Source organism: Scomber japonicus, chromosome 11 (genome assembly GCF_027409825.1).
Source record: "Scomber japonicus isolate fScoJap1 chromosome 11, fScoJap1.pri, whole genome shotgun sequence".
Lineage (NCBI taxonomy): Eukaryota > Metazoa > Chordata > Actinopteri > Scombriformes > Scombridae > Scomber > Scomber japonicus.
In genome coordinates, this window is record NC_070588.1 from 25,146,959 (window position 1) to 25,212,933 (window position 65,975).

General features: G+C 40.0%; 2 protein-coding genes across 2 annotated transcripts; both read left to right on the plus strand.

The window, feature by feature from the left end:
• Window positions 1-2,309: 2,309 nt before the first annotated feature.
• rbm44 (RNA binding motif protein 44) lies at window positions 2,310-10,454 on the plus strand. Its single transcript, XM_053328278.1, has 19 exons — window positions 2,310-2,324; window positions 2,590-2,737; window positions 3,060-3,087; window positions 3,177-3,283; window positions 3,992-4,066; window positions 4,935-5,131; window positions 5,252-5,430; window positions 5,724-6,342; window positions 6,420-6,481; window positions 6,578-6,727; window positions 6,884-7,049; window positions 7,160-7,191; window positions 7,305-7,389; window positions 7,527-7,659; window positions 7,743-7,853; window positions 7,958-8,022; window positions 8,227-8,300; window positions 8,575-8,788; window positions 10,161-10,454. The coding sequence occupies exons 1-19, from the start codon at window positions 2,310-2,312 to the stop codon at window positions 10,452-10,454; spliced, it is 2,754 nt and encodes a 917-aa protein (XP_053184253.1).
• Window positions 10,455-11,799: 1,345 nt separating this feature from the next.
• Window positions 11,800-51,844, plus strand: itgb5 (integrin, beta 5). The gene is made up of 16 exons (XM_053329199.1): window positions 11,800-12,316; window positions 13,126-13,211; window positions 13,417-13,624; window positions 13,727-13,976; window positions 14,879-15,047; window positions 16,415-16,576; window positions 17,956-18,051; window positions 18,144-18,233; window positions 20,355-20,489; window positions 26,037-26,211; window positions 26,971-27,225; window positions 45,650-45,872; window positions 47,347-47,447; window positions 49,207-49,326; window positions 50,361-50,527; window positions 51,459-51,844. The coding sequence occupies exons 1-16, from the start codon at window positions 12,238-12,240 to the stop codon at window positions 51,552-51,554; spliced, it is 2,412 nt and encodes an 803-aa protein (XP_053185174.1). The 5' UTR covers window positions 11,800-12,237; the 3' UTR covers window positions 51,555-51,844.
• The last annotated feature ends 14,131 nt before the right edge of the window (window positions 51,845-65,975 follow it).

The window sequence follows — 65,975 nt, forward strand, 5'->3', positions numbered from 1 at the left end:
AATCTTCCTCAGCAGGGAATATTCAAAGTTCCAAGGTGAGGTGATAAGATACTTCAGTATAGATACATATACAGTATTACATACTTCAGTACAGTTAGACTATCAGTATCTGGGTTTTAAGACTAGATGAAGATCATAAAATTGACTATTAAATGTAACTGGTACAGAGGTGAAAATACTACAATGGTCTGTTTTTAAACAATGAATAATTTCATCAGTCAAGTATAAGTTTTTGTCACTCTTTTAAATGGATTTAACAGCTCTCACACTTATTCCAGCTTGTAGCAGTGCTGTGTTGGCTGTCATGATAGCAAACAATACTTTAGCTTCTCCTTCCAGCTGAAAATGATGATACAGAATCCAACCCAACATTTTAGATCTTTACATGTTTGGGTTTTTTTACATGTAGATCATGAGTGGTTGATCATGCCATCAGGCCAGTAACATCCTACATATAGTTTTCTGGCTTAAAAAAACACACACACAGAGACACACACACACACACACACACACACACACACACACACACACACACACACACACAACTGTAAAACTTCTATTGTCCTGTAAGAGTTCCATAACTGTGAATGACACGTTGCATTAGATGGATATAATGCAGCTGAAGAGGCAGCTGCTTTCTTTTTGTCTGTCTTTTTTTCTCCTGGAAATCGTAGGTGTCGTGTGGGAGTTGAGCATCGGAGCTGTTGTTATGTGTGCTTTTCATTCTCTTTAGCTCCACATTGAATTTCCACACAGGGACAATAAAACTGACATGAACTACACAAAATAAAATGCAGCACTCATTAGACTGGGATATGAATACATCCTGGTGGCAAAACAATACCGTCACTATATCGAGTTCTTTGGATTTAAAACATGCTGACGTCAAAATTATATAATTGTCCTCCCTGCTGTTGATGGGAGAGGACCACAACAGCAGGAGTACATTATACAAGTGTGCTGACCGCTAAATCAACAGACCAACTACTATAAACATATGCAGCTGATCAGTAAGAAAATGACCATTATATATGTGGTTGAACAGATATTTAGTTCATATTAGTAACTCTATGATCAACACATATATAAACAAGATTATGAATCTGATCTGATGCCAGCTTTGAATATAGTGCAAGCCTCATACAGCATTGTGGTTATACGACTGAAATAGCACAATTATTGCATCGTTTTCTGCACCTGCCTGAGAAAACATGACAAAGACATGGCAATAATGGAAGTGATGAGACATGTGGGACTGCACCCATCTGCTAACTGCTGCCTGTTAAGTGTTTGCTTGTTGTTTTGGATGGTAATTTGGCTTGTTTCTCGCCCACTTGCTGAGGTTGTGGGAAGTCTGCCTATGAGATTTATCCACTGTGATAAAATTAGTATCTGTGGTCCTGGAATTTAAATATATATGTTTACACATAATAGTTTGTGCAAGGAACTTTCACTGAATAATACAAAAACTGTTTACAAGATATTAACCAGGAAGCTACTCCATCAAGGCAAATAAAGGAAGAGAGAGTTAATCAAGAACTATTAGAATTTTTATACATGACTTAAGTATAGAGTGATTATTTCATGCTGTTTCATTGGATGATGACGACATATTGCTTTTGATTTTAGCATCTGCTTATGAAAAAGCTGGAGTAAAACAGCAGGTATTGTATGAGAATATTATAGACTTTGCTGTGGACAATTGATTTTTTATAGCAATTTTTAAAAGTGATATCTGCTCATTAGTCATACAGCATTATATATGTATTGGGTATGACATTATTATTTAATAATTTAAAAATGATGCAGTGAAACAACGGTAAGTGGGGACCTGTTGTACAAGAATATGATTGAGTTTGCTGATAACAATTTGATAAGATTTTTTTTTTTACATAAAATTTTAACATCATGTAGAAATGGAATGGATTTTGTTATGATTTTAGCATCTAACTATTACAATGCACTTTTAATGTCCAATGTTGTGCAATATTAGTATTTCATGTATAATACCAATTTTCTCTTCTCATCTGTGTAAATGGGATGACATCATAAAAATATTCACTTCCACTGCACTGTAGAGGCAGTCAATTTGCTACCTGGCTAGATCCCATTCAACACAAGTGAGATACATTTTTTTCTTCATATTTTGGGTGAACGAACCCTTTAAAATAAGGACTACCAATGGCAACCAATCAACTTAATTGGTAAATCCACGAGGCTTTAAGGGTAGCTCTGTGAAACTCATTGAAACTGACAGAAACAGAAGACATTTGGTGTGTTTTTTGGCGTTGTCTTGTAAGGAGGTGAATATGACAACCCCACAGGTAACAAAGTATTTAACATTTAAGTTAAGGGGTGGAGTTCATATCTATATTGCTGTTGCACACACACCGAAAGACAGAAATGAACGGTGACTGTGTATTTCGACGTCCTTCGGTGTTGTTCTCAGCGTTCCTCATGTATAATGTTAGCTAGCGACAGTAACATACATTTTTGAGCCTTCGTGGAGCCATACTGTGTTGTTAACTTTAGTCTACCTCGACGACTGCTCATTTAAGATTTTAAATGACTTTTTTCCTCGCTTGTCAGACAGGGTGGCCTAGCGTTCCACTCCCCTTACCCTACCAGGTGACTGTTCCCGGGCATTCCTACTTTACGGATGACTATGCGGGCTTGTTGGTGACTTCTCAGGCTATACCATGTTTTTACAACAACGTGAATGAGAAGCCAACTCGAAGTAAGTCCTCAAATATACACTATCATTATAAAACAAGCCGCCTGTTAACATAAGGTGGAATTTTCCATTAAAAAGACTTGAATAACGTGAATTGTGCATTAGCTATACCTTAGCATAGTGACATGAGGGCTGGATTGTGTAAGGAAATCTCTTAGTATGGACAGGAATGATTACTGTAAGCAATATCTGTTCCAGTATTCATATGGCCACCTACCTGACTGATAAAAAAAAAAAAGACAGATTTGTAAATAATATTCGTAATTCATAATACAATTTTGGCCGTTGTTTCGCTCATTCATCTGACTGGTTTCTCTATTGATAGAAGAGAACAGGAGATTCTTTCTGGACAGGTATATTTTTTCACTCTCTTGGTACAATTATCTTTGGATCGCAATATTCATTTGCTGACCTAAAGAGCCTCTTATTCTGCATCTTACAGGTCCGTGTTTGATTTGGTGGAAGGTCATCGCTACCTGGCGCTAACTGACCAAAAGCTGCTAGGCTGGTATCTCGCTTTGTCTCCAGACGACAGAAAGATCATACAAGGTCTGTTTCTATTCAGCCACTTGGTTTACAGTGGTCCACAGTCATATCTGCTCCATGGTAATACTGATACAGTCATTTGTCTCATTTGTCAAGTTTCTCACTGAATATATTTGATCATCATTAACTTATTGCTAAATAGCTGGCAGTGATGTTATTTTCCAGCTATTATTTCCATTAAATCTAAGCTTTAATAGTATGTCTAACTACCAGTACCCACAGTAGTGTGTTTTATAGGAAGGAAATTGTGGGTTAAGCTAGCAGCCCATTTAATGTTGAATTTATGAGTTTAACATTTTATTTAGTTTTACTTAGTGATAAAGGGTATTGTAGTAAACAGTGAACATAATGTGACTTATACACAACAAGTTGTTGTGTATAAGTCACATTATGTTCACTGTTGTCAACAACACATACACATTAAAAAAGGAGGAGTTAAATAGTTACTGGGAAATTCATGTTGGGGTTGTGAAAAACTAAGGGGCTGATGACACGTTTATGACCAGAAGGCAATAAATAACAGAACAAAATAAACAAAACCATACAGTCCCATAGACAGTTACATATTGAGACAATATTATCAGGATTTTATTTTATTGAGGGGAGTTGGGTAATTGAGCAATTACATGGAAAATAAATGTGTGGTTTGTGTGTTGAAGTGTGAGTTTATTTCTTTAAATTTCAAAAGTTGATTGCTTTGCTTTCTCATAGATTATGGAGGTTTATACCTGTTTCTGCAAAGACATCCTGCCCTGGAGCTGTCGAGGCATCATGTTTATGTGAAGTGTAAGTTTGTTAAGCTGCTATAACCTTAAAGTAGCACATGTACAATAATGAAAAATGACAGTTTTCATTTATAATCATTGCAGATAACATTGGAGTTAACAGTCCTGTCCAGCCGACCGTCACATACAACAAGCACAGGTACGTCTTAATGCTGTGAATTGATAACACTCTACGTTACATGAGTTAAGACTTTATCATGTTGCAGTGATACGTTGTTGAAACTTTTTGTTTTCAGATCTGGAACGACAAAAGTGACAAAGTGCAGATGTGGTAATATGCAAGTCTCATACACTGCATTTATTGTTTTTATATGACATTCTTACATAGGATTTTTTTTAATGACACAAATCCATCTGACACACTCTAAAGGGATTGTTTCAGATTGTGTGACTTTTATATGGCTACCTCTTCAGTGCAGTGGATAAATCGTTGTCTTGACATTGTGCTACTTGTATGAATGGCAGTGACGTATGAACTTATTAGTTGTTTACTTGATTCATGTTTTTAAGCAAAAATGGTGGATTTTCAGGAATGTGAATATTTTCTCCTTTTCTTTGTCTTCATGGTAGTTTAATGATTACTTTTTGGGTTTTGTACTTTTTGATTTCATCTCTGCAAATGTGTGGCATTTTTCACTATTCACTATCACTAACCTTGTCTGAGAAAATGATCGAGAAAATGAAAACAAAATGTAGAATTCATTGAAAAACATATTAATCAAGGACAAGGCTTAATTCTTTTCTGGGAAACTGGTCCATATCCTAATTTGCCAAGATAGTTTCCCCATTAAGACCCAACTTTCATACTAGAAAAAAACTGCTGTCCTGTTCTGTTTGTTTCCTCCTCTTGTAAGAAATGCTCCATACAGATCTTGAGTTAGAGGAGATGCTTTCCAACACATTGAGTGAGGATTCATCACTGCCTCGCTGCAACAACAGCAGGGCTGGATCACAGAAACAGTCACATGAGGAGATGCGCCTCACCAAACAGATAGCCCATCTGCAAGACGGCTTCCAAACAGCCTACAACAGCCCCATCACAGAGAGCCATCAGAAGGCACATCAAGTGAGGGTATACTTAACTGCTCCCATGTTGTAAAGATGCTGTATGATTACCTTTTTTGGCAAATAGATGATTAATGCATGACTATTATCATTTTATTTGACGGGTTCGCCACTGTCCCAGCTGTCCAGCAGTAACAGCAGTGGTGCTGTGTGCAAGGATCCAGAAGCCATGGTCAGCTTCTCTCTGGACATGGAGCTGGAGAGATGCAGACAGAAGAGAAAGCCTGAGCTCAGCGGCCAGATTTCAATGGCACAAGACCAGAGTCCTAACTTCACATGTGCTGAAATCAGTCAGTTACAGTGAGTGTGCATATGATGCCTGACACAAAGTTTGAGCTTAATTATACCCCCCTGAGATCTCAAAAGTTTGGACACACTTTCTCATTGATGTGAATGGGAAAGGGAAATGTTTGACTGGTACTGTACATGTTACATATACATGTGTCACCAGATAAAAGTCTAGACACAACTTCCGATTCACTTAAATGAGAAACGGTGTCTAAACTTTTGACTGGTACTGTGTCTGGAAACCATAAACTTTGAAAACTACTTTAACACTAATATCTAGATCAACCAGGGTTTTCATGTTTCAGGTCTGAATGGTCAACAATTAAGAGAGAGTCTTCTTCTGAGTACTACACCGTGGATAGTATCCAAATGGATGAGTACTGTGACAGGTGCTTGACCCAGTCAGGGGAACCTGAAAAGAACAACTCTCTTCTGGCCTTCAAGGGAATCTCCACCTCGAGGGAGACTTTTGCAGTAGATGGAACATACTCAAACGCAGCCTGTCAGAATTACACGGCCTATGGTAGTGAGTACTCTGCAGGTGATGATCAAGCTAGCTCAAGCCTTGAAGATCATAGCGACAAATTCCATAGCCTCATGGAGGAAGATAAAAGCATCCTTATCTGCGTGCCCGCGGAAGCGCAGAAAGCACCTGCCAGTGTGGTTCATTCAGGTCTAGTCACCACTATCAGTGAAGAACCTGCAGGCAGCAGTGAGACCCTGAAGGCTGATGAGTGTCCTATGAAGATAAGCACTGCAGAGAAGTACACCTCCCCTATGCCCCGTGCTCCTACCTGTGACGCCATGGTTGGCACTGATCTGACTGAGGGCGTGCTTGCTTTTACCCAAACTGAGGATCCAGCAACAGCTGACAAGGACATCATTACCGAAGTTCACATGGCTGATCTGGACTATCTCGCTGAGGTAAGATTGAAACTAAAGAACTGGTGCTAATAGCTGTTTATATCAGAATGTTACACAACCTCTTTTTAACATTTCAGGAATTTACCAAACTCAAGATGGCTCAAGAGAAACCAAGAGAGCAAAAAAAGATAATTAACAGGTAAAATATCAAAACGGGACATTAGATATTAGTTTTGTTCACAATGTGTTTCTCCTATAGTTTTAGAACTAATATTTGTATTTATTTTTTGTGCAGTCAGGGTAACAGATTGAGAAAGGAATGTGACTGTATGCAGCGTGCTCAACGAGCAGAGCTGTGTCTCCTGGCCCTGCAGTACAACATGTGCAGGCAGCACTGCTGGAGACTCTACTGCACCTCTGCTGAAGAAGGGCAGCTTTCAACAATGTATGTAGACAGTAATATGTAATGGTCATATTTTAGTTTTGCAGCTGAAACAGTTAATGAGTGTCAAATTGTAATTGAATCAATGTACCCAGATGGATTTTTATAATGTAAATTAGTTGACAAGCATTTACTTGTATCATTTCCCTCTCACTGTAGGCTGAAGGAGCCTCCTGCAAACATTGTGACTGTTCTACAGAAAGTGGAATCAGACTATAAGCAGATGAGGGACAAGATCCTGGCAGGGGTTCCTCTGGAGCAGCTGAAGCCTCTGTCTGTTGACTGTGAGAAGATCATCGCAGGAGCAAGTTACATCCCTACACAGGTAAGACTTTACTAACCCAGAAATCTCTAAATATTTAAAACTAGTAGTGATATCAAATATTTTAAGCACAGATTTGATAATTGTCTAATACTCTGTTGTCCCTGTTTTAGATGAGTGATGTGCTGGGAAATACACCATCTTGGTATGTTAGCACATACAGTACAATGCATGTCAGATGTTATTCCATTTCAGTGGTTTAGCAGACTTGGCCTTTGACTTTCTGGATGCTGTAAATCTATTGTATCTTGTCTGTAGGAGCTCTCAGCAGTCGCAGAAAAATAGTGAAGCGCCAGGTGAAGGAACTAAATACTCTGAGGGTCAAGACAGCAATGGCTGCCAGGTGTGCTGACAGACAGAGATGTCAGAGAAGAGTTCTGTTAAAATGCAATCCTTGAGCTGCTTATTGTTGCTGCATGGCTGCTAATTGAAGCCAGTTTGAACTTTAGTTTGAGCAGTGTTTGGTTCATTTCTCTGCAGGGTGGTCAGAAAAAGCAAATCCCAGCTAACCAGCTCACAGAGGACAGCTGCAAATCCAGGAGAGCCGTCACTCTTGTCCCCCAAGAAAGGGGCTCTATATGTAAAGCATACAAGCCAGAAGAAAAGCAGACGAGTAAGCAAAAGCATCTTTCAGGTATTTTCAGTAACTACTCTTGAATTCGGTTGACTCTGTCGTGTGCTGTTCTCTGAGGGCAGCAGGTGCGTGCGAAGAGCTGAACATGAGCGAGGCGTGGTTCGATGCTGAGGAAGATCTGGAGCCTGCAGCGGCTGCTCAGATGGGAGAGGAGTCAAAAGATAAGAGAGCGGGTACACACTTAGTGGATGTAGTTAAAACCATACAGTTACAAACATGCACACTTAGGAGTTATATTTGTTTAAATCCTTTCTTGTTGAATTTGTTGTAAGCACAGAATCAACCAGTGAGGAGACAAAGAACTCAATACTATGTGTCAACCTACCCAGAAATGTGACTGAGGTGAGTGCACAATTTTGCTGCTGGGCGCGAGAAAACAACAATACCATCTCAAAGACAGCTCCTCGAGAGATAGGTTTGATAGTAGTCATATTTAGTTAAATATTGATGTGTATGGAAAATTGGAAATAGGAATTCTTATTCATTTGTTCAGTTGTAGCCAGCAGAGGGCAGCGGAGGCTTTAAACAAAACTTTGTCTTTGCCAGAGTGAAGTGAAGCAGTGGTTTGAGAAATACCAGGCCTCTGAAGTCAGCATCTCTACTCTAAAGAATGATTTGCGGTGAGCCTCTGCTCTGCTATCTGAGAACATCTAATGTAACGCACATTACTTGTGAAATCACCACACTGTTAATGCTTCTTTTATATTCATGTGTTTTTACATTAAGCAGCTTTCTATGTGAAGGTTATTTTCCCTCATTTCCTGTGAAGTCGTTATTTATGTCAAACTCCTCACCCAGCTGTCATATTTGCAAGAATAAATGTCACAGCAGCAATCTTCTTCCCAAATCGTCAAATTTATGTGTAACAACTGTCTCACTGGCTGCGTTCTCTAGAGTTGCCATAGTGATGGTGGCCAATGCAGAGGGTGCAGTGACAGATCTGAATGGCTGCATCATGGAAGGTCATACTTTACATGTGGGGCACATCAACAGAGCCACAGGAAGGAGCCAGAGCCAGGCCTCAACCTCCAGCTGTGGGCCTGAGTCCTCACAAGACACCACCAAACCACCAACCTCCAAGACTGACTCCAGCAGCACTCACAGACAGGTGAGAGCATGAGGAGTAAAGGCCCATAATGTCATCTTCTCTATACAGGCTGAACGATTGCGTAAAAATATCTAATTGCAATTATTTTGACTGATATTGCAATTAAGGTATGACTTGTAATATTGTCATCTTAATTAAATAACATTAAAATGATAATATGATTTTTGCAGGGATCTGTACCAAATAAAGAGGTTTTCTTAAGCCGATATGGGCCATTCAGAGATATATTGGTATCGGCGTCCCATGTTTTTCTGATATGCGGCCATATAAAAACTTCTTTCAGACCATATTATGCAGAAAATGATGCTTGGGGTGAGTTAAGCATGGTGTCATTACATAGTTTATCCAGCAGAGAGCGCTTCAACTTCATTTACAATACTGTCAGCTCCTCATGTGGGGCAGAGTTAGTATCGGGGCTCAAGGTAGTATAGACTTGGAGTCAAACGGTGTCTCCACAGTAAGTTGTCAACAAATTTGTGATACTGAGAAGTTAATAAACAATGACCCCATCATTTCCCCTATTCAATATAACATTAATTCCATCTCTGACAACATGTCACTCATGCTTTTCACATCTGTTTGCTATGTTAGCCAGCTACAGTTTGTCAGTAATATAATATTAGCAGGCCGAAAAGTTAGCATCAGAGCAGCTTTCTGAGGCTCAGCAGACATGTGGTGGACTGAGTCTGTTCAGTGTTGATTGCACACTATGTTGTGACCTAGTTTATGAGACACAATGCTTGAAAATAAACCACTTCTCCCTTTTTTTTACTCATTATGCTCGTTAACCACATAGCTATTTTCATACATTGTCAGCTAAGTGGAAGCTAATGTGTGAACATGTATTCGCATGGAATGGTTTTGTTCACGACTCTCAGTTCAGTTTTTCTCCAACTGAAGAGCTACAGTTGTTAATTTACAAAAATTCAAATTTCAACATGTGTTTTTCCACTGTAACAGACTAACGTTACCGCTGCTCTACATCTCTTCTCTCTGCTGTTTGAGTTATAGTTCAATCAGTTGAAATAATGACTGATACGGTAGAGTAATGATGATTATTTTGCTATTTTATTTTTATTTATTCTTTATTTTGTTTGTGTTAATTTCTGCTTAACAATGTTAAATATACTTCATTAGTTACTTGTTGAATAAAGCAGCCTCATATTAGTGAACAATCCACACTGACTTCGGACTGTTTTTCTTTGACATTTTATGAACAAAATGATTCTTTCAGAATATAATGGGCATGTAAATTGGTAATGAAAATAATTGAAAGTTTATTCATTCTACATAAACCTGAAAATGTAAAAAGTTGTACGTGTTTTTATGCCATAGTATTGATTTAACTTCCTCTGTTCTGTCTTCTCTCCAGCTGATAATTCAGCCTCCCCTTAGCTCTAGTCTAAAGAACAGGAAGGTGGTCTGCATCTCCCCCACAGCAAAGGGAACCTGTGTTCCCCAACACTATGGCACCATGGGCAGCTTCGATACTCTGATGGCACAGCTGACTCAGCTCCACCCTGACATCGGGAGGCAGAGGATTGTGGACGCTCTGATCGAGCTGAGGACCAAGCACGAGGGCGTCCTCAGCGGCCTTCCCCTCAGGACCATCAGGGAGATGACATCTGAACTTCTGACCAGGCCAGCCAGTTCCACACAGTTATAGTTTGACTTTTTGTTGTTGTTAGTAATTGTTTGAAGGTTACATGTTAACCCTTTATAGGACACTCATTGAAAGGAAGGAGGAAGGAAAGGAAGGAAGGATGGTAGGGGGGAGGAAAGAAAGAGAGAAAGAGGGGAGGGAGGGAAGAAAGAAGGGAGGGAGGGAGGAAAGAAAGAAAGAAAGAAGGAAGGGGGATGGAGGAAGGAAAGAAGGAAGGGAGGAGAGAAGGAGGGAGGGAGGAAGAACAGATGGAAGGAAGGAAGGATGGAGGAAGGAAAGAAGGAAGGGAGGAGAGAAGGATGGAGGGAGGAAGGACAAATGGAAGGGAAGAAAGAAGGCAGGGAGGAAGGAAAGGAAGGAAGGATATTTTGGGATATTTACAGAAGTTACCAAATATAATTATTTGCCCAATAAAGGGTTAAAATAGCATCAAAGCCCACTGAGTCTTTCTTAACAACTCAAATATTCCAAACACACGAAAAATTAATTTGCCAAAAAGTCATGATACCCCTAAAAAGTAAGTAAAAACTGTGTTATAGTTTCCTGTAGTGTTTATGTTCATTCCAGGTAGCATTGGATTGGTTTTGTTATTCAGTGAACTGATTTCTTTTTTCTTTTTCTTTTTGTCTAAAAAGTTTGTACATTTAAAGTTTCAGGGCTTCAAAACAGTCCCTCCCCTGCCGTTTTTTTGGCAGTTAGGTTACTTTATAATAGACATAAAAAATGGTTGTGATGTCTGCATACAGTTATAAATGCAGCAGCTTTGTTTGTATGTTATACCCTCTGTAAATAAAGAGGATATACATGAAAAAGTGTTATCCTGAGGTTTGTTGTGCTTCATGGTAACCCTCATACAGTGTTTGAGCCAACAGCTGTCTTTGACATGTGGTCCTGATTGGATTAAACTGGTCTGTTACTGTGGACACACATAATGCTTAGGGGTTAAGTATAGGGGCACCAGACTACATTCCAATGTTTCTTAAAGATTTTGAGCGCAAAACTACAGACGGTGTAACAACAAACAAAGAAAACTTGGCCGCTAATCATCAAATCAATTCCCTGAGATCTAGTCCATTCCTGATCCAGTCCACAGGAGCCATCACTGGGTGTCTGTAACAACTGGATTCTGGCTGCGCGGGTGTGAACCACAATATGGTGCCGACTGTTCCACAAGGCCATTAAGGGGTTAATGTAATCCCTAGTTGGGAATGGGCGGAGATTCCAGCTGGGACTCAAACCGGACAGACCGAACAAGCAACACAAACCTGAAAATCACAGCTTCAGTAGCGTGTGTATTTATTTATCTATTTGGATTTGTGTTGTTAACTCTTCTACGTCATCATTTTTGCACGGATTTGGACCGATTCGGGGGGAGATGTTAACATGCAATCGACCGAGAAGTTGTGGAGTTGTTGGCAGCTATGGGTGAAGTAGTCAAGACGTGGAAGGCAGCAGCAGAGGAGCCCAAACACACCACAAACTCAGCCGACCGGAGTGCAACAGTACGCTGTGGAGCGCTCGCTTTCCTCACAGCCTAAAAAAAAAAACACAAAACAATGGAAGACTGTCCCTGATTTTACACGGATCCTTCATGAAGAGGAGAGAATAAAGCGCTTCAGTGGAGCTGAGATGGTCTGAGCACACTGTTACTGTTGCGGTTTGCTCGGATCATCTGGAACTAAATCCAGAGGTCTGATGGTAAAGTGAGAGGATCGGTGTCAAACTGCGAGTAGAGAAAATTAGGTTTATTTGACAAAGCGTTGATTTAAACACGCAGAGTGGCACCATGTGGAGCCCGGGGACGTGGATGTGGCGAGCGGCTGTGTGCTGCATGCTTCTGGAAACATTTCTGCACACTGCCAGAGGTAGGACAGAGCCATCTTGCATGCTTTGCAAAAATATATATTTATATATATCAGGAATATCTTTTGTCAGCCTGTTTTTGTATCAACATCAGCCAGTGATCCTGTGTTTGGAGGATACACACATGCACGCTCAGAGATACTGTCAACTGGTGCCACATGGAGACGAGAGAAACAAGACGTTTGATTATTTATTGACAGTTTACAGTACATGAAAACTGCCTAAAAATGTAGATCTATGTAATCTTATCCATGAAACCCTTCTCTATATTTAAAAAAAAAATAAATAAAGAATTTGTACTGTGTATTACAGCTTTATAATGTACTGCATATATAGGCTTTACTGCTGCACATAGGTCGTATTACCAAGGGAATATGACTGATCAAATGCTAGTTAGAAGAAAAAAAAATCACCATTGTGTCACAAATATGCAGTTACCAGAAAAATAGAAACCTGAATTGTTATGCATAATTTCTTGTGTGAATATTGTCATTTTAAATTATTTCTGACATTGTGTAATTATCATGCTGGTTAAGCTGTGGTGTTTTATTTAATTTAATTCATATAGGAAGAAGGTATTTTAATATTGTGTCTAAATCAATATAATGCAGTCCAATGCAACAACACTATGACTTTAAATATTGCCAGAGAGGTGAATTGACACCTCTTGAATAATTTTTTAAAAATTGTCAATAAAACTTAGATAATTATTCCCACAAAAGAGAGTCATCCTAGAAATACATAGTGATTGTTTCAGTTTCAGTATTGTAACTGTCACACTGTACGATTTTTTTCCCTTCCCTCTTTTCAGGTCTCAATATATGTATGAGTGGCAGCGCTACATCTTGTGAAGAATGCCTCTTAATTCACCCCAGTTGCGCCTGGTGCGCACAAGAGGTATGTCACTTTATTATTTGGAACAATACACACAGGTGCAGGCACAGTGTTGTGGAGTCAGAGAACAGGTGCATGACTGAGTGTACGTTCATATCTCTATTCCTTTTCCATAGAGGTGAAATCATGTATCATTATATCGTACTGTTGCTATTTCTTGATGTGCTACAACAATCAGTAATGTGTTGTGTGTTGTGGCTCTCTCCAGGATTTCGTGAGGGGGCGGACTCTGACATCACGCTGCGATTTTAGTCAAAACTTGCGCAAGAGGGGCTGCGAGGTGCGGTTCATCGAATACCCCACCAGCAGCATCTCCGTCCTGAATAATAGGCCTCTCAGTTCTAAAGGATCTGGGTCGGCCCAGTACGATGTCGTCCAGATTATGCCTCAGAAGATCTCTGTCAGCCTGCGACCAGGTATGCGAGTAGTTAATAATATTCTGGGATAAACATCTCACCTGCTTGTAAATAATGCAAAGATAAGTTGAGCTAACAGGTTCTTTCCAATCGGCCACCCAGGAGACCAGACGTGGTTTGGGCTGCAGGTGCGGCAGGTGGAGGACTACCCGGTGGATCTTTACTACCTGATGGACCTTTCCCTTTCCATGAAAGATGATCTGGACACTATCCGTAACCTGGGCACCAAACTGGCCCTGGAGATGGGCAAGCTCACCAGCAACTTCAGGCTGGGCTTCGGTTCCTTTGTGGACAAAAACTTGTCCCCCTTCTCCTACACGTCACCCAAATATCAGGAGAATCCATGCAGTGGGTGGGTAGTGGCAGCAGGATTTACAGCATGCTTTAAAAGGGATTCCGCCTTCATGACTTTGCATTCAAATTCCAACAGGATGGACATGAATTATTGGTGTATCAGCTCAATGTAAATGTAGCCCAATTATCAAACTGTACAAGATGAGCGTCAATCATTCTCTCTTGTAAATGTGTCACAGCATATGAAAGGAAAATCCTCAAGTAACCGTTTACTCTAAACCCACGCATTCTATTTCTGCACATTTCATAAATTATGTATAGTTGTATATTCTGCCGTTGAAGATTTTTTTCATATTTGATAAAGCAAAGCATGAATAAGTGGCTCTTCAAAATGGCCCCTATCCTCCCGCACTCTTCGAGGGTTGTTGATGTGGGCAAACTGAAAGGCAGCAGAACAGACAGAGGGTAAAAAAGCTGTGGCACACGATGTTTGCCCCGGAGGTGAGAGCGTGCTGCACTAACTCGCCGGCCGCCATCGCGCATCACTTCTCATCTAGGTTAAGGCCTGGGCTGTACGCATGCATATATGTGTGTGTGTGTGTGTGTGTGTCAGTCGCACACACTGAAGCCCAGCAGGAAAATATTAAAGAGATAGATGACAACATTTTGACCCCTAAGCAACCCGGCTCACTCCTGCCATTGCTCACTCCATTAACACAAGACGAGAGACGAGAGAGCGGCCTACATTTAGAGCAACCGGATCTTTAAAAAATGGATTTTGCATTTTAAGCTGCTGGCTGTCAAAACAAAATGTGAAGTCATTGACCCATTAGAATAATGCTGCTGGGATTGATGCAAATGTTTTGCTAATGTCATACAAATTCAGTCAACCTCATTATTGTCCTGATGTAACTTCCTGAGGAAATATGTGAATCTCTTCCTTTCTGTCACCCTGTACAGATACAAGCCGTTCCCCAACTGTGTCCCCACCTTCGGTTTCCGCCACATCCTCTCACTGACGGATAAAGTGGACCGTTTCAATGAGGAGGTGCAGAAACAGATGGTCTCTCGCAACCGGGACGCGCCAGAGGGTGGATTTGACGCCATCCTGCAGGCTGCTGTTTGTAAGGTGACAAATGTCTCATTAATCTTTTTCTGATAGAGGCTTTTATCCACTCACTATTGTTTCAGTTAGCACCCTTTTGAGATTCTTCAAACGCTCTTTACATGAACCCTGACCCCCCCGACTGTGGTTAGTGACAGCACACATCTAGTTCAGATGGAGGGGAAAGCTCCTGTGAAACTACTGAAATTCCTCCCCATGACAAGCATCTGGCCTATTTGCCTGTTAATTAAAAGCACCGGGAGGGGGGGGCAGGAAGTGCAGTCTGGTGCAGCTGGTTAAACATGAGGACGAGTCACTCGCAGGTCTGGTCATATCCCTGTTTTTCTCTGCCAGATGAATTGTTTTCAACAGGAAGAGAATGACTTCTTCCAAGTAGCTCCAGCCTTGTAATTTACTCAAGTTGCACTATTTCAAACACTCACTACTCAGGAGGCTGAGCCGGTGCTGTCCGCAAGCTTGATTGATCTATTCTAATTTTATACTGTTATGTTACCCGTTATATGTGAAGGCTTCAACATGAATATGACTGAAGTTAGTTGCTTTGTTAGGAGGTGAAGATGAGTTAATTAGCTGCTTCTTATTGAGAATAGCCGTGCTTGTATGGATGTTAAAATCCATACTGAGGGGGAGTGCTTGAAGCAGATAAATGATTTCTCATCATTTTTACTTCAGCTTTCTATTGAAATTACTTTTTAGTACATGGGGCGTAAACACTGTTGGTCTCATGCAAAATAAGGGCTTCCTTTTTTTACAGTAAATCCTCAATAACAGGAAATAGTCATCTGTTTCTGCCAAGCGAAAATGCAAATCTCATTCATTCTCTCATAGCCCTCAGAAAACATGTTTTCTTTTTCGCTAAACAGTTGCTAGTTGCCCGTTTGCTGTCAAAGAGGCATCTGATAGAGACATCTCTCACGGCTCGTTTGTTTACAATGCAGGTCAAATAATGGACAAAGGAATTTTAATAACCCTCTCCTCACTGGGTGAAATGTTATGTTTCTTTAGTGTCAGGCATTAGTCAGCACTCTGTCAAACGCTCACTCTGCCACCGCCTGTTGTTTCCTATTGATAATGCTTGGCCCTGCAGCAGAAAGCTCTGGCTGTTACACTCACACTGTTTTGTGTGTGTGTGTGTGTGTTTGGATCAGAGCTTGTGGGGAGTGATAAAGTGTCCAGAATTTGCTTCTTAGTTAAATAAAAATGGATTTGCAAATGTGCAGATGTATTGTTTCTGTCATCCATTCAAGGAATGCTTTCAACCATAAATTGCCCTAGTCACATTTCCAAAATCATCCTTTAGTGTAATTCTACAAACAAAACCAAAGTAATAGTAATACAATTCCTCCTGTGTGTCATAACCCTCTGAACAGGATGAGATAGGCTGGAGGAAGGAGGCCTACCACTTGCTGGTGTTTGCCACAGATGACGTGCCTCACCTTGCTCTGGACGGCAGGCTTGGAGGCCTAGTCCAGCCTCACGATGGACGCTGCCACCTTAATGACAAGAACGAGTACAGCGCCTCAACTAGGATGGTAAGAATAGCCACCAACCACCTAAGAAATTTAAAACCTGGAATTAAGCTGCTTTTCCCAAAAAAAAAAAAAAAAAAAAAAAACTGTTTGGTGCACATTACAGGATTTAAGGACTTTATTCACCGAAGGATCCAAAAGGAGCATTTCAGTTTAAAGGTGGAGTCTGAAAAGATTGACATTTGAACTGAACAGCCAAACAAATACACCCTTCCCTTCAGTGTTTCATCAGAAACAAATTTATGAACTTACATCGCCAAGGCAACGACCACAAGAGAAATATGGCGGAATCTAGAGCAATGTCACACACAGTCCACCCACACTCTATTAGCTAACTAGTGAACCATGGAGATATTGCATTTTGGATTAGAATCACTGACTCCACCTTTTACGTAGTGTTAAAATGAGGCTTTTTTAAAATTGTTGTTTAACAAGGCAGCTTGAGCAACAGCGCACACTTATTAATAGCAACAGTGTTTGGTGGTAATTGCAGAGGGAGAAACCAATACATACTCCCACACCTGGTGGCTGCTTATTTAAAACCACTGAATAGCGTGTTGACTTGTAAACACAGCTCAAGAGCACATACCTCACCCACGCATTCAACAAATAAACTCATTCCAAAGGATACTTAAGACACCAAAGAATAGTTTTGATATGAGATATTACGCCAATCAGTAGCCAGTGGATGTTTTTAATTCAGTGCAGTAAAATCACACAAAGAAATCCTTTCACACATGATCAGTTTATACAAGGTCTGAAGAAGCCAGAGGACTAATGCTATAAAAATGGATCATTATCATATGAATGCCACTGTGCTCCCATTTAATGTTTTTTTTTCTGGTTTATTTTCCTCCTTATTTCAAAAGCCTAATTGATACCATCATACAAGAGCCACAGCGTAGGAGGCTTTTCATCTTGGATTTCTGCCCTTTAATTCCTAAATACTTAAAAGTTGCTTGGATTCTATTTCTCTATTTCTTCCTGGGGACAAACTGTTCCCCCTTTCTGTTTTTGAGTTTGACCGCCGATACAAATCACTGGATGTTCTTTTTTTTTTCCATGGTCCGTCTCAAACTGAAATCTCAGTATTGACTGAATTGTGTCCAGTCACAATAACCACATCTCACGCTGTAATCTGGACTTCTAGCCGATTCTTTATTTGAGATACTGAAATGTGATCTTGTCTAAAAAGAGAACCCACACTAGTCTGAACTCTGGGGTCAAAAGATCAGCAGACAGGCCAGTGTACATAAACACAACACCAAGGTTCAGGAGAACCTCCATATCCGTTAGTGTAGTTTCCTGACTGGGAACTCTGTATACAAAATGTAAAGAAAAGTACCCACAATGCCCTGTGCTTTCTCTCTCTCCTGCTACAGGATTATCCCTCTCTGGCGCTTCTCGGGGAGAAACTGGCAGAAAATAACATATTTCTCATCTTTGCGGTGACGAAACGGTTGTACATTATTTATAAGGTACTTCAGCTTTTCTATTTTTTGACTCGAGGATCACCCACACATCTGAAACAACAAATATAACATATCTTTTATTTCATGTCTTTCAAAAGAATTTTACCGCACTCATACCTGGAACTACAGTAGAAATCCTGGACCAGGACTCTAAGAACGTCATTCAGCTGATCATCAATGCCTACAATGTGAGTAAAGAGAATCTGTGCCAGCTTAAGTGTCAGTGTGTGTGTGTGTGTGTGTGTGTGTGTGTGTGTGTGAGAGAGAGAAAGAAGGGCGGGGGGGGGGTGGACGGAGATAAATTCTTTAAAGTCTTCCCACTACTGTGACAGTTAATGAGCCTCCAGCTGACACTGGGGGGTTTACACACAAGCTGGACTTCTCATTTTGGTGGAGCGGTGCAGATGTGGTTTTAACAGCTGACTTTGTAGCAATTTTCTTCTTACAAATCTTTCTTTTAAGGATAATGTTTAAACATCTTGTCAATTAATTGATTAGTCAACAGACAACGTGACACATTTTGATCAGTTTTATATAATTGTAAATCGGACATGTCTGTGTTTGCACTAAACAAGCAATTTGAAGACATCAACTATCAGAAAATGGTATAATCATTCCCATTTTCTTGTTTGTCAAACCAAATGATTGGTCAGTCATTGACAAAATAATGCACAAATTAACCCATAATGAAAATAAACATGAATTGTATCACTGTATTGGGAGAGTTGCACTGGAGGCAGACAGTAGTAATATCATTGTCTGAGTTAAACCTTAGGAGTTGGAGCCAGAAAAATGCATTATTTGCAAAGTAGCATCAATACTACTGCAATACACTTTGTGATCAGTGGTACTTTAATATAGGAAACAATCTGTTAGAGCTTCAGTTAGTCCAACAGTAGAAAGTTAACTGTACTTCAGTGAAGCTCTTTCCTCTTTCGAGTTCAGGCTTGATGCTTCAGCATCTAATCATCCTGTGCTTTGAAGAACTTTGGTTCTTTGTTTCATGATGAAGGTGTAACACCCTCATCATAAAACAGTAGTGCTCAGGTCTCTGGTCTAGTCAGGACTTATACAGTACCAGTCAAAGTTTTAGACACACCTTCCAATGCACTTGCATGACAAAGTGTGTCCAAACCTTTGACTGGTAATTAATATTAACAGAATTCTGTAAGATGTGATGGATTAAAAATCTTTCTGCAGCAGTTTAAACTAATTACATGTGACTTAAAGCAGGCTAGTTTAAAAATAAAGATAACAATGGTGGAAATATAAGAAGATATAAATTGGTGTTACTAACAGACACAGGTGAACTAATAATGTTCAGTGTGTTTCATAATAAATATAATATAAATGTAAACCATCACATTAATCTCTGGTATGCCCCCCCCCCTCTCTGGCCCCTCAACTGGACCCTGATGTTCATCTGATTGCTTTACTTAAAAACCAATTTGTTTTTCTGTGCTTGTTGAAACCAGAGAACTCAACAGCACGAAGTGAATGTTTTCCTGTGTGGTGGTTCAGATTTTTTCTCGCCTCAGTCAGGAGGAACTGCGTCTTGTTTTGGCCTGTGGCAGTGTATTCTCTAGGACAGAAACTTGTGTCAAACACAGACTTGACACGCTCAGCGTGTGGGAGTGAGCTTGAATGAAGCGCTTTGACTCACGGTCTTATTAACATTCCAGCTGCCACATTTTATCCACCACGCTGGGATTGTTAGATAGATAGGCTTTGCCAAACACTGTGAGGTTATGCTGTGAAACCAACTCATTTTTACCCAAAGTTTGACTGTGGCACGAAGCTGCTGCTTGTTATGATTGTGTTCAGGGTCAAATAAGTGTAAGTGTGTTTGAGAGAGAGTGAGTGAGGGTATGTTTATCCATGTGCACCGAGTACGATCCTGATTTATCCTTGGCACAGTTATGTCGCACTTAATGTGCCTGAATGACTGCAGATTGAGTCTGCATACAGTACGTTGCACAGAGCCAGATGCAGCTGGTATTGCAAACAGCTGTGGTATTCCACATGCACACACGTATGACCTGCATCCATGCACAGTGCTTGAGCTTTTGATAAGATTGGCTATAAAAATGTGCATAACCAGGGCATTGCACTCCACATATTTTGCTATTTTCACTCAGTTACTCAACCAGAGTTGCATGCATGAAAAGATAAACTGAAGTGGTTTCAGTATTCATTTCTGCGTAGAGGACATCATTGTATATTCATAATGACAACTGCTAGAAGGATTTCTTTTACCATGCAGTAAAAGTAATTTTAACTCTGTGTCCTTCCGGGTCTGTTTTCCTCAGAATATCCGCTCTAAAGTGGAGCTGACAGTGTTGGACCACCCAGAGGACATCGGTCTTTCCTTCACTGCCACCTGCCAGGATGGACAGCCGCTGCCAGGTCTCAAGAAGTGTGCCGACCTAAAGATAGGAGACACTGTGAGTCCATGTCCACACTTCTCTGTACAGCTCAACTCACAATATAAATGTTTTACACATCCTGTCGATTCAGGAAAATGTGGAATATTTTACACGCCCGGTTGTCTTCAAGATATCTTCAAATGTCTTCTTAGCAGCAGAGAGGATTTAGTGATTTTGGCTTTAAATAAATCACATTTTCCCTGAATATATATTTTTTCAGGGATCTTCTGAAAGCAGCAGATTGTCAGACACATGCACTTTCCAGTTTTGGCCTATAAGCTGCAGGCTGTTGAGGTTACATCATTGTCCTAGAAAAGCACACACTTAACTCTTTTCATGAGTTATTATACTGTTAAATGTGTATAATTATGTTTGCATGTGGAATTATATTTGCATGACAGTATTTTTGCAACAAGATTGATACACGGGGCCAAAAAAGTGCTTATTCTGCAGAGATCATTTTAGCAGTTTGAATTAATGACTTGCATTTATACTAGAAAGCTTGCCACTCTCACTGCATCCATCCATATGCATTGGCTGTATATGTTTCTCCATGTTTACAGCAGCAGATGTGACAGAAATATGTGTGTGAATTCTAGAAAATGCAGTGCGTGTGTGTTTCAGGATCTGAGAGGTCACAGTGATGGATTTCAGGAAACGTAGCTGTTGAACTAAAACTATTTTCTCTATGACTTTAAATTTACTGATACCTCTAAATATGTTGTCCACACGTGCAGATGTTTTGCTACAGTTCCATAATCCATTGTGCAAGTTCTCTGGGGTTTTACGAAAAAAAATGTCTTCACGTGTTATAGTGGAAGACATTAATAATGCAGGTGAGGACAGCGGTGTACACAGGAGACAACAAGAAGCTTTACTACTGGAGAGGTTGTTACTCTGCTTCTCAACATCTCTCTGCCAAATGCTGCTGATTTGAATCAGGCTTCAGGATTCAGGGATTTATCTCCCTTAGAAAGCTGCACTGATTTTATTCATCTTTTATCAGCTTTAAATTCACTCATCACAATATTATAATGACATCCCACGCTACATGACAAAGGGAATACCTGGCACTCATATTTAAGAATAGTTCATGTTACTTCTTCTTATTGTTACCAGGGTGAATGTGGAGCTTTATTCTGCTGTAGGTCATATCATTCTACCTCTGCACACACTGATATTCAACCCTCACAGCTAAAGAAAGAAAAAAGTTGTGACTTGGCAGCTCCAGACGAACGCAGTGTGACCTTTGAATCCTCTTAGAGTGAGTTCCTGTCTGATGAAATCAAAGTAAGACAGGTTGAGGGAGGGAGGGGGGGGCAGATTGTTTATATTGCTTTTTACTGTCGCCAAAGAGACAGTATTGGCACATGTGAAGAAAAGTAGCCACAGTAGTAAAAGTCACTGTAGCTAAGTGACTGTAAACCTTTGTCTGCTCCACTCTGGACTCCAGGAAATGTTACAGCCTACAGTCTCTCCCTGCCTGAACCTATTTCTCCTTTTTCCTGTAGGTGTGGATTTATGCAACTTAATAATCATGTAATTGTATTTCTTACTGCCAGATAATGCTTATCTCCTATATCTAAAAGTAGGAAGTGCCAGATTTATTATTACACAACTCTTTTGGCAAAGATCGTTCCTGTGGGAATATCTGCTCTTTTTTTCCCCCCTTCTCTCTCAGCTGGTTTCAGTCAACAGCGGATACATCTACGGGAAAAGCTGTCTGTCCCCAGGCGTTCAGACCAACAACAAGAACGCGTTTTAAAAAATGCAGAATCGTCCAGTAAAAATGTTGAGCCTGGCTGAACTCTTACCTCGCAATTTTCAGCACGGAGAATAAACTTGATTGCTCCCATCTGCAATAACTTTCCCAAGTTGTGAAAACCTGTTTGATTTTAAACTGCCGTACAATGTTTTTCATGTCTGATAAGCCTTCCGACTCATGGATATGAGAGGATTTTCCGGATCATTTATCTTATCACCTGTACCTGTTGTGACATGCCTACATCAGTGCAGCCCTTTGCTTCTTCTTATTTTCAGTCTGAACATGTCCTCAGAGGCCTTAAATCCATATTTCTCTTTCAGTTCCAAATCAGTTCTTTTTCTATTTCGGTTGTTTCATTTCACTTTACATTGTTGGCTTGTGCTGAATACAACTTTCTCAACATGATATCTCCACAAATATCAACATTTTTCTCTAATATTCCTCCTCATATTAAACAATCCACCCTTGATTTGTTGATGTCACATGTGATTAGTTTGTAATTAAGAACTCCATCTTTGTCATGTGAATCTAGTCATAGCCTGACTGGAAACCCCCTACAAGCGGGTTGATAACCAGTTTTGTGATGCTGTTTATCCAAGATCACCCATATTAGGCTTAGTGAGACAGAAAAAAATCCCCCCCAAAAGAGCCAATACCACAAGATGAACTTGAGAAGTGATCCAAGTCTCAGGTCATTCTGAGCTCTGAAAATGGGTATCAGCTATTTTCAACGCTTTTTTTTTTTCTGATGGCATTTTTTGGCATTTTAAGGTTTGAAGATTTGTGTATTTTCCATGGTTGTTAGGCTCAGCTGCATTTACTCCCGCTTACTTACATGCTTTCTCTCGTGTCGCCTCTCTTAACAAAAAAAAAGGCAAAGGTCAGGGGTCAGCGGATAATGGTACATCTTAATCACTGTGAATTTTTTGCACAAACCTTCCCTTGGTGGTCATTTTGTATTCTACACAAGCCTCAGTTGAGATTTGTATTGAGTGCAGCATCCATTGAGAATGCTAGTTGGGGGGCAGCTTCATACATGCTGTCATACAGGGAGCTTTTGCGTGCTGGAATTCTTCTCCCCCTCCCAAAAAACGCCCCCTTTGCTCTTCCCTCAGCTGCTTTTATTTTCCTGGGACTGTTTTTTGGATGGGAACGGGTGGTGGAGGAGTTGAAGGCGATTGCGGCAGAATAACACCAGTGAATGGAAGAGGGGTGGGTGGGTAGGAGGTGGGGGCTCTCTAAAAGACCTCGGGTGATGGGCCTCGCTTATGTCCTTTTTTTTTTTTTTATCTGTGGTGAAAAGAGATGGAGGGTCGCAGCACAGTGCTCCGGGTGCCAAGCCTTCTCAGTCTGTACTGGGGGGATACGGTCCAATCTGCAGCCCTGGTGTCAGTCACTGCGCCTGTGTGTGCTCGCCATCGAGCCCGCCGCTGCATGTCAATGACCTCACACAAAGGTAGACGGGAGGAGGCCTGTGAAACTGCGAGCCGTGAAAGAAATGAACTGGCAGGAGTAGAAATGCTAGCTGGTGTGTATGTAGGGAAGCCAGCATCCTTTTCACTGTAACACTCACAGAACTGTATGACCGCTGAATAGACTCATGCATATGAATGAAGCCAAGTCTGAGCTAACATACCACACAGGTCCTTCTTTTTAAAGCCGCCCCCATACACCCCCACCCTCCCACCCCCAAATAAACCAGAGGCATTTCAATTAGGTTACGCCACGTTTTGTTTGACCTTTTCTATGGCTTTTGTCTCCGTTAATTGAATTTCATGCAGTCATAAGAATTCCATCACCAAAAATGATTCCATGGATGGTTTTTCTTTTTTCCACCATGAAGGAAAATCTGTGTTTTTTTTCAAAAAAAAGCAATTAATGTTAATTTCTGATATTGGCGTGTGCACAGTTGTCCCACCACTTACATCATCCATAAATCAACTGATGCTCCTTATCCGCCCCTGATCTGATTCCTTTAGCCTCTTCCCGAATTACATTACCCACCCAACTGTGTGTTGATGCATTTTCTCAACGAGTTTAGCCTCAATGTATCACCCCCCCCCCCCCACACACCCACCCCGACTCTTTCCTCCTCCCATTCCCCGACCGATGTCCTCCTCTACCACCACCACTACTACTACTACTACTACTACTTCCTCCTTACATTTTTTTGTGCCCTTCATTTCCCCACAACCTCGCAGTTGTCCTCATGAGCCACATGATTGGGTGGAACTCGCCTCCTCGCGACTCACATTTACAGTAAATTTAATTGTGTCCCTTGTTAACTTGTTAAGCTTCCCGCGCTAAAGCGGAGGGGGGCGCCTGGGCAAACAGGAAAGGATTGGCCCTCTATTGGCAACATGTGACATTGGCTCTTCCTGTGGCATGAATCAGCTTGTGTTGAATGTCGCGGTGAGAAACACATGCTCCACTTTAATGCCCTCTAGAACTGAGCTACTGAAGAAAAGAATCAGCACGCTCCTTTTGTATTGTCTGCTTTTAACAAGGAGATATGTCATTTTTTACTCAAAAGTAGTGACAAAAATAGGAGAAAGATGAGCAAAATGTTATTAAATTATTGTTTTTTTTTCCTTTTACATCCATACATGTTTGACTGACTGATGGTAAATATATTCATATAACTTCCATCTCACTTTGTTTGTATCTTTGGAGTTGACACCTGACTTCAGTTATTTGTACCAGTGGCAAAAGAGCTTTTGACATATTTCGTCTTGAATTACTTATTTGGTCTTGTATTGCTTTGCTACAGAGATCCAGTTCCAAACACACTGATGTTCCTGCCAAGAACAGCAGGTGTGACTGTGACTCTGAGGGTGGAAGATTTGCTTTTGGTGCAAGATTTCAGTTTGTCTTTTTCAGGGTCAAGAGTTTCTTATATGTAGCTTCACAGCAGAGAGTCCTAACTAATATCAGCCACAGCACACTCTTATCTACTGCTGTGCATACTTTATAATGTATGCCTGTCTGTCTTTATGTATCTGTCTCTATCTAAAAGTTGGGAGGCTGTTTATGAAAACAGCTGCAATTACTACATAGTTGATCTCATGTTGATATGAACACCCTCCAATTAAAGTTGAAATCTGGCTCTTGAACCTTCATAATTCTTGTTATGATCGGATGAGCTTCAGTGCAGAGCCAAACCAGTAAAACATGTCTCTGTCCACAATGTGCTTTACTTCTTCACACTATGCCATATGCGGTGTGAAAAAATGCATTTTTGATTTATAGTAGCTTCATTTCATCTATTTAAATGGAAGCAACATGAAAGAAAAAGCTTTACTTTAAACACAGAGCATTGAGGATGACTGACGTGACTGAGTCAGTCTCCACTTGCTCATGTTGGGACACACAGAGCAGGGCTGAGGTTGGGTTTCATTTCTTGTTGGGACTTCCTTCCTGAGAGCAATCTAATGGGTGTAGGTCTTATGCTGTTTCTCAATTTTCCAAGCCACATCAGCTGCATTCTGTTAATTCCTCCAGATAAGCCCAGTGGCGTAATAATAACAAAACAGGGTCATATGCAGTTCATATACACAGGCGAGCTGGCAGCTGCCAAATCATTGTATAGCGGCTGTGTTTGCTTAAAATGAAAGGATGCATGGTAGGGTGAGGTCTCCTAGAAATATGGCAACAAAGGAAGTTGGGGTTATGTGGTCCGAAGCCATGTGATGCTGCTACTGTATGAAACTCTAAACTCTTGTATCTCTCAAATTATATGAGGTTGATCTGAGTCTTCCTCATTCCACAAACAGGAAGTCACTGTCTTCTTCTCATTCTAGGTATCGTTTAACGTGAGTGTGGAGGCGAGAAGTTGCCCTCCTCGTGGCACCAACCAGAGCTTCAGCATCAAACCCGTGGGGTTCAAAGACCGTCTGGAGGTGTTGGTGGATTACCAATGTGACTGCGGCTGCAGTCGGACAGCGAAGACCAACAGCAGCATCTGCAGCTCCATTGGTAGTTTTTTCTATTAATTTCTGGGCATTTTACTGTATTCACAGCAAGCCTAACATTACATCAATATTAAAAATACCAGTTCTCATATTTGACCAACCAGTTTTACATTTGAATTCCTTCAAATAAGGAAAAATGCTTATAAAGGGTAGATTTCTTTATTTTCACATTTTATTTGCCCCTTAATAATTCAATTAATTTCTCTTTAAAATAGTGTGAAAAGGGAATTTTAATAAATACATAATAGTGAATCGAAAATGTGATTTCTAGAAATATGTTTTTCATTGCAAATATTCTGTAATTTACAGAAAGCATGTCTTCTTGCAGTAAGAAACAAAACCTTTCTATATACTTGGGCTCATGTGAAAATGAGTCAAACTGATGAGCCGCTGCACTGTTTCCTGTGGGTTGAACACCTCATTCATGTCATGTCATACCTGATATTTACCCCCAAATAACTGAGGACATGTTCTACTTTTACACATATAATTGGCTACTTTCTTTAGCATGATTATGGAGAAGTTCTCACTAACACTATGGCGGTTGCTGTTAGAGGTAATGACAGTCATAAAAAACTATAATATATTCTTATTACATTTGAAGTATATAGATATTTGACATAGATGCAGTATTTAGTTTGTTGGTTATCATCCTTGTTTTTAAAACAGGAATACATCATATTTTACTATATACAACACTGTACAATTTCAGAGATATACAGCACATTAAGTCATGCTTCTAAATGACCTTTTCTCCTCGCAGGTACATATAATTGTGGGACTTGTCACTGCGAGCCGGGCTACCTGGGCGCTCGCTGCGAGTGCCAGGAGGGCGAGGCCAGCAGCTTGTACATGAGCGCCTGCCGGGAAGCCGAGGGCAAGCAGATCTGCAGCGGCCGCGGAGAGTGCAGCTGCAACCAGTGTCTGTGCTACGAGTCTGAGTTTGGCAAGATCTATGGCAGCTTCTGCGAGTGCGACGACTTCTCCTGTGCCCGACACAAAGGCATCCTCTGCTCAGGTAAAAACATCACCATATAAAAACATATAGTTTAGCTGAACCTGAGTTACGTATCCTGAATTCACTTGTTGTAGTTTCCGAAGTCGCTGTGCTTGTATTGAGGTAAAGGTTTGAACTCCAGCTGTTGAGAGAGCACACCTCCTTTTGGCATTGAAGTTAATGAGAATACCAGGTGACATTAAACATGCTGTCAGCTCTTAGATCTGCAGCTTGTTGTGGGTTATTAATAAAAATAATGCATATCCACGATGTTGACTCACATTTCCCGTACCTGCTCTGGGTGTGTCTTGGTGTTTTGACCCCCCCCCCCCCCCCCGACTCCACCACAAGCAACCCAACTTTACTCTCTTACTGAGCTGAAACAATGACCTGCAGGGCTTGCTGGCGTCGCTCCCAAAAGAAGCTCAGAGGCACAGCTGCAATAGTAGTTGCTCAGATGTGCAGCTTGTGTTTTGTTTCAGGTTTGCCTCAGAGGGCTTGTTTTGATCCAGGACCTGGTAGAGGTGGAGAGACCTTTTTGTTTGTTGAAATAGAAATTCAAGTAAACATCCAGGATGCAGATTTAGCACAAGAGATGTGTGACATATCAACAGATTTAAACCCAACATCCCAGAAGGTTGAGCTCAAGCACTTTGGCTCTCAATTATCTCCTTATTTCCATCCTCAGGCACATATCTGCTCTGTTAATCATCAATACACGCGCCGATGCCAACTTGAAATCCTTCTCCTCTCTAACTGAGCCATCCCCTTTTAAGGCTGATGCCCAAAGAGAGCTGAGACTCGGTATGAAAAGGCAGGTTTGGCTCAGTGTATCTGCTCAGCTGGACCAAACAGGCCGAAGCTTCTGTGTTCCCAGAACATCGGGTCCAAGACTCGGCGTTCTGCAGCGAGAACCTCCTGGCTGGGAGGGGAGCCCGCTGGCTCATCCCCAAGCCACCGACTGTTCCCGTCAAACCACAGAGAGCGCTTTGTGACAGTGGGGCCAGCTTTGGCGCGATCCCCCCGACCTCCCCCTGCCCCCCCCCAACACACACACACAATGCCCGTCTCTATTTATCTACACCCAGTAGAAACAGAAGTCTTTCGTTTAGTCAGCAGCAAGGCCGGACACGCTGAACGCACAGATGCAGAATAGCTGTGTTTGTTTGAGCCCACCGTCCGTAAGCAGTCATTAAATGTTAACAGTCCACTACACCTTCTGCCGCTCCTCTCTTCTCTCTCCTCCTCCTTTTCTCAGCGTGGTCACCCAGTGTGGAACCATAATGAGTTCCTAATGATACCAAACAATACGCCTCCTCCACGCTTTACTCCCCTCACTCCTCTGAATCAGTTAGTTAATTATCGTGGAGTCTCTCTGCTTAAAGCATGTTGTAAAAACTCTTGTGTGCCTGTTCGTTTTCTTTAAAAAACCACAGGAAAGACTATTAAGGTTTGTTTCAGGCTCCTTCGCTAGCAAAAAATCTCTTGTAAACAGTATTGTGCTCCACCTGGATTCGTCATACTCCACTGAGAGCAGCTCATTTGTAGTCTTACGTCTGGAACTCAGTATTCAGACTGACAAACCACCTAAAGGCGCAGCAGGTTTTATTTAAAGGAAATCAGCTGGCACTACATCCTTGTCTGCCCCCCCACCCCCCGAAAAAAACAGTTTTCCCATGGAGCTCACTGATGTGTAGCTATCAGCCTGTAAATCTGTGAATCTGAGATGCTGGTTTTGTGTCAGTTGTTGAACTTGTATTCTATTTCTCATATTTTTCTAGCTTGGTAACATGAGCCACCCTACAGTTGCACCAGATAGGAGAATATTAATCTTTCACTTTCAATCCTGTAGATCAGAATTGAACATGATATCAGGGGTCTGATATCATACTTTTTTGATTTGAAATTGATACTCTATACTTTCCTCTCTTTTCTGTGATATATTTATGACGCTGTGTTTGTTTCTTAAAAATGCTCAGACTTGATTCTTTGCCAATCATCTCATCCTTAATGGATTGAAGTTGAGACGAGATGGCTGTTGGCTCTCGATTCTCATCACAAACTGGCCAAATGTAATAGTATAGCACAAAGGTGATTGCTTTGTGCTCGACTGTTATAAGATTCATTTTTCTTCAAAGTCCACTTTCTAGCTTTTCCCAGCGCTTTCGGCTGTATCACACGGTCTCTCTTAGTTGCCATGGAGATGGATTCTCGTCTATGTTGCCTTTTAAAAGCTGAGCATTTAATTAAACTCTTGAGAATGTAAATAGTAGTTTGATGAAGCCAACTCAAGGTCCACTTATTAGCTTTTTCCTGGGCTTTCAACCTTATCACATCTTGATCAGTAGAAGCAGTGTGAAGTGAAGATGGATTGGTCAGCATGTAAGCTTAAGGAAAAAGCTCGTTAGTAGACCTCGAGTTGAGATTGTTTTGAGTTGAGCTCCTTCTTGCCAAGTTAAGAATGAACTTAATGCTTAAAGACTATAGTTTGAACAGGATTTTCATTGTTATAGTGTAACTTAAATATGTCTTCCCTTCACATTAAACTTCAATAAACCAAAAGTACTAAAGTACTTCTATAAGTCATTCTAGCCCACTTTCCACTCTGTGACACCTGCTGGTTATCTAGTCAGAGTTGAGTGCGAGGACACAGTGACAGAAGTAGGCAGCACTCCACAACCAGCTGTGGCTCACACCTGCCGGACAGACTGGCTGCTGTGTTAAGCTGTGTGTGTGTGTGTGTGTGTGTGTGTGTGTGGGCAGCCAAAACCACTATAACACACAGCTCCCCAGTGTGCCTTTCTGAGCTGCAAATACATGTTCGGTGTAAAACACACCAAAAAACTGCCAGAAACAATGACAGCATTATGTATTTACTGACCGTAATTTCTTCCCTAACATGTCAAATGTAAAAATTCCCATAATAGCCATTTACTACAAGTGACTCAGATATTTTTCTTCTCCCTCTCATCCAGCTGACTCAGATGTGTTGTCCTGATGGACAACTGTGATAGGCTATCTGTTTGGCAGTTTGAATAAACTCACTTTTTAGACTGAACAGATAAGAGCAGTGCTGGTCTTCATTAGATGAGACGCGCAGGAGTCACCGAGCTGTTTGTGTATTTGTAGAATGATGTGACGTTTACATTAGATTGTGCACATACGTAACTGAGGTTGAGTACCAGGTCATGCTTTTTAGTTGACTGATGCTCTGTAGATCAGATCAGTGTGGATATGACAAAGTGTTTCATTAATCTTCAGCGTCTGGAACCACTGGGTGTGATAGTCTGAGAGATCTGGGGCTGAAACATGCCTCTCTTTAATTAATGCTAAGGCGTTACAAGATGTGAAATAAAGTATAGAGTCCCCTTATATGAATTAATTTGGGGAGAAGAAGTTATTGTATTTCATATGAATAGTTTAGGGTTTCTTTGTTTTTTAAATCCAGTGTAGTTTTTCAATGGTGGATAAAAGAACTGCTTTCAAAGGCACTTCAGCACTGGTTTCAGTTTTCATCTGCTGGTGGTTTCGGTGTGATCAGACGTCAGAGACATTAACTGGTTTCTACATTTTACTGCATGTGAATCCAAGCGGAACTGCATAAGAGTGTAAATGCCTTCAGGCATGGTGTAACTCTTAAGATCTTCTTTTGCTTCTTTCATTTTAGTCACACTATTAATTCACTTGTCAATCAAACAGCAGGTTCTGAAGGCACACTTTTTCTTTGTCTGTTCATCCACAGGCACACATCAGCACTCATGCTTACTATCAAGAGCCTGATGCCAAACCTCAGTCTATTTTTATTGTATTTGTTACATCCAAATCTGTCCAGTTCTGAAAGGTGGTTTGTTATCTTGTTTAGTTATTCTTCAGAATCGGAATCTATATTGGCAACTAGAAATAGTGTGGCCGCTTTATACTCTGACTGTTTGATTTACTGTTGAGTTACATACAATTTTTCACAATTTTAGATTCAGTATTTGATATCAGACAAAGTTCTTGTATGGCTGCTTATACTGAGACATTTTACACTCAATAACTGTCTTAATCATAATTATTATTTTTTATAGATAAACATAAATAACATAACATAATATATTTTTCATAGCTGGGTAATTAATATAGTTTCTATTTGGTACTGGTTTTGACTCTCAGGTATTGTTTTAGCACTTTAAAAAATAAATAAAAAACACCCAGGCTTTTTAAATGGAGGGAAGGCTTTCTATAATAATAGAAATAAACCTGAATAATTAAAAATAGTTGTAATTAGATGAGAGGTTGCTGGGAGCAGAAAGCTTACAGGAGTGCATACTGTATCTGGGGTAAGATGACCTGTGTTGGACTGTCCGTCTCTAAATGTTCCAGTAATCTTACCCTCAGTATCTACATGAGCATCTGTCTTTGTGTTTATGTCTGTATCTGTCTGTGGAGCCTTGAGGCCCATGTGTGCCCAGACTTTGAGTATCCTTAAGGTGAATAACGAGCAGACAGTCGTGTACTATATGAACACAGCCAACATTTATATAATGTAGCTGCAAATGACCTCATTCAAACTCCTACACTGTGATTTACACACGATAATTGTTTGTGGCCAACAGGGCAGAGGTTCTCCTCTAAAGAAATTCATGAAAGAATAAGGTGTCGTTCCTCTTGTACAGCCTGACCAACATATCACCAGACACTTATCAGCTGCCTTTACTTGCTTATTGCATGTATATCACTATCAGCATATACTGTATGTGTAAAGATATGCAGTATTTTTTTATTGTATTATTTATGTTTTATGTATCCTTGTCACGTGTCTTCTTACTCTCAAGTACAGATATCAGTATCGACCTCATCAGTTTCATAATGGTCAGGCTCTTCTCTCTTGTCTGTTCAAGGCTTCAGCAAGTCTTGAATTCCTAGTCCTCCTGCCCCCCTGACCCACATCTCCACCGCCGACTCCGCAGCTGGTTCTAAATAATGATCTAAGCTCTCAGCAGTCTCCAGTTGCCAGAAATAGCGTAGCTTTATTTTCCAGACTTGCACAAACCCTCTTTTACCTCATAAATATAACTGCTGTCCCAAAGCTGTGCTCCGTGTGTGTGTGTGTGTGTAGCCGAACACCATGCGTACACATTCATGTGCATGTCTCCTTATAGGGTAAACGGTAACATGTGTGTTCATTCATGTTCGTGCTGAGCATCATCTGAGCTGTGCTTCACTGATGGAGGCAGTTTTCTTCAGGCCCAAAGTGCCTTTTCACTTACGTGCTCTTTAGTTTCTACAAACAACCTGACAGATAAAAACAAGAGGAACAATGTTCACCTGGAACAGACTGCTCAGATAGAATAGAGAAGTTCAAGTTGTTAGTCAGAGCAAAGACATGTTGGAACACAGGTAATACTCCTGAAATATGTGCAGTTTCAGCTTCTTTTCTACTTCTGTTGCTAATGGCAACACAAAACTGCTGACGTTTAAAAACATATCTCATTTTTGCTGATACGCCGCGAGAATTATCTCATGGCACAACATACTGCAGGGTCCTTTTGCTATATCAAACAAATCGACAACTTCTATGATAAATATTAACGTTGTTATGAGACATTTAAAGCTTGATGTCGCCACTATAGTGCAGAAATATATGAGCATGAGCATTTCAAACAATTAAAGCACTTTACACGTGACTGTTAGTGTCGTTTTTCATCTCTGCACTTCATTTAACCAAAGTTACATTCATGGTGAATTATTCCTCTTAGGAGAGATTGCTCTGTGATCTTTGTTGTGCAACCTAAGCATCAACCATGAGTGTAGAAGCTCCCATCTTCCTCTGAACTGTAGATAATGACTAAGATATATTGCACCAAGAAAACAAATGTATCATTTTGTGGTTCTTCTGGTTTGACTGAGATGATGTATTGTCATTTTTCTTTTTTACTGTAGTACATTTTTTAGCTTGTCAGCTCCTACAGTCCTGTAGGCTGTGGTGCACATTACTGTTTTATGTGCTGTTACTTAAACATGCACCAATTAGTGAGTCTGGTCTTAGTTAACATTTGGTTAACAGCCACCCAGGAAGTCAAAGAATCACTAGCAATATCCTTCATACTGAAAATCAGGATACTCTCTGTACTAAAGGTTATTGATTTAAATATCCATATACTGCTCTACATATTCCGCTTGTGCAGAGTTATTCATTTTCAGACATATTGAAAAACCCAGCTGTTAATGCCAATGAGAGCGTGGCAGACGTCAATCAAGCAGAGTCTGAACATGCCCACACAGTCCTTTCATTATTAAATGTTCACTTGCTCTGTCTACAGTTGAACTTTAGTGGTCTGATACCACAATACATTAAAAACTCTATTTCATATTTTATCATTGGTTGCATACAATAGGTCAGTTAAATTAGTATCAGGTATATGAAAAGGGATACAGTGGACATGTCAAGAAAGAGAAGTTGAAAGTTTTTTGTGAAATTTGTTTTTCAAATTTTCTGTTGGCTGTCAAGCTCTCAAGCAGCACAAATTGGTTTATCGAAACAAAAAAATGTTTTCATATCTTGATTTTTTTTTTTTTTTTTTTATGCGAGTAGTGAATTCTAAATTATTAAATTAATTAGCAACTGTTTTATTATTTTGTCGACTATTCAATTAATCATTTATGTCATTTTTCTAGCAAAAATCCCAACCATTTGATGTTTTCAGGTTCTCATTCTTACATGATGGCAAACTGAATATTTTTAGGTTCTGGACTTGATGAAGCAACATGCACTGGATATTCAGAAGATTGATCAACAATGAAAGTAATTGTGAATTGCAGCTCTATACTTCAGCATGAAACATATTGATGAAATCTTATAAACACTTCTGGTGGTTCCATCTTCATCATCGAAACTGGCATTTAAGTGCGGTTAACAGAAAATCACCCCGGCACCTGACACTCCTCAGACCCGGAGGTAAAGCAAACATTGACTGACTTTCTACTCCTTTAGACTTGACTGAACTTGACCGCAACAGATTAAACCCTCAGCTCCGTCTGGTGAAATTCAGCAAATACAAGACCACACCCCGATCCTGATCCTGTCACTGTGCTCCAGATGATAAAGCTGTGTTTTTCCACTGGAGCCACACAAAAGCCCAATATCACTTCAGACACTGACTCACAGTAAGGTCACGTGTAGCTGTGATTGCTGCAGAAAAGTGCGTTTACATGATCAATTAAAAAGTGTTGAGAGTGTTTTATCTTGTGGGCTCGGCAGCTGTTTTCATTGTGAGGTCCAGTAGACGGCCAGCCTAGTCTCTTGGGTAATTGTTGAGCCCCCAGAAGTCAATGTTCCAGCCCCTGGATTTACCCCTAAAGCTAAACAGCTGACTGTAATTGTGTCGGTGGGATAAGAAAAAAAAATCACAGCTGCATGAATGCTCGATGCCTGCTGTGCTGTCCCCTGTGTGTTGAACCAGGGTGCTGATTAGAAAATAAATAGAGCTCCTGAGTTGGCTTGAGGGAGTGGAGACCTTTCTGCATTTTTGTTTTTCTTCTTTTTTTGGGGGAGGGGCTTTTTTAGGTGGCTAAATAGATTTTGCTGCCGGTCCCATCAGTGCCAGTACTTCTGCCTGCTTCTCCAAACTGGGGAGGAACTGTGAACCGTCTTCTACTGCCGGTAATATAGTCACTATGAACTTCAAAAAATGCAAACTTTATGGCCCTAGTGGAAGACAGGATAGCTTGTAGGAGAGGGGGGTTGGGAGATAAGGTTTATTGCTTTGATTGGCTTTTTGATTAGCATTTCTGTGGTGCCACCCAACCACACAAAAGCATTGTATTTCTAGTGTATGTGTATGCTATTAAAACTTGATTATATCAGTGTGTTTTTTAAGAAACAAGACAGATATTTAAATCATTTTTAACCAGCAGTATACATATTGTCAACAGATGTTTTGCAAACTCAGCAAATATCAGCGTTTAACAAAAAGCAGGTTGCCTCGGAGTTATGAGCCTGTGGTCACAAACAGAGGTAATCATTGTGTCTCCTTGTTTCCATCCTGTGTTTCTTTTTATAGGCTTTTGTCTTCTGCTGACTGTGAGTAATGTCAATGGTGCGGAGACATCCTATGACCTGGAGAATCTAGAAGTAAACACTGTTTTCATGGCTGCTAATGACTGTTGTTTGTCAAGCATGGGAAGCCATCTGCCGATGCTGCGGCTACCTAAATATGATCTTCATGCATGTTCTTTTAGTTGTAATGAGCTCTGCAAGCTGGTTGTTTTGAAAGCGCCACGACAACTCTTTTACTGGCTCACAAACACGAGCTAACCGAAGAAGTAGCTGTCTCTCTTTGAAGGTTTTACCCCCCACAGTTCACGCAGACGAGATATTAGCCGTCTGTTTATTTCGGATGATGAACAACTTGGCTCAGCATAGAAGAGAGAGCGTGTCCGAGCCTGCAGAATTTAACAGCCAACATTTTTAAGCGGTCTTACCCCGACACAAAGACACACATACAGGCTCTGTGAGGGGGGGGGTAGTAATATTGTTTTAACAGAACTTTAAAGGGGAATCAGTTAAACATTGGGTAGTCTATACTAAAAACACATGACAGGAGACCCACAGTTGGAGTAGCGCAGCACATGGAGTTGGTTTCAGTAGATGTATAAAATGTGTGAATTTAAACTGTTTGTGTGTATGGTAGCAAATAACATGCTGCTACAATTATAAAGCTAATTTTGCTAACTGAAAGAGTTTGCTAGACATTTGGGAAAATACACTAATGCTGTGTCTCAAATCACATACTTTTCTTAGTACATTTTTATGTAGTACAATATGTATTTAATTGTGTTGTGTGCAAATTTTGACAAGTTAGTGTTGTCTCAAATCAAACACGGCTAATTAGCAAGCTAGCGTTAGCAAGCTAGCATTAGCATTCGCAGTACCAAATCATTACAGACTGCTAAATTAACCCAATAAACCTACTGATGCCTTTATATATGACAACAGTATAGAGGTGCTTAGTGCAAGAAACACATGTATAATGCAGCAATGTTCACTGTAGTTACAACGGCCTTGACCGCCATTTCCATTTTGAAAAGTGGTCCCTCCCCTCCCGCTTATAGCCAAGATGACGACCATTGAGGGCAGGAAGTGTCCATACTCACCTTTTTGACTGTTTTGAGTGCACCATCTGCGTACTCCTGGTGCACTACACACTTATGCACTCAAAATATTAAGTGCAAGTACAGAAGTACACAATTTGAGATACAGTATTCATGTCTTTCTTTTTAATAGTTAAAACAAGCATTTCTTTCTTCTTTAAGTAAGGAGTTAGGAGGCAGTTAGCCTAGCTAAGCATAAATACCAGAACACTATGGAGCCAGCTAACCTGGCTCTATCCAAAGTTGAAAACTACACCCATCTTACAGGTTTAATCTGTACAGAAACAGTAATGCAAAAACAAGACTTTGTGATTTTAGGGGGAGTTACTGTACGTGTTGGAGCTGTTTCTTGGCACACAACAGTCAGGCGCAGTGACTTTCCAGAGATTTGTCCTCCATACTGAGTTTGCCAGTTAATCAAGAAGAGCTGGACTGTCGGATAAACTGTCAAGAAATAAAGCAGCTTTTAAAAGCACTCATACCTCTTCCCTTTTTTATAAAACACATTTTATTTAACATTAGTTTGACTTTTTTTTGGCTTCCCGTCAACACATAATGACAAAGTGAGATAGGATTTAGAAAGGCACACAGTTGTGTTTGTCATAGTGCTTTGTTGAACCAAAAACCAAGCTACGAAGTTCCAGTAACACGCCATGGACCTACACACAATCAAAAGAGCCCAAAGATGTGTGTACAGTAAGTTAAATGAAAAGAGTCCATGCATGCTTATCACTTGACATAATAAAAGTGTGCTACAGTAAAGAAGGGCTTATCAGTGTTGGTCATGAACAGCATGATATCTATGATCAGAAAAGATAGCTGTTCTCCCTTTGGATGGTTTCACTTATCCCACCTGCTCACATGTTAACAGGTTATCTGCTGGCTGCTTCCGTAAAAACCTGTGACAGCGCTATCTGGAGTTAAAGTTTAATTGATGATGTACTTTAACATGGCAACATAAAACTCAAGCCCTCATAATGCATTGGCTGTTTGGCTTTAATGTTTATCTGTTTCATGAAATGCTGTTAATCTCAAGAAGTATTAAATCCCTCAAACTGGATGACATTCATACTGCTCCCCTCCATCAAGTTTTCTTATTTTCCTTCCTGCCTAGCAAAGCTTCAGTAGCTCAGATTTCGGAGAGACGGCCTCTGGATGTTGTGTCTGTGTCTCATCCTATCAGAACATTATGTTTTCCAACGTTCAGCCCTGGAGGAGGATTAGTAATCATTCCTCAAGAATGACAAAACTATGTGACTCTCTTTAAGTTTTGAAAGCTTCCACTTGGAAACCATAAGAGTGATAAGTCTCATCTCATCTCAACCTATCTGTGAAATATCTGCGGAAGTATATATAAAAAAAAAAAAGAAGAAGCCTCATCAGCAGTTTGTTTGCTTGCTGACTCCCCTTGTTTACAGAAGCCGCTGTCACTCCAGAGGTTTCACAGGCCTCACTTTGGGGTTTGTGTGCTGGTTGTTTTTGTGGTTTGTCTTCTTCTGTCATGAAAGCATCACTTCTCTTTCCATCACTATTCTGGCAGTTCTTGTCTGGCAGGGAGCGCTTTGCTGATGTGGAGATGGAGTGTTTGGGAGATTGAAATGACAAGTCAGTCACAAATGGGCGATCTTATCCGATACCCTGAAGTTATAAATAACTGTGTGTTTGTGCGCCTTTTTCGGACAGTTAAATATATTGTATTTAAAGTCGGCTCATGCACATTTGGAGCAGTTTTTTTTTGTTTAATTTTCACTTGAAATGCACAAAAAAAGAAAAAGATCTCCCAGGCTAGTCTGAGCCTGCAACCAAACAGTAATCTTATCCTGAAGCCTACTGTGTAATTAAGTTGAGTGGTTTTGGTGATATTGTTCTGCTGACATTTAAAGACTTCTAAAGTCATATTCTGCGTTGCTTCCCAGGGTCAGGGAGGGGCTGCATGTAGATTTGTCTAGTCGGACTCTGAAATTAATGCACAAAGCACTCTGTCATTTGTTACATTCGCTTTCTTAAATTAGGCCATACACATATACACGACTTAAACATTCCAGTTAATACACATATGTGGTGTTGTGTTGTCTGAGTGCTTCTTTAAACTAAATCATGGTGGCTGTGGTTGAATTAAACCAGTTGCTTTGGAATTCAATGGAGATACATTTTAATGGCTGGCAAAAAGGAGCAAAACTGAACCACTTTTTTTTTTTTTTTTAACTAGCATAATTTACTCCTCAGCTGTCCATTTGTTGCCAGGCAGAAGACCTTGGTGAACTGACACCTTCCTATGTAAAGTAGCTTTTTGGATGGGACTAAATGACTGTGAACCTCAAAGCTGAGTCTAACATGCTCCAATCATCCAAAGTGTTAGTCAGATGGTCAAACTAGGCCAGAAACCCCCTCCTCCTCCCACACCTGTCCAACATCAGGTATATCAATAAAACCAACAGTCTGACATTCATTCAGCGATTGGCATCCAACTTTTTAACTCTTTACCCAATTTCATGTGTGCAACCAAATGCAATACTATAAATATCATCCAGCAAAGATTGTCTGAACACTGTTATCTTGTATTTAAACATCTATCCATTATGTCTAAATTTCACCCCGCCCCCTGGAGGTATCCTGGAGGTATTTTGGGCACATGCAGTACAACAAGGAGGCAATAATGTCACATGATTACTTTCCATGGAAATAAAGGAAGGAAGTTTAGTTAAGTATTTGCATTCTTTCCTTTCTGGAAGCGCATTATTTTTAAAATTATAGACTGGTATGCCAATACTGCACTGATTTCCAACAGGAAATGCCAAACCCAGGAAATAAAGCTTGTAAGACTTTTTCATCCTCCCTTGGAGACGGACTTGTTACCTCTTTACTCGCCTTGTTTTTTTTTCCCCCTTTTTCAAATGCACCAATTCTCCATGCGATACTGGCGAGCTGGGGTGCACCACAAGTATTTCAAACATTCAGAGAAGCTTTTCATCAGGCTCAAGCTCAGAAAGTCGGACGATGCCGCTTCAGACTTGAACTGGAGATTGGGGAGGTGAGAGGGCATGTTGTCTTCCCATACGCACACAAACACACCACAGCCTCTGGGACTCCGGCGGCTCACGGGCCATGGCTGCAGGAAGTGACCGTTTCTCTCTGTGTCAACACTGAGAAGAAAAAGAGCATTTTTGACCTCATACCATACAGTCCCTCCACATGCTACTGCATCACATCAGACACCACATTCCTAATGAGGGTTACTGAGTTCAGTATGGTGACCTCTGTCTCTTTGTAGTGGATGATTATTCCGGATTTGAAAGGAACCCGTTACATTGATTGTATTCTCTTTAGGTATATGGGTTAGGGTTGATGGGTTGCTGTTAAATGTAGTCAGTCTGCTTTCACAGTCTGCAGTTTTTGCACAATCAACAATAATAGCAAAGGGGTGAATGAGGCTAAAAGTGTTTCACAGTTGCTTTAAAACAATTAGGACCCGGTTTGTGGACATCTGAGGGATTACACATCTGAGTCCAGTCTGTCACATCCCCCCGCTCTATTTTATCCCCCCTCACAGAAGTGCAAAAGATGATGCATCCAGCCCTATTTTGTCCATTATCGCTGCAAGACAGGAAATATTTGGACATGAAGTCGTCTACTGACTCCAGATGTCAGAAATCAGCTGCACAGGGAACATTTTTGTTTATTCTGCTCGCTTTGTATGAAAAGGGCAGCGTCAGATTAGTGGCTGTTTGTTTTTAAAGCCTTTTTCTTGCTCTTGTTTTCTGGCACGTTTGCATGATACCGTGCAATGTCTATCCTTCTAAAAATAACCCGACAGCTCATTTCCTCTTCTTATGATCTCCAAATATTTACTTAAGCCTGATTTGAAATGTGACATTGAAATCCAGCATATCTCCAGGCAGAAAACCCAGGAATGAATGTGTGATCTTATAATGTAGGCTTCATTGTTCTAAAGCTCCTCTCTACTGTATCTATTTAACCTATGTGAGAATCAATAAACTTACACATTACATTATAATTATTGTGTTATTCCTTCAAAAATATCAAGAAATTATCTAACTATCTCACCTCAGGGTCAATTTAGCTGTTCTGGAGCTTTAGATTATACCACATGATCTTCCTCATTAGATGGGGTTTTCCCAGTTATAGCTGTTCAAATGTCCATTTTTACTGTGCACTTTTAAGGACTTCTTGTCCACATTTGGCTTAAAAGTTAAGTTTCAAAGCTCACTCCTGACCTTTTCATAACCTTCAATGTTGACTAAACAACCTAAGCTCATTTAGAAGCCGTTCCAGACCTTTCAATCGCATCACGGGATCTTCGAAAAACATTGTTCGACCTTTTTTTTTTTTTTTTTTTTCCCGCAGACATTTTAGTTTTCCCGTAAGTAAATGAGAAGTGGGTTTTATTTATTTATGCGTCATTGATGAATCATGAAGAACTGAAAGGCTGGTTACTGTAGGCGCTTGATCATTCTCTCTATTTTTCTCTATTTTTCTAGGGGTCTAATCAGCAGTAGCAATGCAAGATGTGAATTAACTCAGTGATCTATAATCCGCTCAGCATAAGAAGCGAGGGGGCACCAGGCTGAGTACTTTGACAGCCCCCTTGCTTTGATTTGCTCGTTCTCTTGTACAATTTCACACTCTGTTATGCTGATCTCATGGCTGACAGAGCCCACAGAGCCTCATATACACATATTGTATCTGAGATCAAGGAAGGCATGATCTGCAAAGATGCTTTAGTATAAAATAATACAGCCTAATACCTGAGGTCAAAATCTGTTTAGACATAGGCTCCTTCTGTGTCACTTTGACTCAACTTGGCTGCTAGTCCAGACTGACCGAATGTCTACAAACAGCGTCATGGAAAAGAGGAAGGTCACAGCTCTGAAAGATCCGAACACATTCCGTATTTCCTCCTCTGGCCACAGCTGTGTTTTTCATGAGCGATGTTCTGTCACAGCCTGGCTCTACCATGGCAAAAATGGGAAGTCACACTGGTATGCAATATTAGAAAAGTACATTTATTTAAGACAAAGTACCAAATGGGTGGGGTAGGTCTGTAAAGTCTGGGAGTGTGTGGGAGTGTTGTAGAATGACAAAGGAAAAAAGAACCCAAAAAACAGCTCAGGAGTGTGTGGAGGAGAGAAGAGAGTCTGAACTGGCAGCTTCAGTTTTATACAGGTGTGTCCAATATTGCTAATAAGTGTTCCCTCGGGAACTGACCTCTGAATAAAGAACACCAGAACCAGCACTAACAAGAACAAGGTCTGACTACAACCCTGGACAGGCTACCAATGAAAAAACAAACTGCAGCACAAATTTTTAAACAGTTTTTAAATATTAACCGATGCTCAACGCCAGCAGCAAGTCAAAAATGGCCTAACAATATAAGCAAAAGAAAGGGATTGACATAGCAACTCAATAACAAAGAAGGAATGGGAGGATAGAGAGCGTGTGCACTTGTTCCAAACATCTGTTTTAAAGCACGGTGATGGTTATCGGATGTGGGATGATGTAGCGTTGAGTACTGGTATTCTCTCCTGTCATGATGCCAGTTCATCTGGAGAGACGGTGAGCCTCTTGCTCTCTGTGTTTAGATAAATAGACTGTAACTGACCATCATTTGACACAACAGAGGCAAGCCCAACTCACAGTGTGATAAAAGCCTAAGGAAGCACACTTGAGCTGCTTTTTTTTTTAGTTTGACAGTGATGGGATCTTTTTACTTCAAACCTTATACTGGTAAAGGTGGATCCTGCAGGTAAGAAGCAATGCAGATAACCCTAACCCTAACCCAGATAAGAGGATGCTGGGATTGCAGCTGTCAGAATCCACAATGAATGGACTGATTGCAAGAGCAGGAGTACTTTCACTGTCTGACAAAAAGATAGATAATACAATAGTCCCAAAGGGAAATTAGCTTTTATTTGGCCTATTAATGCAAAAAATATTCACTCTTACACAATAATGCAATACAACAGTACTCAGAAAAACACTAAAACTTGGGGTCATTGCCTCAAACTGTAAATACAAAAGATATATTATCACCTTATAAAGTTTCCTGTCAATATTTGAGCCAACGGTTACTATTTTTTACACATCCAGCAGATACAGAGAAATATTAGCCTTCATTTGGAGTCGTGTACCTATGAATTTAAGACCAATATTCTACTCTACTTTCAGCTCTGTTCTGGTCTTCACCAACTCCTGAGGGAATACTATGTTTTTTATCTTAGTGTTGCTCAATGCTGGGCAGGTAGCCTACAGTGTGTTTATTCACTTTTTTGATACAAACAGCTGCCTTAAACATCTGGAAACTACACTAATAAGAGCAGTGACAACAAAACCAGAACAAAACATTAAAGTTGTGATCCAGAAAATCAAAACAACTTAGCTGAAAGACAGTAAAACGCTCAGTAGTAGCCATTTGTCATTTCGAGTGACGCCCTTTCACATTACAAGTAGTGTTGACCCATGGCTGATATAAAATGATTCATTAGTTCAGCTTTAAAGTAGCAGAGAAGGGCACTGCAGAACACCTGGCAACCACTTCTCACTTTTGAAGCTCTGTGAAACGATACGCACGGGCACGCTTAATCTCTCAACCACAACCAGCGAAGGAGAGCGTTTGTAGTTAGCGGATGTGGTAGCAGCTCGTCAGGACTTGTTGGACAATAAGACCATGTCAAAGCAGCTGCACCTGCACTTCTTTTATAGTCCCTAAACTCACAAGAAGAAAAAAACCCTGCTCCCCCTCCTCCAAATGCCAGAGCAGTGGTGTCATTTAAGGACACATTCCCAAGGTTGGTACAGTGACTCAGCCATATGCCGCTCATCACGGCAGCCACTGACCAAGGCTTGGGAGTGGTGCTCCAGACTCTCAACCACGAACAACAACAAAAAAAAGGAATTAATTTGATCAAGCCTTCTTTTTCCACCTTTTTAAAAATGCACAGTTCTGCAGCTTGCTTGGAATTATTAAGAAGTGAAACTCAATAATACAAGAATAGAGAGAGTTTATTACATGTCTGGGTGTCCGCACAGTGTGTTGCACAACCCAAAACTCTCGGTCAATGATTAAACGAAACACTTCCCTTTGACTTTGAGAAGCTTCTGTCACCTCTTTGAGAATCTGGGTCAAATCACTGGCTCTGGTTTTCGTCTCTGCCGTGTTTTAAGGTTGAATGGCATTCTCATCTGATTGTTCTTATCCCAGACTGTCATTAATGCGTGTTTACACAAGGAGCAGCAACTCCTACACACTCCTACAACAGTGATTTCTGACCCATTTTCTCCACAGTCCTCACTTGGATCACAATTTTGTCTTCATCGTGTTTCCATTTCCAAATAAAAGGACATTTAAAAGCAGTTATTGGAAACACTGTTTTTCCTGTTAATGGCTCATTTGGAATAGGTTTATATGAAAGGCTACTCTAAAACAGCCTAGAATTATCTCATTGCTAGAGACTGAATTCCTAACATACATGCCTGGCCTGACTGATTTTCAACTGCTTGGCATACATCCAGGAAAGTTCCCACAACAGTGTGCAGTTTTCACACAGGACTGTTCGGGTCTCAGGCTCTGTAATGAAGCCACATGCTGCTTTTTTTTTTTACAGCAACTCAGATCCAGTTGGGATTTCTGTTACACAACAGTTTGCCACTTTCACCAGCTTTTTTCAGAGGGTCTCAGGTTTAGCAGCTGGCCTTGTATGTCTGACACATTATAGTGTTCTTGTTTAGGCCTGCATATTTCTTTTAATACAGACCACATATTGTTAGATGTAACCAGCCTGCAGCCTGCTCCGATAAAGTGTTTCCATCTACAGTCTGTATCCTTCTTATCCATCCCTGATAGCAGCATAATGAATGTGGTCTTTGTGGAGGGTCTTGGAACAACTAGTGTGAAATGAGCTTGTCTAGTAACGCTTCCATGATTACAGCTGCTGTCCTCCTTCCATCAAGGATTCCTCTTGTCTCAAAGCGGCCTGCGGTAGGGTAGAGCGGTCACATAGACGGCCGAGACGAATCGAAGTTTCAACAAGACCCAGTGGGACACGTCTTCCTCCTGAACCGAAGGCTGGCCTCTTGCTGGATTTATCCCAGCACAGATAACAAGTTAATGAGTGTGGTACAAAAGGGGCAGTTTGCTTGGTTGCTGGTGGTAGATGTGGATTAGGTCACTGCTGTAAAGCTCTCTCCAGCTGCTCCAGTTGTTCACCGTTGTAGAGGAAGGTCAGAGTGGGGTCTCAAGAAGAAGAAACAGGACTCTTTTTGTGAGAGTCCGCCTTATGTCACACTGTTTTGTATGAGTAACACATGCATTTTAAGAGAAATGGTTCAAGAACCAAAGATAAGATTTTTAACTTCAGGTGATCACAGCTCAGGAAGACACACAATGATCATCAGGACAATGGCAATGCTTCTGATTACCTTGATACTGCTTAACACTTTTTTTCATGACACTTTTGACAGTAGAACTTTGTCTTAAAGGCTGAAAATGCTGGACAGCTGTGGTCAGATACTTTTATGTACTTTTGGGTTTTTTTTGTATTTTTCAATGTTCAGCCTTGGCCTCTTTGCTAATGCTACAAGCATACAATGATATTTTTACAGATTTGTAACATGGCACATTCTTGTTTCAACATGACAATGCCTGCACTCAGAAAGCAAGGTCCATTAAGAAATGGTCTGGTGTGCAGGATCTCATCTGGCCTGCAGAGATCCCCAACCTGAACCTCATCCAACACAAGTTTCAGTGATGAATTGGGCTGCTGATTGCGAGCCGGTCCTTTTCACCCAAAATGAGTGACAGATCACAAATGTCATTGTGGCAGAATCCTAGTGGCTAGGTTCCAAAATCTTGTGGAAAGGGCCTCTTAGAAGAGTGGTGACACTTTTATCAGCATATTAATGCCCATGATTTGGGAATGAGGTGTGTGTAATGTTACAATGTACACATGCTGTTGGACGTGTAGCGTTTTCCAATCTGTGGGCTGATTCCAACCTTTAAAACACTTACCATTGTGTTACATTCTCTTTTTGCCCTGCCTTTTGCAAAAAATAAACAGATCCACACAGCTGACAGATAACAGTGATTGCCTGGAACTTTCTCACAACTTTTAATGGCTACTGGTCTTATCACATGATGTGTTTCTAGTTCTCTTGGCAGGTTGCACAAATTCTGGCCATGCTAGTACTTTCAAGGGGTTTTCTTCCAAATATTCATTTAAGTGTTTAAGACAGTGTTGTGTATCAGATCATATTATAACAGTAGTTTAATGACCAGTGCTCCTCTCTTGTTCAGGTCATGGGGAATGTCACTGTGGGGAGTGCAAGTGCCACGCTGGATACATCGGCGACAACTGTAACTGCTCCACCGAGACGGCATCCTGCATTGCAGACGACGGGCAGATGTGCAGCGGGCGAGGCAACTGCATGTGCGGCCGCTGCCAGTGTACAGAGCCGGGGGCCTTTGGAGACACCTGTGAAAAATGCCCCACCTGCCCTGACGCCTGTGGTACTAAAAGGTAACTTTAAGATCACACTGTGCACTTCACACCACAGTTAGAGACAAAACCGCTCCAAAAGATCAGGTATAATTATGTGTATTCTTGTGACGCTGACATCAGTTAATGGAGGCGGTGGATGGCTTCATGGTGTGTGAGGTTGAGGTGGAAAAAATCGGAACAAGGCGCAACAATCTGACAACAGGAATCTGCATTAGAGATGAGACGCAGTCAGTCTGTGAGCGAGGGAACAGGTCAAACCATCAAACACATCAAATCCAAGGCTGAAGTCAAGACCCCCACATAACTCACTCACTTATGAACTTATCTAAGCTTTGATGACAAAGTCAAAAGAGAGCTGTTAAGATGACTCTCATGCCATTTGTGACCTAAGAAATGAAACTGTTGCCCCCGTCGTTTGAACTTGAAGCACTCAGCGAGGCAGCCTGCGCTTCTCGAGGTTACGGTTAAATGTCTTATTTGGCGTCGAGTAAAAAGAAGGGGTTGCCTGTGTGGGCAGAATAACCGCTGTGTCCTCTCAGCAGGCCTCCTCACATACACATGGCTCTAGTTTTCTAAGGCAATAGCAATCTTTATGGAATGACCTTTGACCCTTTACATGACTTGAGTTTAGAAACAGGTCAGCCTCATCAGCTGGCAGGAGCAGGAGCCAAAATTCATAAAATCATAGCAACTTGTGCAAGTCTCTGAATTTTCTGTGAGAACACATTTGCAGTTTTGTTTTGTTTGTTTGTTTTAACAGTTAACACTTCCGCTCTGGGATTTATGTTTTAGTTTATTTTTTGTGAAGATCCAAAAAAATTCTGGCGTATTTTAACATTTTGGGGGCGGGGATTTCCTAAACCCTTTTTTCCCATCCTGTTCCTTTTAATATTGAGCATGTGTCAATGCTAAGTCCAAGTCAATATTCTTTTAATACATACATAAAACAGCTGTAGCCTCACAGCCTCGGGGGCGACGCTGTTCAGTGTGAATCACAGCTTTTTGTAGTTGGTTTGGACAATTTTTTTTACAGTGTAGTTTGATTTAAAAATCTAAATCTAATCTGTTAATACGTTGTATAGCAGGAAGCTTTTGAGAGAAGCTAAACCTCATTTTATCTCCAGAATAAAAAAAAACAAAGTTCAAATACAGGGTTTAACTAATTTGATACATCTGTAAAATGTTGCTGCAAACCAAAGTGATGCACATGGAAACATCAGTAATTGAAATCACTGGCTGCAGTTGATTTGTTTTATGCGCTGCACAGTTGCTTACAGTTTACTGCAGATATGTGTGCACAGTGGGGCATTCTTGACACCTGACGTACCCAAAGCAAAAAATAACAAACGGCACTAAAGTAACAAACTTAGAAGATTTTGTAGAGTTTCTGAAGGTTGGTGCTCTCTGGCTGCTTTCTGAATAAAGAATAAAAGGTTTTCATTTTTGAGCATAAGTTGTAATTTTCCACTGAACTTGTTCTCTTCTGCTCCAGAGAATGTATCGAGTGTCGGCTTTTCAACTCAGGACGGCTCGCAGACAACCAGACTTGCCAGCGCCTGTGCAAGGATGAAATCATCACTGTGGAGACCCTCAGTAAGTAAACACAAGCGCTGCACACACACTCACGCACAGACACCAGCTGGCTGGCAAAGAAAAAATTTCACATCTGTGGCATCTGCAACAGTTTCCCTTACTGCATTACATCCCTCCTTGACTGTCACTTTTTATTAGTCCTTTCATTGTTGTTTTTTTGGGCACATGCTTAAGTATAGCAAGTGGTCCGCTGATGTCACCCAGCGTGTCACACCACAGCCTATTTACTCCAGCTACTATCCTGTCTCTAAGTGTTAGACTTTACTATCTTTTACATCACCCAAGTCTTAGGCTGCTTTAACTGCATACTGTATGTATGTAAGAGCTGTAATCATATTTTTAAACATGTACACACTGACGATGGAAAAAATGACCACAAAACGACCCCTTAATACTTAAAAGAGGGGCTTTTTCTTTCTTGTTACAGACTTCGCATACCTCTGTGATTTAGTAATGATATCACACACACCCTGCATGCAGCGGTCAGCCCTGTCCTGATGTTTATGTTATTATGTGGCAGGTGTCAGTCTGGGCCTCTCTCAGCTCCACAGACACCCTTGCTCCACACAGCGGGGAACGACAGGCACCGCCAACCAAACACCTCATTGGGTGTAGAGAGTGTAGTTAATTCAAGTGTGCAGTCCTGCAAAGAGCTCTTCTGTCCTTCTCCACAGGGAATGCAGTCCACCCACTAAACAAACTTGTACCTGTTGCAAAGCAGGAGAAGGAGTTTAGTATCGTTTTGAAGTCAGGGAGTTCACGTCCTGCTCTGTTTATTATAAGAGCTCCTGTCTTTAAAACTTCTTTTTACATTTCCCACAGCCTGCTGGAAAGCAGCCAGTCCATGTGAAGGAGTATTAATAAGCTCAGAGTGATTTATAGCGTTCACAGAGCTGTGATGCTGCACAGTGTTGCAGAGCAGAGATACAGGAACATGAGTGTAGTTATACAGACTATTATAAGACTGCTCCATATTGGCCCAGCATGGCCCTGGCCCAGATCTGACGTGTTTCATAGCAATCCCCCGCTAGTCCAGCCATCTGACTGGCCTTAATGGACTCCACATGTACATTCCAGATACTTTGTGCATGAAATAGAGGAGGGGCTGAGAGAGAAGGGGGGGTGGGGGGGGGGGGGGGGGGCGATGAGCATAGTCAGGGATGGGTGGACCAGGGCAGCCTGACCTCACCCTGCCTCCTGAGATTTTCAGTCATTTTGAGTGATGAAGATTGACTGAAAATTTGGGCACCAAGAATTTAAACGACTCAATCAGGGAATGCGTGTTCCTTTTTTTTTTTTTTTTTTTTTCTCGCCAAGATTTGATTTCACAGCAAAGATATTCCAGTTATGTGATGACCGTTCACAAGTGTTTTCAGTTTCTCTCCTCAGCTACAACCTTAATTCATCTTCTGTCCCCATCCTCTCTTTGTTCCTCAAACTGAAGCCAAACCCTGATAAATAATAATCATGATAATAGGATGTTTAAGCTCTCAAGTTTACTACAGAAATAAGAAACTAATGAAATTTATAAATGCTAAATATTTTTTTGTGCTATTAAAATAATCATTTCAATGTAAACAGAAAGGGAAAAGACACTCAAATGATGTTTTTCTAGTTATTAGTTCTTTAGTTTTATAAGCTGTATAATGGAGTACATTTAAAGATGATGGTGACTGCAGCAACATTCAGTTTGTCTTTTTTCTAACTGATTGAAACTCTGTTTGTTTCTCTGTTTCTCTCACATTTTCATCCCTTACAGATACTGAGGACCCCGGTGCTGTGCTTTGTCTGTATAAGACAGACAACGATTGTGTGATGAAGTTCACATATTCTGAGCACGCCAGCGGACAATCCGTCCTCACAGCCCTTAAAGAGGCAGGTCAGTTCTTCCAAACAACAACTGATTAAGTATTCTTTCATCATTACGCCTTTTTTTTTTTTTTTTTTTTTTAACCACACTGATTTCAGGGTCACAAATCGACACCTGCCCAGAACCAAATACCTTAATATTATGTTTGTGGTGCACGGATCAACAGTTGTTTTTGTTCTTTGCCTGACCTCAGGTTGTTTCCATGCTAGTCACTAATAACTGTGTGCTTGTCAACACACTGACTCAGACTTGTTTGTCTGACTAAAAATGGCTTCACTGAAATTTTAAGAAGAATTTGTGTTGTTGTTTAAATTTGAAACATTGAAACATTCAGATATTTGTTTGTGGCTCAAAACCTGAAATATGTTGAAGTTGATGATGAGTTGTTGTTAAAATGTATTGCACATAAAAGAAAAAAAAACATAATACCTGCAGAATTTTTGAGAGTCAGAAAAGAGAACAATAACTTAACAAAAGAGAAATGTGCAGGAGGATCCAATAAGGGCTTGTTGGATGGCCCTCTTATGGTGAGATATATAACATAAAAACATAAGAGTAAAGAGATCCAGACAAATACTAACCAAAAACATAAAAAACCAAGTTGTTATAAGTGTATCGAGAACGAGACAATTCACTGATGCATTGAATATGATAGTGGGAGTGGTTATGATGTCACCTTACGTAACTGGTCAGTATGGTTAATTTCTTGTCTATATGATCTGGTAAATGGTTCCAGCAGAGAGGAGCTCAGAATCTAATTGAAAATGTGGAAAGTTCTCCTGGAAAAGGTGGAGTGGAGATTAATGGCTGACTTTTTATTGTAATTCTGGCTTTGGAAGTGAAATACAGTTTGAAATGATTCAATGCAACAATCATTTCCATGCACCAAACTCCATTAAAGGATCACTCTAGTTAATTCCAGCCAGGCTCTTATTTCTCTTTTAAAGCAGATATATAAAACTGATTATGATGAAAGCCAAAAAACAATCAACTCATTTTATGTCTAATACGTTGGACAATGTCTCTAATATTTCCTGTGTCAGAGTGTGGTGGCGGACCAGGTGCCATGATGGTGTTGCTGGCTGTGGTGGGCAGCATCCTGCTGGTGGGAGTGCTGCTGCTAGCTGTCTGGAAGCTGGCCATCACCATTCATGACCGCAGAGAGTTTGCACGCTTCCAGAACGCACGCTCACGTGCCCGATACGAGATGGTAAGCATGACCACCCCACTAAACATTTAATCTCAATCACTGTTTATCTACTAACACCAAACCGGAAATGCCAAGCAAAAGTATGAGGCTCATAGTTAAACACAGTATGAGTCACAGATGACCACTTAGTTGAGTCGGTTCCTCTCTTCAGTCGATCGTGAGATATAGTTTCTCTTGTCTGTCACGAAAGTCTGAAACAAAGTTATTTTTAATAATGAGGTCAGTGAGTGCTGACAGTGGACTTCCATCTCCTAGAGTGTATCAGACATACATATATAAATGTGTGGTAAATAATTGCTAATGCCCTGAAATATGCTTTTTAGAAATGGTAGGAATAAAGCTGGATGTTGAACTTGTTTTGGGTATTTTTGTCTTTGATGGTGGAGAGAGATTAAGAGATTAAGGAGCACACAGGAAACATGAGGGCAAAGATAGAAGCAGGGAGGGGGGGGTTAAACAACAAAGTTTCCCAGCCAGATACTCTTTTTTTTTATATCAAAACATGACAAAAATGTTTTGATAAGATTACATTTTCTTATTATATAATTGTGACCAAGATAAGTGATATGGTTTCCCTCAGGACATTATCAAGCAGAGGTGGTAAGCTACATCTTATCTCAACCACCACACTCATTATAGAGTATACTTGGTAACGCCAGCTCTTTTGGTTAGTGGAGGGTGGTGTAGGTTTTAGGCAAGGTGACCCACTTCTGCTACAATATAAAAACTCTGTGTAATAGAAAATGAAAGCGTCTAGTGGACTAACTATGACACAGTTCGATATGATCTCCAGCATATCTTTATGATTTCTGTACTCTGTACCAGTGTGCTGATGTCATTATGTCATAAACTAGAATCAGTTGATGATGTCAGAAGGACTGCAGTTATCCATCATCTCATAACTCTCTGTCATTGTCTGTCACTCTCTCAGGCCTCCAACCCTCTGTACAAGCAGCCCACCTCTACACATTTCGTAGAAACGGATTTCGACATGTTCGGGAAGTCTTACAATGGAAGGGTCCACTGATCCCTCAGCACGGGGCGCGGCAGGACCGGTCCAGCGAATCAGATCCCCGGAGGCCAAGGCGGACTGACTGAACACACTTATCCCTCTGCACGGTCCACAACTGATAACAGACGTGAAATGAACTAGACTATGTCTGAGAGAGGATCCCGTGGCCTTTTTTTTTTTTTTTTTTTGTCTTTACGGAGGAGGTCCGTAAGCCTTCCACAAAGAAGTGACTTCTTTTTCTTCTGCGTTCGTGTTTTCACTGGTGGCAGTCTGCAGAGGAGCAGCGAAGCATCAACTCCTGCATCTTAGAGAGAGAAAGTAGACCTAGCAGTGAGTTTGTGTCTGCAGATAAACAAGATAAAGAAACTCATAAAAAAAACATAACATAAAACCACCGTTCATTCATTCTGTGTACAGAGCAGGCAAAACATCGGCTTATATTTGTATATTTTTATAAACACTAAAAAAAAAAAAGCCTTTTTTTAGTATAAACTATGCATCCAACCGGACTTCCATTTGAATACACTGAGGTTCACTCCACCTCAGATCATTTCAAACGTACAGGATTTTTTCAAAAGCACATATTTCTGAAGGTGACTCTGATCATGTTGTGGTACTACTAACATTTACTAAGCAATAGACTTTCTACCTTCATTTTGCACAGAAAATATTAAGTCAAGTCTTTTATTTTGTTGGTGTGTGTGTGTGTGTGTGTGTGTGTGTGTGTGTTTGCTCCACTTGCACTGCCTCCTCCTAATCTGAATTACAGGCTACCAGTTTAACCCCCCTGGTCTCTGAACCATGAAATGATATTGTTATTATTTTCATTTTTTTATTGTCAACTAATCTAATAAGAAGTCCAAAGCCATGTTAATCAGTCTCTTAATACTTGATCCAGATAATCAGACTTTTCATTTGAATGGGATATGCAGGCAGTGGTTCAGAGGTCTTGAACCAGGTGATGACTTCTCTACTGATGTCCAAATCCTCTATTCAATTACAAAAAAGTCATTTCCTACAGCAGCTGGCCACTTTATGTCTTAGCAAACATTACTTAAACAGGAGTAAATAGTGTATACAAGATTATTTTCAACTGCAGTTGAACACACCCTCATAGTACAATGAATTATTTACAGCAGAGCAGAAACAATTAAATAAATTAGTCGGTCAACAGAAAATGAATTGGCAGCTATCTCCTACTTAAATTTTGAATGACATGTTCATATTTTATAGACCAAATGATTAATGAGTTATGAAAATGGAAACCAGTTGAGGTCTTTGGCACTGAAGAATCATCTGCATAATATCCGGCTTTGGATAAACAGAAAACACTTGTAAGTGGGATCAATTCATTTCTGGTTTTGGTCTTTCCATGGAATTTGTTGACAATAAGAAAAACAAAAATACCACCAGCTTCTTCATTCATGATTCATGTGCTCAATACTGGCTAGCCAGTAATGTAATAACTGCCTTAAAGCATTCTCCATGTCATTAAGTAGATTTGTTAAACTCATTAATTGGATCTACACTAGATAAGCATTCATTTGGAATATAGACACATGCAGTACTTTTAACATCTTATGGAGTTAATATTAAATTTGGCACATGACTGCTGCTATGTTATAAGGTCTATGGGACGTCTTGTCCACCCCGCCTGTTCCGGGAGTGGGTGGAAAATAGTGACATACAGTGTCATAAATTTACCGTTGCTGTTCCCTCAGGAGGAGGCGGAGCCTGAGCTGTCACAGGGAATTCTGACAGTGGGGTGAGGGAGAAGCTGCTCTGTGGCCTTTTGTTTTTTTTTTTGGTGATGGTCTTACAGTGAAAGTGTCAGGGACTTGGAGTTTGTGTGTGTACGAGTGTGTTTGAGTGAAAAAGAGTGTATGTAAATAATAATGCATGGGTACGTATGTACATACAGTGCCAAAATGAAATTAAAGTGTTTTCACTTGTGGAGTTTTGATTTGGTTTGGCACACTGTACTAAAACTCACCCATCCACCCACACACACACCTCTCCCTCAGCTCCAGCGTAAAGCATGACTGCAGCCTTCTTCCTGTACAGTCTGAACATTTCCACATACGGATGATGGCACTACAACATGTTTATGTAATACTGCGCACAGAGCAAAAACAATAAATTTGCTTATGTCTAACCAGTGAGTGTGTCGTGTTTGGCTCAGCCGTACGTTACACATTCGTAAATCTGAGGTCTAATTTTAAACCTCGCATATAACTGCCACTGTGTGTATATGCAGACTTCAAAGTTTAGTCACACATCTGCTCGCACCACTGACCGTGCTCCTCCATGTTTGATGTGTGGGAAGGCTGGTCTGATGTGTCCCCTGATGCTGTAATTTACACTTCCCTGGAGCTTTTATAATATAACCCTTTAATTATGTTTACGTTATTTTAAAGCATGGTACATCCATCCTTGTAGTAATATTATTTGCAATGTGTCATTATGTCTCAATCTGCACGTGTGAACACAGATTTGTGAATGTGTAAATCTGTGAATACAAACAGTTAAAGATTAAGAAGATACACATTCACAAATCTGAGTGCATGTATACAGTTTGATATGCAGCTTCATAACTTCCTACACTCATTTGCAAATAAAAATATAAATTTTATTTATATAGCAAATTTCATGAAAAGAATTATAAATGCAATAAAATGTGCTTCACATAAAAAAAGAAATGGGAAAACATGAATAAACAAACTTATGATAGATTTAAAGGTGCAATGTGTAGAATTTAATGGCATCTAGCAGAACAGACGTAACACAAATTGAATATATAATATTCATGAGTATGTTTTCATTAGTGAATAATCACCTCAAAATAAGAATTGTTGTGGTTTTGTTACCTTGAGAATGAACCCTTTATATCTACATAGGGAGTGTGTCCTCTTCCACAGAGGCCGCCATGTTGTACTGCCATGTTTCTACAGCAGCCCAGAATGGACAAACCAAATTCAGGCTCTAGAGAGGGACTTCCATTTTTTCTTACACAACCTCGCCACTAGATGCCACTAAATCCTACAACCTGCACCTTTAAAAACTAACAAAATGAATAGTGATAAAAATGACAATACTGTGGGTGAAGTTAAAATATGGTTTCTCAGTAAAAATAATAACAAAAAAAAGTTTAAATAATATTACTCTACTTTAAATACACAACAACAACTCTAGATAGTAAATAATTGATGATGGCAAAAGTGTTCACGTGGGTTGCATCTGCATCTTTGGTCTTCTGAAACATTTTCACACACTGGAAAATTTTCGGGAAGATTTAGGTTGAACATAAAACTGGAGAGCAGCAGTGTGTGTAGTCATGGAACAATTTCTGTAGAATAAATCAAAGAAATCAACTGAGCTGCAAAGACTTTGTGTTTATGCCTCTAGTAGCTGACATGTGTCTCTGAAGCCAGCAGCTGTGCTCAGAGGTTTAAGATGAACCTCTTACATCTGTGATCTTCTGTTATTCCTGCTCAAGGTGAGCTCATTAATCTCTGCAGCCCTGCTTTTTGTGTGTTCTTTTTTCCTCCCTCTCTACTCTCTCCCTTCTTGACTGTGAGAAAATCCTTTTCCAGCACGCTGTCATGTTTGTGAAGTCACTTTTTCAGCTCAGGTGTAATCTGGCTTCAAGCAGAAGAAGGAGGAGGGGGAGGAGGAGGAGGAGGAGGAGGAGGAGGAGGAGGTAGAGGGGTGCACAATGTCAGTTTGGTGAAAATCACAAGTACACAAAAAAGGGTCAACACAGGAAAATAAACCGTCAGACATTGATGAATCACCGGTTTACTCACTCGCACTAATTAACACAATCAATGACCAAATTAGCTGTTGTTGAACTGGCTCAACACATCACTCACAGTGGGTGATGGAGAATAGATTTTGGAGAGGGTAAACGCTTGTCTCTGCAGTATACATTGGCTGTGTTTTAGAGTTACTCAGAGGAAATTTATTATTATTTTTTCCATAGACACTGCTATATATAACCTTATGTGCAATTATTTCTCTTTTTTTTCTTTCTTGCAAATGACCTGCATAGTTTATTATATTGTTATATCCAATCATATGCATTTGTAACACTATTATGAGGACAGACTGCTTAGGTCAAACTTTCTCTTCTTGCTCCTCTCACACTTCACACCCATCTGAGTAAAGCTTTTCCACTGGATGAAACTATTCCTGACTGGAGGTTTTTGTTCCTGTATTTGACTTCTTCGCTACATGAAAAAAAAAAGAAAACTCCTTCTTCCACCCTTCCGCTTTATTTTCCTCAATGCAGCATCTTTCCATTCACTGTGTACTTGAGAGTGTTCTCTCTCCCTTTCTGTTCTCCTCGGACTGTCAGCTCTTCTGTTTAGAGGAACTGAAAACGAGGGTTAACTTGAAGTTAAGCAATCTTTGAAATCACACACAGACAGATGACTAATTAAATTAAAAACTGGCCCATCCATAGAGCATGACGGGTCACTGAATGCTTTGAAGTATCAAAAGTGAAAGTACTTATTGTGAAGAATGATCACTGAAGATATTGAAGCAAAGAAATATAGAAAATACAAGGTTCACTAACCTCCTGATTTGGGAAATGTCATCTTTTTGTATCAACTTCTACAGCTTTTGTATGATCTTATAAGTTTTAAAGATAAAATATAAATGCATTGTGTAACTGCATTGTGTAACTGAGCTGAAGGTTGTTTCTTAAGGTAATGCTATTTTTGCCTTTATTTGAAGGCAAAAATAAAAGATTACAGGAGATGATGGGATAGAAAGAGGGATTTTAATGGATTAAAATGCACTTAATCCCCATTTGAAGTGAATTAAAGTCTAATACAAACTACCACCATTTCAAAATTGTATTCACATACAAGAGAAAAAAAGCCATTTACTTTTCACCTCTTGTCATGTTTCACCAGACCTTTCATTTCTCAACAGGAAACTATACTTGACAGCATTTTGAATATCTTCTCCACCATTTATAAAATACACATGTGAAACGGTGTCAGGAGTGACAGCATATCAGTGTAATATTATCAGGGTAATTTATGACTTCACTGTCTTCACTGATGAATTATCCACCGTGTTACTCATGCAACAGTTGTCTGTTTGGCTCCACATTGTGAAGAATTGTGTTTTCTTTGGAGCAGGAACTTCTTTTTGTGATGTAAAAATGGTTTGTTTAAACTGTGGCCTGGATCCTGAGACGATTCAGGAAAGTTTTCACATGAACTGCTGTGTGTATATGTGTGTGTGTGTGTGTGTGTGTGTGTGTGTGTGTGTGTGTGTGTGTGTGTGTGTGAGAGTGTGTGACAGGCAGGTCATTTGTCACTAGTCCTCTCTGTTGCTGTCTAAATGCATCCACGATCACAACACTGTGGATCGCTGACCTCATATTCGATCCATATGCATCACAAAAGCTCTATGAAGCGTAAAAAACAACATTGTGACAGAAAGTCACGGTGTTTTGACCTTTCACCTCCTGTTGCTGAATGCTGGTATTGTCAATCTGTTCTGAGAGTTACGTTTGAAATACGTGCACTGTTGGACAGAATTATTGCCGTATCTGCTTCCATCCTGCACCTGTCACATTTAGTTAAGTGGTATAACTTTATTTAAACTCTAGAGCCATAAAGTAGCTTTTTTTTGTCTAAAACATGTCTAAAAGTAGTGGGTGAATTACAGGAAATGGACCAAAGTAGGAAAACACCAAGTCTGCACCTACAAAGTTAAATCTACTGTATGTCGTCGCTATTCTTAAATCTTAAATGGATATTATCTTGTAAATCAGACATGGTAATTCCAAGATACCTTGTTTTCCTAATGTTCCACTAGATTTTTGGGCTGCTACTTGTTTTCTTAATGATTGTGAGTGCATATTTTTTTGTAAGAGTTTCTTCTTTCAGAGCTGAATAACATGATTTATACATTTATAATACATACAGTACAGTGTGTGTACACATAGCACAGTGTATTCATGGCAGCACTTCTAATGTTGACTTGTGTTCAACTTGTGTTAGAAGACTGGTTGCTCCCCAGCTTCCTGCCTTCTGCTGCCATCTAGTGGATCATGTGAAACATTGCACTGTTGCAGAAACAGAAATAAGTGGGCGAGGAAATATGTTTGTCTTGCTAAACCTAACCAGTTCTTTAGGGACTGCTTCAAATGTAAGTCTTCTTCTGATTTCTTTTTATGATACCAAACAGGTTGATAATCTTCACTAACTTGGCCAGTGTCCACTCAAATGTACAGATATGGAGTGCCACGGTGCACATTATCAAGAGTTTGCAATGATGAAAAAAAAAAATCACTTTGAATTACTGAACTGTGTACCCTCTCCCAACGCCACCACCATAGTTAAATATCAAGACGACACGACTGTAGTGAGGCTGATCACCAAAGGTGACGAGTCTGCCTACAGAGAGGAAATCTAAATTATGATCTATAATTTTATTGCATTTTCTTTCATAGAGGTTCTCATGCCATTATGGACTTTACAGTGGAGTAGGAAACATCTTGTGTCCAGTAGTTTAAGTAGGATTTAGTGGCATCTAGTGGTGAGATTCAAATAGCAACCAACTGAATAACCCCCTCGCTCCCTCCCTATTTGCCCTCCTCCCCTTTCAGGCATGGAGAAAGAACCCATGGTGGCTGCCAACCTCATGAAAAATGCAAAAGGCCCTGTGCCAGTGTTTGGTTTGTCCATTCTGGGCTACCATAGAAACATGGCAGTGCAACATAGTGGCCTCTGTGGAAGAGGATCTGCTCCCTCTTTAGATATAAAGGGCTCATTCTAAGGTAATAAAAACACAACTATTCTTATTTTCATGAGATTATCTACTAATTAAAACATACTTATGAATATTATGTGCCATTTCTGCCAAGTCTGTTCTGCAGAGTATTTCTATATGTCTTAAAATGTCGTAGCTCTTTAAATATCACTCAGTTAATCAACCCTTAAACCCTGAGACAGTGAAAATCTGGTTTCAGGCTTGTATTGAAGGATAACTGCTCCGAAATATTATCTGTGGCATTAATATTAGTCTTCATTGAAAGTAAGGGGCCTAGCCCAAACATCAACCTTAAAGAATGAGTCCTAATAACTGGTTACCCCAACTTTTCATCTCAACAACACTTGGACCAACATATTTGGTTCAAAGTGGAATGACTCAGCAACTGCTGGATAGATGGCCATGAAAGGATAAATTGTGGCTGTAGCTTGTATAACAGAAATATGCTGGTGGGCAGTGGTATCTGTCAATGCTATGAACGGCAGCATTCAGCACATTTGCTTTGGAAGCTGCGTTTGTGGTAACTTAATGTGCTTGGAGAACATCAGTCCAACAAAGTTCTTTTGTCCTTCTTCTACCCTATTTTTCAGTTTCCGTTTCTTTTTGTGGAAACATGATGATATATTTGTGTATTAAACATTCTCTACCAAAATGTCCGAAAGAGTATTATAAGAAGTAGGTTAATAGTTGTGAATCCAAAGATACTCTTGGATAAATCAGGACCTTTCAACTAAAGTTGTTTTAAGCTAGTTTAACTTTTTTACTCTGATATCAGTTAATTTGATGCAAGGGTCTTTAACAAAGCACCGAAGAGGGTGTGTGTGTTTATGTATGTGTGAGTGTGTAAGTGAGTATGTGTCATAGACCACCAGAGAGAGAAACACCACCACCCCCTCCAGTCTGACCCATGCCAGTGCCAGTATGTTCAGTCATGAAAGTCAGTTTGTACAGCCCATAGAGAACAACCCAGAAACAAAGGAACTATTATCCTCTGCATGTGTCCCACCCTCCAATTCATCCATCCTCTCTCCATCTGGGTCGGTTGTGTTTGATGTGCATGTGGAGGTAGTTCCCAGGAAACAGTTACATTACAGCCTGAGAGAATCTGAACAATAAAATAAGCTCTGTTCCAGAAACGTGTTTGGCATGTGTAGAGAAGTATGGAGGGCCCAGAGGATGTCACGTCATTTCAGGGCAGTAATTACTGACCACATGCGACCCCCAACATTTAGGGAAATTCTCCACCATTTCCTCTTACTGTTTACAAGTTTCAAATACTCGAAGTCCACTAAGACTTTACTCACTAAATAAATATAGAAATACCCATAATTTCAAACTCTATTACACATTTCATTAGGTGAAATGAGCAAATGTAAAGATAAAACAGATAAAAACAACTTAACTTGATGATTACTAGAAACTTGCTCCTCTGTGGTCTTGCAATAATGAATTACATTAGAAATGTAACAATGTATCAAGTAGAGCCCGACCGGTATATCGGTCAGCCAATATTGGCCTATCACAGTTTATCGGTATTGGCGTGTTGTCCGATATATAATTTATATAGGCAGTATTTTATGTATGATTCATGTTTATTATACAGTACATGCATATGTTTTTGTTCTTTGATTTTTATTTATAGTTATTTATAATTATTGAATTCCCAAGTTTACGGTTCCAGTGCACTGATGTCACATAAACTTTATTGTTAAACTGTTAAATATCATGCCTCCATTACATATCTTTGTTACAAGTGTTTGTTAACCACATTTGATTGAATTATTGCAAAAACTGTGTGTATGTATATATATATATATATATATATACATATATATTCTGTATATATATTATTTGATGATATATCCAAAAACATTTTTTTATTTTTTTTACGCTCTGCATCAACCCCAAAAATCCAATATGGGCTCTTGTATCAATACACAAATGCACAGAAACAAGTTATCCATTGCAAAATATGTGTTCTGAATGTTTTCCCTATTTTTTCTTAAAAGACAAAAAACATACAGTAGAACATTACCATATTACTGAGCTAATCCTGTACTAATCAATATTATCATATGAATAATAGGTCAAATGACACAAATGTCACTTATAGTGGCAAACCCAGAGAGAATTGCCATACACCCATTGCCCCCAGTGTCTTGGGGTGTTACCATATGCTCACCACAAGTATAGTCACAGTAACCCAAACACATGCACACAACAAAAAGGGGAACCAGTCATGTGTTGCAGTGGTTTTAACCACATGTTGACTGGCACTCAGCTCCATTAAATGAAAGAAATAAGCGACTACAGACAAGGTTACCAAACAAATTAAAGATGGCAGTTGCTTCCAAAACAATAGTAAAAAAAAACAAAAAAGGCACTCATTTATAACACATGGCAAAACAGCAGCAGGTGGAGACCAACAAAAGAGGCATGTCATTAATATAGTCGTGTACCTGCATAAACCATAAAATCAATTCAGAGTTGTCTGGTTCCTACTTACCGGGTCTATAACTGGGAAGACTCACATGGAGTACCAGCAAGGAAGCTGAAACAATTATCCGAACTAGACATCTACAACAAGGTAGCTTCATTCTAATATGTAAATGACTACACACCTCTCACCAGAGTAACTTACATGGCAGGAGCAAGAAGAAGGCACAAAGCTAAATATCCCTGTCCCTGATGGATTAGAAGGGTGGGGCAGTTAACAGACAAGGGTTGTGTTCAAGAGCAGTTAAGCGTAGTGTTTCCTAGTGCTCCCTGCCATATTAGATATTAGCCAACAACAATATAACGTAAGAATATGTCAAGATTTGTGGACTTCTGCCTTCAAATGGCCAAATCGACTGATTAATACTTCATATGTGTAACGTTAAACAAAGTAAGTAAGTGAAATTTGAGGTTTTAGACTTAACAGACGCTATGCAGACGCTTCTCTATGTGAATACATTTAGACATAATTAAGAGGTATTTATTTCATTGCCAACTGACCTTTATAACATGAATAGAAATGTTAGATTATGTATCATACGTAAAGATTGAAATAATTAAGTAATTCACCAACTTTTATGATCAGTGACCTTTTCATACCATGATTGCCTTGTTTTGTACTGAGTAGATGTCTTGCCAGATCATGTGCTCTGTCTTGTGTAACCAAAATTAGTGTCTCATCAGTTACGAAAGAGGAATCGGGGAAGCTTCCTTCAAAGAATATGATTCACATGATGACCCCAAATTTAAGAGGTGATTGTTACTGAAGGGGAAGTGAGACTGATATTTCAGGAAAAACTACATTTTATACTTTATATAATCTAACCATATTAGCCTGGAATGAAAAATCTATTCTCATATGTTTACCTCCCCTTTTGTGTTGTCTGATAGGGATTAATTGGTAACCTGTCCTTGAATACACAGAGCTGTTCCTCCTTTACAGAACTAATGAGTTTTGTGCTACTGGTGGATAGTTCCTGATGGTACTCAGTGCACCTAGGCACATCTTGACTCTGTATAAACTGTATGTACATTCCCTGAATCAACTATGACTCTACATTGCACTCTGTCCTGATCTTACACTGATCCTTTGCAAACCACAAAGACAACTTGATCATTGAGTCAACTCTTTATTTTTCAGATTTCCATCACACTGACAAAGAGTGAAACTGATGTCACAAAGGAGTTGTGCAAAAGGTCATGCAAATATACAAGTTAGCGATTACACATTTATTCCTCGAAGCTTGCATTGATGTACTACTTCCCATGCTCATGTAATAAGATTTTCTGTGAAACTTTTCAGTCTGTATAAACTATAGTGCTTTTAGCTGTTTATTCTACATTTTACATGGTAGATAGTCTCAAGAGACCTCTACTTTTCTCTGATTGTTCATAGTGACGACAAGACCAAGCAAGCCAAAGAAAAGCTGAGTAATTTTTTCCTTTTCATCAGCTCTACATTTACTGTACTCATTTTTGTGTGACAGCAACATAATTTTCGCTACAAACGTCCTCTATCATAGAGAATGAACGAACGTACTTGACTCTTATTGATGGCGATAGTCTCTTTTTCCATAGTTTGACATAGTAATCTTATCCATTGTTGTTATATCACAAAGAAAATGAAAGAGTGAATTCAGGTGTGTATTTAAAGCATAAAACTGCCTGATAATATACAATTCATCTATCATGACGATCAACAAGTGGAATCTTGCACTTGACTATAAATCAAATCCTTCGCTAAAGCCATCCAGTCCACACAGAAGCATAAATCCAGCTTTAACTGTCATAGTCATAAAAGTCACTTTTGAAATGTAATTCACACAGTGATTGATGTCATTCAGAAAAACATACATACACAAAGAAATATTACTTAATTACTTATATTTATAAAATCTCTATTCTCCATGATGTGAGTACATAGCAGGGTATTAAATTCATTTTAGGACATTTCATTCGGTATATTACAACGCTTTCTGAAAATGGCAATATCTTTTCTACTTGTTTATTTAACCTTGAAGTCAGTTATTTTAATATTCTGTCCATTTAAAGATACATTTCCCAGAAAACCTGCTTCTGTCAACATTATGCTGCCTCTCCTTCTTTTTTTGTGTACATTCACCTTGTTTTATTTACCTTATTTATAGCCCTCGTGACAGACATGATGTCAGTGGTATAAATAATTTTGTGCACTTTAATTGTTGCTTAATCATGTTACAGACTCATTCATGTTGTAAGCAGTTTACCCTCCTCTCACTGGACGCATGGAAATGATGATGAATCTCCCATTAAAATGCAACTGTAGTATACAGTATGTCACAATTAGAGTGTCTGAGACGGACTTTCCATGTGTGGGTTTGAATGGGAGAGGCACACTGGGAATTTAGAGGGTACAGATCATTTCCTCCTAGATCTGGAACCAATTCTGGGCAATTTTACCCAACAGCCGGTGGTGAGTGTGTGCCCTCTCACATTAACCTGCGATTCTGAGCAGTACATATCATGTTGCAGACTGAGGTATCACAGTCAGTCAGTCCATGGCTCTGCTCTTTTCTGTGCTGTGGGACAAAATGTGTTTTTTAACTTTTAATGGTATATTTTATTCTGGTCTGGTATAACACAAAATATTCTGTATCCACAGGGCATCTGGATACCCGCTGTGATGTCAGTAAACTCACACGTGCCCACCAGGCAGCGCTTTGATTTCACTTTTTGTTTGTTGTATTTTAACCTACATTAGTTTATTTTTTGGCCACTAGTGGGCACTACAACAAGCTGTAACACACCCGATACAGTTCTTATAGTGAATGCATTAAGGTTTATACATTCAGGATATATAAAAGCCCATTAGCATTTGTTTTGTAAATCCAATATTGACTCTTTTAACTCTAAGAAAAAAAGGTCTTATTAGCTACGAAATGTTCCACTATGTTCACCTGTTCGGTGCTAACTAAGAAGTAAATGTGCGGGCAGTAAAACCAAAATAATGTTCTAAAAGATTATGCGTAAAGCTGTGAGGAACTTGCTGGGTGAATATTTCTTAGGGCTCTAACTAAGTTATCATTTTGTGAAATAAGAAGGAAAACATACTTGACTAATGTTATTTTCTGTTATTGCTGTCCTTGCTGACTTGTTCATTGTGTTTTGATATATTTTTCATATTGCTACTTTGAAAAGTTAATTTTTCCCGTCAACTGAAAACATATGTCTAAATTTTATTCAAATCTTTAATAACTTCTGGCTCCCTGGGCTGGTCTGAGGGTTGCTTTTAGGGTTCAGGACATATACTCTACTATCTCTTCCCAAACTGCTGGGAAAACACAGTCCTTAGGCATATTTCAACATAGAATGTGTTCTTGTAAGTGAACCCCATTACTGAAGCTGTATGAGACATAAAACATCTGGAAAACCCCCATGCATGGTGGGGTTTTCTTTCTTCAGAAATGCCAGTACCCCTGTGGCCTGTTGTTGAGCAACAGACAAGACTCTGCAGGGGAGCTAAGCTTAAAGCCTTTTCTTTTGTTGAGCCAAACACTAAACTACAAAAACCTGTGTTGAAAAACTGCAATCATCAGTTTATGAAATAAGAAGTATAGTTAAAAAGTTCACTCATTGTGATAACCCACCCTCTGCTCTGCAGCTGTACAGAGATTTTTAGACTCTTTAATTTAAACTGATTTGGTTTTAAGGCACATTTATTGTTTAGTCCAGTCTCACCGCTGCCACCATGTGTCCAGTAGCAGCAAACAAGCTATGACAAACATAAAGTACACAACCAAATGACAGACAGACAAAGTTAGCAATAAGACTATACAAACTGAGGAAAGTCAAAATCTAATGGCCAAAGAGTCTGATTCTTTTTCCAGATAATGGTGGAGACCAAATTAAAGCTAAAAAGTAAGTGAACATTGTAAAACTGGTTTCATACTCTGAATAGTAATTTTATGATAAGTAAACTTAATTCAATCATTGGAATGGTCCTTTAAAACAATATTATGATTGATATCATTATTATTATGCCAAAAATGGCCAAAACTTGATTAATATAAATCAAGGTGAACAAGTTTAGCAATAATATAACACTAGTAGTATTAATATATAACAAGGCTACTTGTAAAAGAACGGTTGCTCTCACACTGTTAAAGTTCATTAAAATGTATGTGTTTATTTTTAAATTGTCTTTTGAGCGTTTTAATTATCATTAGCTAAAAAAAAATAGCATTAGCTTGTGAACACATCCACAACTAACATAAAGAAAAGCATGAAACTTCCCTCCCAAGTGCCCATTATCATCGTCTGACCAATGTTGCTGGGAGGCAAGAACCAGAAACGTGGATGCTTTGGAGATGCAAGACTTTATTAAAGATGCAGTGTGTAAGTTTTAGTGGCATCTAGGTGAGGTTAGGAATTGTAAACAACTGAAAACTTCTCTCTCCCATTCCAAGCGAGTAGAAGAATGTATGGTGTCTGCAAAACAAGCAAAATATGTGAAATGCCCTCTCTAGAGCCAGTGTTTCGTTTGTCTGTTCTGGGCTACTGTAAAACCATGGCAGTACAACAGGTCTCTGTGGAAGAGGACCCAATTCATGGATATATTATAAGAGCGGGACAGGGCACCATCGGTCAGCCAAATTTCCCAGTGACAACTCACTAAATTGCAACAAAAAACTTCCCCTTCCTCGCAATTTCCCCATAGACCACCATTGTAAAAGAGACATCTGTAAAACTGCGGACAGGACACTTTGAACAGTAGACAAGGTCAATTATAACTCTTTCTATTACTAAATTTTATATTTGACATGACGTAAATCACTAACATCATCACAATGTAAAGTCTATGGGCCGAGTTGGGGGCAGGGGAAGGCAACATTAAGCATATTCAGTGGGCCGCATAACACCAAAGCAAACCCGGAAGCTAGAAACTTTTTTTGGCTATGTGTAATTCTCAATGAGAAATTCTCATAGGATTCAATGGGTGCCATTTTTTGGTCCATTTCTTATTATACATCCGTGGTCCACTCCCTATGTAGATATGAGGGAGTAGATTTTTTCAGGTGTTTATACACTAATTAAAACATACCTTAAATTTTTGCAAAATCCATCCCATGCTAGCCACTAAATCTAAGACACTGCACCTTTAACAGG

Bases quoted from the DNA above. Each gene is read 5' to 3' on its own strand.
- rbm44 (XM_053328278.1), top strand. The intron at 7,050-7,159 runs GTAAGACTTTAC...TCCCTGTTTTAG, and splicing joins CAAGTTACATCCCTACACAG to ATGAGTGATGTGCTGGGAAA. The intron at 7,660-7,742 runs GTAAGCAAAAGC...CTCTGAGGGCAG, and splicing joins GCCAGAAGAAAAGCAGACGA to CAGGTGCGTGCGAAGAGCTG.
- itgb5 (XM_053329199.1), top strand. From the start codon at position 12,238: ATGTGGAGCCCGGGGACGTGGATGTGGCGAGCGGCTGTGTGCTGCATG. The intron at 27,226-45,649 runs GTAAAAACATCA...TCTCTTGTTCAG, and splicing joins CAAAGGCATCCTCTGCTCAG to GTCATGGGGAATGTCACTGT. The intron at 45,873-47,346 runs GTAACTTTAAGA...CTTCTGCTCCAG, and splicing joins GACGCCTGTGGTACTAAAAG to AGAATGTATCGAGTGTCGGC.